At 38.0% G+C, this 72,089-nt stretch overlaps 3 protein-coding genes and 1 long non-coding RNA gene across 6 annotated transcripts in view; 1 reads left to right on the forward strand and 3 right to left on the reverse strand.

Moving 5' to 3' along the window:
- Positions 1 to 14,604: 14,604 nt before the first annotated feature.
- LOC113360722 (cytochrome P450 71A1-like) lies at positions 14,605 to 16,637 on the reverse strand. The gene is made up of 2 exons (XM_026604193.1): positions 15,620 to 16,637; positions 14,605 to 15,526 (listed from the first exon to the last, which is right to left on the reverse strand). Exons 1-2 carry the CDS (start codon positions 16,622 to 16,624, stop codon positions 14,870 to 14,872), a joined length of 1,662 nt encoding a protein of 553 aa, XP_026459978.1. The 5' UTR covers positions 16,625 to 16,637; the 3' UTR covers positions 14,605 to 14,869.
- A 2,456-nt stretch (positions 16,638 to 19,093) lies between these two features.
- LOC113360723 (cytochrome P450 71A1-like) lies at positions 19,094 to 38,994 on the reverse strand. Its single transcript, XM_026604194.1, has 5 exons — positions 38,840 to 38,994; positions 38,153 to 38,336; positions 33,505 to 34,461; positions 33,348 to 33,404; positions 19,094 to 19,663 (listed from the first exon to the last, which is right to left on the reverse strand). The coding sequence occupies exons 1-5, from the start codon at positions 38,992 to 38,994 to the stop codon at positions 19,094 to 19,096; spliced, it is 1,923 nt and encodes a 640-aa protein (XP_026459979.1).
- A 1,865-nt stretch (positions 38,995 to 40,859) lies between these two features.
- Positions 40,860 to 43,877, forward strand: LOC113362172. Of its 3 annotated transcripts, none has more exons than XR_003365589.1 (7): positions 40,860 to 41,122; positions 41,257 to 41,597; positions 41,718 to 41,851; positions 42,163 to 42,263; positions 42,522 to 42,836; positions 43,036 to 43,315; positions 43,704 to 43,877. It is a non-coding gene; the product is annotated as an uncharacterized LOC113362172 (long non-coding RNA). The 3 variants fall into 3 exon arrangements; XR_003365588.1 differs by lacking the exon at positions 43,704 to 43,877 and adding an exon at positions 43,470 to 43,550; XR_003365590.1 differs by lacking the exons at positions 42,163 to 42,263; positions 43,704 to 43,877 and adding an exon at positions 43,470 to 43,550.
- A 26,668-nt stretch (positions 43,878 to 70,545) lies between these two features.
- The window catches only part of LOC113362173 (cytochrome P450 71A1-like), a 1,939-nt gene continuing 395 nt past the window's right edge, over positions 70,546 to 72,089 (reverse strand). Inside the window, exons 1-2 of the mRNA XM_026605136.1 lie at positions 71,472 to 72,089; positions 70,546 to 71,380 (exon numbers count right to left, since the gene is read on the reverse strand). The exon at positions 71,472 to 72,089 is cut by the window's right edge and continues 395 nt beyond it. Coding sequence (XP_026460921.1) covers positions 70,676 to 71,380; positions 71,472 to 72,089 — 1,323 coding nt within the window. The 3' untranslated portion in view covers positions 70,546 to 70,675. The remainder of the gene's footprint in view (positions 71,381 to 71,471) is intronic.

Here is a 72,089-nt window from a genome sequence, read left to right on the forward strand (position 1 = left end):
TGATTGTTACCAAGTATCCCGATATTAAAGAAGACATGGACAAAGTTCGTTCCACCTTCATGGTCTCCGAAGATGAAGATGATGAGTAGCCTCTTGTGCTTCTTTTTATTGGTGCTAAAATGTTTTGACCTTCATTTTTCTAGGAAACTTCTTAAGAGAATTTTTATTCTCGTTTTTGTTTAAGAAGGATAACTAGGGTTTGAAATAGCCACTATTGTGAGTACACGTAGCTATGTCAAATGTTTTCATCTTGCAATGTTTTCAGATTTATTTATTTAAATTCTAAAGTGATTTGGAAAATGATGTTTGCAGTATTAATCTTTATGGTTTTATATATTTCAATATGTTATGGGATATGTGTGTTGCGTCCGTGAACTATTATTATCCCTTACGATGTCAAAAATTATCTCTTTCATATGTCGGTATGCATGTATTGATATAAGATCGATGAACTTTTGACAAACAAAAGTTAAGCCTATTATGTCAATTATTTGATGGAAGATAGGTTAAAATATTTTGTTTACAAAGATTATGTCTATTATATGTCGTTATGCAAATAGTGATGAAGATAGAATGAATCTTTGTATATTCCGCAGTATTGATCTTCCCTGATCCATATTGTATGTATATACTGTGCAGCTCCATAAGTCTTCTTATGTGAGCATTTCCAACTAAACAAATCATGAATTCGTTTGTGATTAATTTGGTTGTGCATTCTGATTAAATTAATCATGGGTTCTCTTGTGATTAGTTTAATTGAGAATTTTTGGATATAAAATTATTTCTTTTGTGGTTTTTGGTGTCCAAAGAAATCCTTCTTTTCTTGTAAAAGTAAGGTCGCTCTTGTTGTTCTTTCGGAAATGACATCAAATGGGAGAGAGTTTTTTTGAACTTGCGCTTAATTTCCATATCTTTGTGGGGAATGCGGCTGTGGAATATTTTAGGAGTTATCTTGTATCTTTATAAACTCCTTGATGAATGCATTTAGCATCGGCTATTTGATTGCATCTAAACAAAGTTGATATGTACTTTTCTTTGGTCTTGAAGCATCTCTGTGGAAATTTCATTAGGATCCCGTTTTCGTACCTTTGCCAATTTTATTGACAAAAATGGAGAGAATTCATATGTAGTTCACACTACAAATACATATGGTTTACGTGTTTTACGGATCATTATGTAAGGGGGAGTGGTTTTCATGTTGAGATGAAAGTATTGACTAAGGGGGAGTGATACACATCACCATAGTATTGTTGTCGAAGTTGTGATATAAGAACTTTGATACTGTGTAATAATACTATGACAATGTATAACAATGATCGAGAGCTTTTGTTTTCTAATTGTTATGGCTTCAGATCTTCAACAACTGTGATGCAGAATTGAACATCTATGGAATCATGGGAGTACTTGGAAAAGATGAAGTTTTCGAGTAATGTTGAAGCACCAAGGAGATCAAGCTTGTGGACGAGAAGCTACAAAGTTTTATTTATTTTGTAATTCATATGTATTGATAGTTTTTCCACTAAAATTGACAAAGAGGGATATTGTTAGAGCATTGCTCGGTCGAACTCGCATGCGTTGGTATCTCAAGCATGTTTGTCAAGTTTAGTTTTCAAAACCATATGTCTTGATTTCTAGACTACTTATAGCTAAGTCTCGGACTAGGACAGTTAAGTGTGGTTAAGCTCCAGACTCCACGACGATTATCTTACGAAGACGAAGAACTACTCAAGGAACCAGTGGAACTTCATCCGACTAAAAGGTATGTGGAGACTTGAACTTACCTATCACTCAAAAGTATATCTCTCTATCTCATATTCTTGAGACAAAGTCGTATAAGTATCATACATACACATTTGCTATTTCGAGCCGAGTTTACTCGCCTATCTTTTTCTCGAAATATGTGTTGGTAAGCTTTCTCTTTAACCACTTTTCATCTTAACCCGTGACGAAAGTCATGATGACGTTTCAATCTTGAAAATAGCTTTGATAACGATAGTTGTGATTAACGACTGTTATAACATTATAGAAGAATGTTTCAGTGATTGAAATGTAGAGTTGAGATTACGTAACCAACAATGGATATAAGCAGATATAGTGTGTTCGCACACTAGTGTATAAATCCATCTGTCGGAAACGAAGTGTGTGCATATGTGTGCATACGGTATTGGTGAAGGAGGTAGGTTGGGTACGCGTACCAGCGGAAGTTTTCGAACCGAAAATTTCTGCTGAGTTTGTAGTTTGCAAACTGTTAAACTAGTCACCTTAGGTACGCATACCCGTACGCGTACCCACGGAAGTTTTCGACCGAAAATTTCTACTGAGTTTCTAAACTCAAATCCGGTAGCTATGGTACACGTACCCATACGCGTACCCAAGATGGTTATATTTCTCAAATCGGAAGTTCATGAACTTAAACAATAAATCAATAAGGAATACAATCTTTGCAAACCATGGCTATATTGTTCATGAATTGATTCAAGTGAATCAAACCGATTTTGTTCTAATTGTGTCTATTCATAAAGACATAAGCAATTGAACAACTCTTCAACTAGTTCTTTTGAATTCATTTGAACTAGTTGTGAAGAATATGAATACGGTTAATATGAAAGTGCTCATATGGCTAATCATTGGTTAACTATTTGTGAACCAACTAAGTGTACACGTTTAGGTACGGTTACTCAAACCTAAATGAAATACATTTCATTTGTGTGTGAGAAGCTAAGTTTCGATCTAACGGTTGAAAGATATTAGCTTGGTTAAATCAGGTTTTTCATCTAACGGTGGATATTGAATGCTTTGTTACCAAGGTAACTTAGATTGCAAACCCTGATTTGAAAACTATATAAAGGAGACATCTATCAACTGGAAAAACTAATTCCCACACCTCCTGTGTGATACTAATTGGTTTGGTAGAGTCGGTTCTCCTTTAACCTTAGGTTTCTTCTCGAGACCCTGTAGGTTAACGACTGAAAGACTTCATTGGGATTGTGAAGACAGACGAAACTACTTCTCTTGTAGTTGAGCGATCTGATCTTTCCATTTTCTATCGTACCAGTTCAATTGAATAATTGACTTGATATTATATCTCCGATAGGGAAAGATAAAAAGAAATCACAAACATCTTCGTCTCATAGTTTGTGATTCCGCAATATCTAGGTTCGCTACCATACGATTTAGATTATTATGAGGTGATTGATAATTCTAGGCTGTTCTTCGGGAATATAAGTCCGGGTTATCAATTGGTTCATGTTCACCTTGATTTTATCAAAAGACAGAACAAAACTTTTAGGTTTATCTGTGGGAGACAGATTTATCTATTATCATAGACTTTTCTGTGTGATACAGATTTGTTTATTAAAGTCTTCGACTTTGGGTCGTATCAACTCTTGGTTGTGGGTGAGATCATCTAAGGGAATCAAGTGCATAGTATCATGCTGGGATCAGAGACGTAAGGAGTGCAACTGTACCTTGAATCAGTGTGAGATTGATTGGGGTTCAACTACAGTCCAGACCGAAGTTAGTTGTAGTAGACTAGTGTCTGTAGCGGCTTAATACAATGTGATGGTCAATCTGGACTAGGTCCCGTGGTTTTTCTGCATTTGCGGTTTCCTCGTTAACAAAAATTTCTGGTGTCTGTGTTATTTCTATTCCGCATTATATTTTGTTATATAATTGAAATATCACAGGTTGTACGTTAAGAACAATCAATTACAATATCCAAACTTTGTTTGTTGATTTAAATTGATTGACACTTGGATATGGTCTTTGGTACCATCCAAGTTTATCTCTCTAGTATTTGATAAAGACTCGCAGATTTCCATTTGCTTGAGTAAATATCAAATCGAGAGATTGAGATATTAATTCTTTCATATACTTTACTCTAGATTGAGTCTGACTGTCTAGTTGATTCTCTAGAAAGTATATTGGAATTAGTCCATAGAGATTGCTAATAGAAATATTGGGTGAGGTTGTTAGACCCCCGCTTTTTCAGTTTTCAAATGCTCTAAATAGATCTTGGTCAATTTATCCATCATGATAGTATTCCTCAAAAAATTAAGAGATAATCTAGTGAGATTCCATATCTTTGAGCGTAAAGAAAGTTTTCTCGACCTTCCTTTCTTAGAGGAACTTTTAATTTTTCCTCTAGATTGTTTCTCATCATCTAAGTTTTCCAAAGTCTTAGATGGAATGAGATTATCATAAGAACCGAACTATCTAGTCCATAATAATATCTTAACAATATTTAAGGAATTCTGGCGTGCGTTACAGATGCCGAGAGCAAGTTTCCCAAAGAAATTTCCCATGAGGACAGACTTTAGGGATCAGTCAAACACAAACTTATTAGTTTTATAGTTTTTTCCTGCTCTGATACTAATTCAAAAGGCGGGGGTCTAACAACCACACCCAATATTTCATTTGGCAATCTGAATAGACAAACTCCAATATACTTTAAAGAGAATCAAATGGACAGTCAGAATCAATCTATAAAAGTATATCAAAGAGCTTTTGTATCTCTATCTCTCAATTCAATCTGCAATCAGCAAATAGGAATTTGCGAGCCCAATTGAATATAAGAGAAGTAACTTAAACTGTACCAAAGACCAACGTTCAAGGATCAATAAATTTCAATAAACAACCAAAGGTTGGATTTCCCAGTTGATCGATTCAATGCACAACCTGTGATATTTCAATTATATAACAAAATATACTGTGGAAAAGAAATAACACAGGCACCAGAATTTTGTTAACGAGGAAAATCGCAAATGCAGAAAAACCCCGGGACCTAGTCCAGAGTTGAACACCACACTGTATTAAGCTGCTACAGACACTAGCCTACTACCTATGAACTTCGTACTGGACTGTAGTTGAAACCTAATCAATCTCACAGTAATTCAAGGTACATTTGCGCTCCTTACGTCTCTGAACCCAGCAGGATACTATGCACATGATTCCCTTAGCTGATCTCACCCATAACCAAGAGTTGTTATGACCCTAAGTCGAAGACTTGATAAACAAATCTGTCTCACACAAAAAGTCTATAGGAATAGATAAATCTGTCTCCCACAGAAATACCTACGAGTTTTGTTCCGTCTTTTGATAAATCAAGGTGAAGATGAGCCAATGATATACCATACTTATATTCCTGAATAACATCCTAGAAATATCAATCACCCCAATCTTAATTGTATGGTAGCAAAACAATATATTGTGGAATCCCAAACGATGAGACAAAGATGTTTGTGACTACTTTTTATCTTGGCTATCAGAGATTAAATCCCGAGCCAATCTTAAAGAATATCGTACTCAAACACGATAGAAACACCTAGAACAGATCACGCAATTACAGAAAAAATAGTTGGGCCTGGCTTCACAATCCCAATGAAGTCTTTAAGTCGTTAACCTACAGGTTTCCTGAAAAACCTAAGGTTAAAGGAAAATGGACTCTAGATTATGCAACTAGTATCACACGTGAGGTGTGGGGATTAGGTTTCCAAGTTGCCAGAGTTCTCCTTTATATAGTTTTCAAATCAGGGTTTGCAATCTAAGTTACCTTGGTAACAAAGCATTCAATATTCACCGTTAGATGAAAACCTGATTAGATTCAAGCTAATATATTTCAACCGTTAGATCGAACTTAGCTTGTTACATACAAATGAAATGTACCTTCATTTAGGTTTATATAGCCGTACCTAAACGTGTACACCATGTTGTCTCAACAATAGTTAACCAAGGTTAGCCATATTAACACTCTCATATCAACCTTATTCATCTTAACTATAACTAGTTCAAATGACTCAAATGAGACTAGTTAAAGAGTTGTTCAATTGCTATATTTTCATAAAAGTATACATGAGCATAATTGAAGCAAATCTATTTGATTCACTTGAATCAATTCATGAAAATTATAGCCACGGTTTTCAAAGAATGCATTCCTTATTATATAAATGTATTAGTTCATGCACTAAACCGATTTTAGAACTTTAACCTTCAAGTACGCGAACAGGTATGCATACTTGAAATACCCGAACTGAAATTGGGTTTTGCCAGTACGTGAACAAGTACGCATACCACCAATCCCAGCAGAAAATCTCAGACATGAACCTTATGCCAGTACGCATACGGGTACGCATACTTAGGTTCTCGGACTTCTCAAACAACCAGGTACGCATACGGGTATACATACTATGGTTCCCGGACATGGATTACATATGTGCAAGAGTACACAACATGTCACAATACAATAATGGTTAAGTGTTCTAAACTCTTATTTTAATCATTGAAACTTTCTTAATGGATGACAATAGCCATTTTCACACACTATTAGCATCAAAGCAATTTTCAAGTTATTGAAATAATCATAATCGAAATATTCCAAGTTTACACCAAATGATTGTATCACATAAACCATGTAAGATGTTACTCGAACCGAAAGCTTACCAACACATATTCCGAGAAATATGTAAGTGAGTTAAACTCAGCTCGAAATCTCAAATGTGTATGATAGAAAACTATATCGTAACACGACTTATGTCTCAATATAGGACATAGAGTAGAAATAGACTTTCCACGTGATAGATGAGTTTCAGTCTCCACATACCTTTTTGTTGATGAGGTTCCACAAGCCTTCCTTAGTAGTTCTTCGTCTTCAATGATGAACGCCGTGAAGTCTAATGCTCATCTACACAATCTATCCTAGTCCGAGACATCTATAAGTAGATTAGAAATCAAGACTTATAGTTTTGATCACTAACATTGACAAACAAGCTTGAGATAGAAACGCTTGCGAGTTCGACCGAGCAGTGCTCTAACAAAATGGATTGTTGAAAGAAAAAATAGTTGTCAACAATACTTTTTATTTTAGTGTTCAACTTAGAGATAAGATGGTATTTGGTTTATGGATGATTTGGAAAAATAATTGTTCACTAATATTTGAGAATGTGCAGGTGAAGGAAAATGTGATTGTAAGAAAAAGTATACAATTTTATACATATTGGAATAACATTATGCAGGAATCTTGTAGTTTACAAAGTTCTGACCGTATTCTGCCTAAATGGTATCGTCCTTCATGAGAAGATATGAAAAATAATTTTGATGTGGCATTTTTTAAGATTATAGGGTTATCTAATATATAGAAATTACGTAGGTACGTGCTATGGAGCTCGAGGCATATTTACAAGAGCAGTTAGATCCAGATCAGGCAGAAGATATAACAATGTTTGAGGCAAAACGATGAACAAGAGAATTGAGATTACAGAGGATTCACTCGGAGGGAGACTGTAAAAATATTATTTTAGCGTTAAATGGAAATAGAGGAGCGATAAAATGGATTCACAACACCATTATAGAAAAAAGTGTTTATTTGGTCAGTGGTTTAGACTTTTCGAAATGTTTTATTTCACCGAGAAAGGCTAATAATACGGCTTACAGAATAGCCAAACATGCAGTAGAACAATTCTATGTTTTAATTAAATAAATTAAGAAATACCTACAATCTATGTTGATGCTTCCTATGATCACCTTACTTACGCATCTGGTACCGGAATGGTGCATCTTTCTTGTGCAGGTACCTATATCGGAGTTAAAGGGTCATGTGCAGACGGAGTAATTGACTCGGAAGCTGCAGGGTGCATGGCTATTCTTGAAGCTCTAAGATGGATGAAAGCTCAAAATATCAATGAAATTCATTTGGTTGTTGATGCAGATATAGTACTGCAGTCTATCACATCTAAAAATGTTTTACTTAGATGAGAGAATTTTCATCTTTTGCGTAGCATTAAAACTTTAGTTTCCTCTTATAAATTCTGCAAATTATATCATGCGAAGAGAAACTTTAATAATATTGCAGATAGTATTGCTAAAAGAATTAGAAGAGATAAACTCAGTTTAGAGGAATACATGGATTACTCTCCGTGGATTTCTTCTCTGTTTCAAAGGCTTGCAGGGCCAGATTCTGCTTAATCAATACTCCCTCCATCTCTAAAAGATAGGCTTGTTTGGTTACAAAAATTAAGAAAACCAATCGTTATATCCACTTTTTCATGTTTTTTCCTAATCTATCCTTGGTCTCCACTCATTTGTTATAAGAGAGATGGGAGAGAGAAGTGGTCCCCCTTTAATATTAAGAGAGAAAATGGAGAGAGAGAAGTGGTCACTCTATGGGTATACTAGTAAAATAATAACATTTGACTTTCCACATATGAAAACAAGCATATTTTTTTGACATACCTGTTTGTCCAAAAATGTAACACAAGCATTCTTCAATTGATGATGATAGTTGGACGATCCATAGTTTCTTCTCCTTCAACTCCGCCATGATAGGGTGGGTACCTGCAAAACCCTCCGACGCTCAAGTTAGTCAAGATATATGAGGCAGGGTTTAGAGATAGTAGATTGCATACCTTCGTGTAGGTTGAAAACCCGGTACTTATAGACTGGAAACCCTAATTAATAAGGATTGATGCCTTAGTTTACTCTTCCTTATCTAATAAATCTTCAAGAGTACATTTCGTGATAAGTATGAAGACTTTTTACCGTTTCAAAGTGCCACGATTCTGTCAAGTGGACACATATTTAATAAATATTGATGGAAAATATTGGGTACATACATCGCCTCCTCTTAACCCCCAACTTGTTGGGGGTTAAGAAATTTGTATATGTGTGATTAGTCTTCTCTACCAGTTATGTAATTAGGAGCCATGTCCTCCCCCATTTGCAGCAGATGTGCCATGTCGCCCCCATTTGCAGCAAATGTAGCTAATTTGGAGTATGGCGTGATTGCTGTCAATACTTGCATGAAAGTGTGATATTCATTTGAATGATGAGAAATGCAGTCCTTACTCCAAAGATTTTCGTTACTATAAACCCTGTACCACCAAACCTAGTGCAGCGACATAAATCAGTCAAGGGGATCAAATTCGAAATAATCACCGAGATGGGTTATATATGAGGAGTCATTGGACGCAGATTTGTACGTACGTGCCATTGCCTGTATATTAGTTTCCGCGTCTGTGCATCTCTCAGTAAGAGACCTTTCATAACTTATGCCAATGACTAAACATGGTAGATACGAAGAGGCAAGAAGACTTTGAGAGACATGATTAAGATAAATTTTTATGCAACTGCCAGTGGTTGTGTGGGTTGATACGGAAGGATATCAGTGATCCCCCACGATATCATCCGTCTATGGAGTGACTCTTTCAAGATGATGTCCCTGAATATCTTTGCACGTCTGCCACCGTAATACACACTTAATTTTCGCCCCCATTAGCATTTAGCTTCTGAAGTAAATTTGTGCATTATGGGGTGACTTCGGAAATGTTGCTCCTGCCACGATTTTGGTCTTCACAGCCTCCTCTGATTAAAAAGGTCGCAGCTGTAACAATTTTCACTTGGAGAACAACCGTGTTAGATGAATCATGGGTCATACCAACAGTTTGATTCAAAATTATAATTTGGTGGCCGCGGTACAAATCTACACCCACATATAATACTTTTATGCAGTGAACATATGTAATTGCGAGCAAGATAAATGATTATATGAATATGAAGTATAGAACAGCTGTGTCTATAGATTATTTACACAAAAAGTGAAATATTAAATCAAAGAATACATGTTAAACTGCTCACACCAATAACCACAGCTTCGAAGGCCAAGTTAGTCAAGGATTATTATTTGATCTATCAGATTGGCTGCAAAAAAGATGCTGGATATTAACAAGCTTATTAAAAGTAATAAAGCTACCACCAATCATTATCTTTATAGATTATGATACAAAAGCTAGTGTAGGCAGAGAAGTATGATACAGGAATAACTGCGATCTTATGCATAAGAGGTACCTGTTATCAATAAAAATTATAGATAACCAAGGAAGAAAAATAAAAAGAAACGCAAACCCGTGTAGGCATCAGAAGGAGATGAGCAACCGTGCATGGATTATACTCTTAATATGTCTGTCTGTGATCCACAACAAGCATGACTTCTTGCATCAGTGGAAGAATAAGTGCATTCCCTTAGTCGGTGCCAAAAGATGTTTGTGCAAAAATGTAACACAAGCATTCTTCGATTGATGATGATAGTTGGACGATCCATAGTTTCTTCTCCTTCAACTCCGCCATGAAAGGGTAGTTAGTCGAGATATATGAGGTAGGGTTTAGAGATAGTAGATTGCATACCTTCGTGTAGGTTGAAAACCAGGTACTTATAAACTGGAAACCCTAATTAATAAGGATTGATCCCTTATTTTACTCTTCCTTATCTAATAACTCGTGAAGAGTACATTTCACGATAAGTATGAAGTATTTTTACCGTTTTAAAGTGCCACGGTTCCGTCAAGTGGACCCATATTTAATGAATATCGATGGAACATATTGGGTACATGTTTGTACCGTGTATTTTATACACGGAGAGCCCGTAATCAATCCGGTCTAGCCGGCCCGTGACAGAAGATTCCAGAAGTCTTGTTTCTCAAGTTGCTTGCATATCAAGTTTTTATCAGGGTTACATAAACACTATAAATACATGTATCATAAATTCTAAGAAGATATGGAAATCCTAGGTTAGCTAACCATAATTATTGTAATCATCATATCAATAATAACTCTCCCCATGGGATTCCTCCGTGGATGTATGCAACACTTGCCGAACCACGTTAAATTCTTTGTCTCCTCTATTTATCTTTTTCTAACCCTAATATCCATTATCATCATCAAAAATCATCGTGTTTAGTGCCTAAAAGTAATTTTGGGTACAAACATTGGCGTCGACTAAGGGTATTCGAGTGAAAGAATCGTGTTTTATCATTGAGAGAGGTGCAGAAGAAATATGCACGTAATTCCATACAAATTTCTGCAAAATAAATAAATAGGGTTCATCCGAAAGTGTTACGAATAAGTAAAACGTTGCAAATAGTTGCAGAAACTGTTGCGAAGGCAGTTTCAGAAGAATGGCAAAAATCCGAAAAACAGTCACACATATAGGTGTTGCAGACAGCGATTCAGAAGCTTCTCTCCTGTACAACCACAGAGATCCAGCTTCGCGTACAACTTCATAACCATACCATGTGATACGTCAGATTCAATTGATCTGACCCGTAAGATCCAGCCGATCCAGCTCAGTCTATCTGTTCGGTTCAGTTCCAACCGGTTCGTGGATGGTCCAACTCGGTCCAGGCGGTTCGGGTCTGACCAGTTGCCAAATCAGCAGCCACGCAAGCAAAAAGTAATGTCAGCGCAACGTCAGCGATAACATCTGCTACATCAGTAGAAATCGTCCAGTCAGTAGTGACATGTCAACATCCAGTCAGCTGCCACGTCATTGTCCAGTCAGCTGCCACGTCGGCGGCTAGTCAGCTGCTTTGTAAGCAAGTATTTTGCATGCCCTTGCCATATCATCGCTGTTGGGTTCCACATCAGCACTATCATTCTAATCAGCAATTCCATGTCATCCATGTGGTCCAGTCAGCACAATCATGCATGCAACAGCACGCGCGCTTCGTTCAAATGTTGTTTCGTCAATAACTTCTTCGTTTTAAGTCCAAATTGAGTGATTTTTGGCTCGTTGGAATCGTTTTTCAATTCCCTACAACATGGAATCGAAAGTTCCAGTGTTATAGAAACTTTTATACGCACTTGGGGCAGCAACTTGATCGAGTTCGAGGTTTGTGGATAACGACATGATCGAGTTCGAGGTTCGTGAATAGCGACATGATCGAGTTGGAGATGAGGATTGCTTAGGCCATCAATGTTTAGCCTTGCATCACATCGAAAGCACCTAAAGACTCACCTTGCACGTGAGCACATAAGTCTTGTTCTTATCGCAAGCATAAAATATCGTCTTGCACGCGAGTACAAAGACTTGCACCTTCGCAAGCATAAAGTCTCGTCTCGACCACGAGCCCAACTCCCGATGTTGGTCCGCATAAAGTCTTGTCTCGACTATGAGCCCAACGCCGATATTGGTTCAAAGACTTGTACTCAACACAAGCAATACAACCATCTTGCCCGAGCAGCGAGCGCTACAACCTTTTTACGTTGCGAGCAAAAAGCCTTGCCCAGTCGCAAGCACACTACATTCTACTCAAGACTCGACTAGATCTCGAGCATCACAAGTCCACTACGTGGCAAAAAGTCTCGCCTAGCACGCGAGCAAATTTTATTGCAGGTAATTACAGTTGGGGGCGTCTTGGTAATATCTCTACTCACGCTTGGGGGAGAGTTACGTCACCAACGGTCGATACAGAAGGAAAAAGAGTCTTCTTAACCACCAACAAGTTGGAGGTTAAGAGGGGGCGATGTTTGTACCGTGTATTTTATACACGGAGAGCCCGTAATCAATCCCGTCTAGCCGGCCCGTGACAGAAGATTCCAGAAGTTTCCAGAAGTCTTGTTGCCCAAGTTGCTTGCATATCAAGTTTTTATCAGAATTAGGGTTACATAAACACTATAAATACATGTATCTAAACCCTAAGAAGATATGGAAATCCTAGGTTAGCTAACCATAATTATTGTAATCATCATATCAATAATAACTCTCCCTATGGAATTCCTCCGTGGATGTATGCAACACTTGCCGAACCACGTTAAATTCTTTGTTTCCTCTATTTATCCTTTTCTAACCCTAATATCCATTATCATCATAAAAAATCATCGTATTTAGTGCCTAGAAGTAATTTTGGGTACAAACAATACCCAAATAAAGAAACAAGCCTATCTTTTAGAGACGGAGGGAGTAATAAACTTCTTTATCAAAAAAATAAATAAATAAATTCAGACCCCTGCTGTACACAGGGCCAGTTAAAGCTATATACAGGGCCGAAATTGTATTGACTTGTGTCAATGTAAATGGACGAAAAAGTAGTTACTTTCGAAAAAGAAAAAACAGTGATTGACCACCGCCGTTCACTGCCTCCCACCACTGCAAACTGGCAAAATAACTCCCATTCTGGCGATGATGGATCTGAAAACGAGCATTGTTTAATTTAACAACAAAACACAGAACTCAGAAATTCATGTTATAATTCAACAACAAAAAAAGAGACAGACAAACCTTGATGAATGGATCCATTTTGAGGAGGGAGATCCCGTACCGGAAAAACGAGAGGATTAAATTGTAAAGAGAGTTTACTGTTTTTGTTTATTATCAAGGGTTTTAATGAGAAAATGAGAACCATCCCAAATCCCAAAAGATTCACCGTCAGAAGGTATCTTGATTTTCAGGATGAATGATAGATCCACCATCTTCAAATGTATCTCCACCAATGGTAACTGTAGTTGTTCTTCCTCCAACAATTCCATTCCGTTCAAAAATACGAATTTCACCAATTATATTTTGATCTTCTGAATACTTTCTGAGGAAATTTGCGTTATAATTCAAAAATTCATGTTATAATCCATGAAAACAGATAGAAAAAGATTCAAAGGAAAAGGATTTTATGTTATGGGAAAATCACTTTTCTCAGCAACTAAACTACAAGATTTCTAACTGGTTTTCATAACTAATAATCCATCGATTATGAAGAATAGTTTGATCAATTTGTCTTTTATACCCAAATCTTCCAAGATCTGCTCATACTTTTGGAAAATATGTTAGATACTGTTTGTAACTTGACCCTGTGAATATTACTTACCAAAAAGTGAGAAAAATTATGTCCCTTTCATTTGGACGTCCCTGAGAACAAGATGCCGGCCCTGTTAATATCCACGGTCTAAATTCATGCTTTCACATTAAAAATAAAATAAAATAAAATAAAAGGTTACCGAGAAAGATGGAGAGAGAAAACTAATCATGTCCTAATCAACTCTCATAGGTGGATAAAAATTCCTTCAAGAGAAACAAAAAAAAAAAGGTGTGTAAAAAGTAAAAACCCCATTTTATTCCACCCTGTAAATGTAATCTGTGATCAAGGGAAATTTCCCTTCTTTGCTGGACTCTCCAGTGCACAAGATACGTGCCTCATGATGATATCATCTTGCTAAGTTAGGATCTGCAAATTCGACGATTCTGCTCAATTGAATGTCTGGATACTGCACACTAAGTTTTTGATGATAAACCTGAATGAGGTAATTTCTCTGATTTGCACGTCATTATCCGTGCACTTACTATGTAATATATATATATATGGTCTTATTCCCACCAAAAATAAATAAATGTATGCATGACAGGATACTAAATTATGATGTAATTTTTCATAGCTTTCTATGCTACTGCAGGGTTCACTTTCACGCATTTTCGCAGCCACTGAGACTTGCCACATCTAGTGTAGGATTATTTACTGGACTGCTCAATGGTACCGATCTTACATTATCTCTTTATGCATATTCAGTTCAATTTACAATTTAAGCACTTTGGTATCCAATCGCAAAAGTATGAACCACGTTGCAGACCAAAACAATTACTAGCCTATCAATGCGACTAGCGCAAGCTATCAGGAAGACTGAACGCACCACACTTGCCAAAGACTGTATGTGCACTTACGCGTGTCCCTCCCACTAGTTGAATTAAGGATACTGTAAATAGGTTCAGTAAGGACTAAGACAAGAAAAAGTTACAATAATGTAGGCACAAATTATTAATAGTTATCCATATTCCATACATCCTCCCTGCAGTCCAGCACTAAAAATGCTCTTACTGTAAAACAACATCTCCCTTTGGATCGGTGCACAACTTTCCATCTTACAAAACAATCCTACTCCAGCTTCTACCTTCAGATTATCCGAAAGCATCCACTTATTTTGATTCAGAGGAAATAAAATCATGCTTAGTAATTTTTGCCTTGTAAGAAGCAGGTGGTAACGTTTGCAACGATCAAAACAAAGGAATACCAGGGTTGGTCTGGTGGTTAACTGAATGTGCAACATTCACCGTGTTAAGTTAGGACACACTGTTTGTATTGTCCTTTGCCTCTTTATGCTCAATAGATGAGAAAATTGTCGGAACAAGACAAAGAGGGGTTTTCTTACTAACAATAAGACCAAATTGCTCAGTCATGTCAAGTTCCTCTCCTTTTTCACCATCAGCAGGAAGCTCCCAATTGAAGTGGTACAAGAGATTGGCAAGAGCAAACTCGACAACTGCGATGGCAAACGAAATCCCAGGACACCCTCTTCTTCCTGAACCAAATGGAATGAATTGGAAATCTTGACCCTTGAAATCGACTGGGTTGTTGATAAATCTCTCAGGTCGAAATTCTTCTGCATCGTCCCATACGTTAGGATCTCTATGGATTGCCCATACATTGATGAAAACTGTTGTATTTGGAGGGATATCATAACCTGCTAATTGGGTTCCCTTAGTTGTTTCTCTAGGAATTAAATTAGGAAGAGAAGGATGTAGTCGTAATATCTCCTTAACAATACATTTCAAATAGTCCATTTGATGAATGTCGTCTTCTCCTACCGTAGACTTCTTACCCACAACTCTTCTCACCTCATCTCGTGCTTTCTTCATCACTTTGGGATTCTTTATAAGCTCTGCCATTGTCCATTCCATTGTTCTTGCTGATGTATCACTTCCACCAATGAACATATCCTGTAGTGACAAAAGATTTTGGATTAGCTGAACACGTATTATCAGTTTTAAACTGTGAGAGACAAAGACACATAGGAAGATAGATGGTCTAACCATTAGTATTGCTTTGATATTGTTGCCAGAGAGGTTCTTATATTTCTCCTGAGAAAGGATTAGAATATCCGTCACGTCTAGTTCATCACTGTCTTCTATTTGACCGTGATCATTTTCCAATTTGGAATGACGAAGTAGATGCTCATCAATGACTTGATCTAAAAATCTATCTACTTCTTGAAACGCCTTCTCAAACTTACTAGATAATCCGGTAACGACATCCATCCAACCAATAGAAGGAAAGAAATCACCGAAACTAAAAGCACTGAACAACCCCAAAAAGTTACTTGACATTTTAGGGAATCTGTTTCCATGAGCAGTTTCATACCTGACACCAAGAGCACACCTTGAAACTATGTTGTTAGTGAGAGTTAGCAGTATTTCGGTAAGATTTACTACTTGCACGCTGTCTTCCCTTGAAGAACATATGCTAGATATCTTCTGGATCACAATATCGACTTCTTCTACTCTCACATGCTTATATGATTGAACCCTTTTGACACTCAATAGCTCAACAACGGCAATCTTTTTCACTTGTCTCCAGTATTCACCATAAGGCGCCAGGGCAATATCAGTACTTCCATAAACAAGCGCTTTACCGGCGGTTAGCTGAGGTCTGTTTGCAAAGACAAGATCTTGGTTTTTCATTATCTCTTTAGCCATTTCTACAGATGAAACTATGAGCGCTGGAGATTGACCCAAGTGCAACAACATTAAGGGGCCATATTTATAAGAAAGATCTCGCAAGGATTGATGAGCTAATGTTCCTAGCTGGTGAAGGTTACCAATTATCGGAAACCTCGGAGGAGAGGGTGGTAAGTTATAAATATGGGTTTTTGTTGATGATGACCAAATTCTATGGATGTTAAACAAGAAGAAAACTGAGAACATAAGAACTGGAACTGGAACTGAAACAAAAAAGAAATGCTTGCTGCTGTTTGAATAACATCTTAACTGTTCTCCCACACATTGCTGCAGAAATACTAGCACGGAAAGTAGATCCATCCTTTTCCTTGCAGTTTAGCTAGAATCACATTTGTAAACCTATTAATATATCATAGTTTTATAGGGTTTTATCTGAACAAACATGCATGCATGACTAAGGAAGGAAGCTGTAGTTTGCTACTATTCTGAACCAATGAGATTGTAGATGTAATTTGTCACATGCATAACTCAGTGAATGTGATTGAAATTTTAACGGTATTGCTGCTGTCTAATTAGGACTATAAGTCAAAAGTTTGAAAAGAAGTCTTATGGTCACAAAGATAATTTTTAAAATTGAACTGCGCCATGATATTTATGGACAGAACATGGTACAATCGTGACAATTATTGCATATCAACATGTTCATACAAGTGCTTTTGATAATAGAAGACATCCCAGGTTTCAAAACAGGCTCATCAATCTCTACTTTCGGTTTGATCTTTTTTATTCTACTTGGCATTAACTTATATATCATATGGCTACATCATAGAAGACGTACTGAAGCCGAAGTCCTGACCATGACGAAAACAGACCACACACTGTATTAAGAACGAGCGTTGTGGTCTGAAGGATTTCAGGGTAGCACGTCCAAATTATAGGGTTTTTCGTGTGTGCGGGAAGGCAACCAGTATATAGCCGCCTTCACCGAAAGTTGGATCTTCATGACCCAGGTTTGAAAAAAAGTATTCATTTGTTTTATGAGCCAGATTCATGATACCCAGGGTAATATTCTTACCTTCAATTCCTTTCAATCTCTGTTCGTTCTCAATTTTGATACGGCTTTCCATTTGGTCGTGTTTTGACAGGGTGTTCCTCATTGATAGTTGTTGTGCTATTTGACATTTATATTATGCCGGGAATAGCAAATTCGTTTGTTATTGGCTTGTCAGTCTACTCAAATGCTTGGATTTCCAGTTTCAAGGATTTGATCAGACACTTATCGGTTCTTAACCTAATCTACAAAGATGGGCTAGCTTCAACGATTCAAGGATTGGGGATACCGTATATATAAGAAGAGGGGTATAACGTCTGCCGGTAACAATAAATTACTATATTTTTATGATATAAAATGCCCATTAACGTATGTTTGTTGTACTTACGTGTGGGGTTGTGACTTGTGCTGATTAACTTGGCACAGCACATCATTCGAAATATTTATGTCATGCCAGATCCTGTGGTGTGCCAAAATTTAGTCTGCTGCTACGTATCATAAATGTGCAGTCTAACTCGACCATTAATGTGGTGTGCCATTATTGTTTTACAACTAACTCGACCATTATTGTTTTTATTTAGTTTTGTAGTAAGGGTGGATCTGCTCTAATTTTCACACTATCTTATGTTTTAAGCGTCTTTTTTATAAATAAAAATCAAACGACAAGTGTCTGAAATTAATATTTCAGAGATACGTTCGTCTTACTAAGCTTTATTACGTATCTATAAAAAATGAGCATATTCGTAAATACTAAACCTTGTCATCTATCAACAATTTAAACAGTTGAAAATTCGTTGATTTTGGACGGTTAATTTTCAAAGTAGTGCATGTTGGAATTATAAGTTTCGGAATATGTTCATTTATTTTTTTTTGTAGAATGTTGAGTTTTAATTTTCGAAATATTAACTTCAAATACGGAACCGTTTTATTTTTATTCACATAAAAAATCCGAAATGTGAAATAGTGTGAGAATTACAGTGTGAGTGGATTAGAAAAAAAGACAACCGTGAAACTAAAGGTCCTAGAACCTGAAATAAATAAGATCATCTCTTAATTGAATAAAAATTCAATAAATTCCATCTAAGATGCAGCACCAAAATCTAGGGCCTTAAAAAAGAGGGTTTTCAATCCTATCAATTCCGAGGTGTCTTTTAGTTTGTTGCTATGTTTTAAAGCAGAAAAGCCAGGTGTACGATCCCAGTTCCCTAATAAAATCCCGCAAGAGAGAAAATAAGGGTCCCACTTTTGACCTTTGATGATTTAGATGCTAAACCCGCTGCCAAACACCACACGATCCCCTCTCAGGATCTTTTTTCCGAATGTTCGGCGGTAGAACGTAGCATCTCCGGTTTTAACGTTTTGAAGTGCAGAGGTATTTAGTTGTCAATAAAAAAAGTTTGAACTTAAGCAAAAGACAAAAAAGAAAAAAAAAGTTTGGACTTGAGCAAAAGATAAAAAAGAAAAGATACATGAGGACCAAAGTGTAAAGTGCAGAACGAAATGCTTTTTCTGGTCTGTAAATAGGTTCAGATTGTTCACAGATTTTTTTATTTAGGATAGATTATCATTGACACATGGTTACGTTTTAGTGGTGGGACACGAAGAGACACCCAAAGAAGTCACGAAGGATCCGTAGCCATAATTTCTAGTTTTACTTTACCAGAAGCATTATTGACAACGTTATAAACAAAAGGATAGCAAATGGTTGACAGAATGCACACAGTCGACCATGGTTAGTTAGGAGCATTCTTCCGATGGCCCTTTGCTTCTTCAATGAGTTAAGGTGATGAGTAAATTGTTGGAACAACGTGAAGGGGGGTTTTCTTACTAGCAGTAAGACCAAAAAGACCAAAAGTCTCAGTCATGTCAAGTTCCTCCCTTTTTTCACCGTCTGGAAGCTCCCAACTGAAGCCGTGCAAGAGATTGGCAAGAGTAAACTCCGTAATTGTGATGGAAAGCGGTATCCCAAGACACCCTCTCCTTCCTGAACCAAATGGAAGAAACTGAAAATCTTGACCCTTCAAATCAATCTGGCTGTTCATGAATATCTCAGGCCGAAATTCTTTTGCATCATCCCATACTTTAGAATCTCTGTGGATTGCCCACACATTGATGATAACTTTTGTTTTTGCAGGGATATCATAACCTCCTAATTGGGAACTCTTAGTTGTTTCTCTACGAACTAAATTAGGTATAGGTGGATGTAATCGTAATATCTCCTTAACAATACATTTCAAATAGTCCATTTGATTAATGTCATCTTCTTCTACCGTAGACTTATTCCCCACAACTCTTCTCACCTCACCTTGTGCTTTCTTCATCACGCCCGTATTCTTTATAAGCTCCGCCTGTGAACACGTAAATCACGAAGGCATCTATATGTTCACAAATAATGTTCGCATTCTATACACATGCTTGCACTGATGAGACAATTGCATTGATTCCTTGGCTCAAAACCTTCGGGTTTATCATTGCCTCGTCTAATATCATCACCAGAGGCGTTCACATAGAGGAAGATAAAGAAAACGAAGTGTAAAAGTAAAACTCGTGGAGTGTTAAATGGATGTAAAGTACTGAAATGTAAATAAGAATGGGATTTACGTGGTTCAGCACTAAGGCCTACATCCACGGGGTTGTCGTTTTCACTATGCATTTGATGATTACAGAGGTAGTCGAATGACTTTGGGGTTTACATAGGTCTGTGAATTATAAAAGGTAAACTTACACTAACAATTCTTCTCTCTCGACTTCTCTTTAAACCTCTCTCCTTTCCGATCCCTCTTCTCTCTTGGTGGAGAGGGGGTATTACATAGGAACCCGTTTCTGAGAGCCGTTGGAACCTTATCTTCTTATGCTTTGTGTCCATCACGCAGAGTCATCCTCGTTCGTTCCACGGGTTGATCGACACGTACACTTCTCAGAGTGTTTAATGCGGGTAGTTGAGACGCATGCTCGTGTCAGACAAGTGTCTTCTGCCCCTGTCACGTCCATGTCAGTCAACCTTCTCTTCACCGTTGATCTTGGCTTCTTTTGGGGATGAGATAAAGTAACTCTTCGGGAGTTATTTGGTGCCCCGCAGTACACCGTGCTTTTGGTACATATTTTAACTTCTGCCCTTGGATTTGTTCAGGCGAAGATCCGACGTCGACGGGATGGGATTCTTGGCTGTGGGCGTGTGTCATCATGTTTTGATGACTTGGTCTGCATGCTCTCCACGTGTCTTCTCACATACACGTGTTTGATGATGAAATATGTACACACAATTTGCCCATTTTCTTCGGGCTTGAGTGTTTAGTGGGAGCATTGAAGAAAACAGACGTTACATATTCCTCCTCTCTCCTAATAACTTCTCCTAGATACTTGGGTACGTTTCTTACTCGTGCATTAACTGCTCATTTAATGGGCACGTTCCCATTCCTCCATTAACTTCCTTCTCTTTCTTTCGAGTATATAAAGGAGAGGAGAAAAAATTAATTTCATTCTCCTTGAAAATTAATTTCATTCTCCCTGTCAGACTTCATCCTTTGTTCTTCAACCATTAAATTCTCTCTGCCCTAGCATTAATCACGCTCGTTTCTTCTTTGTTTCTGGTTTGTTCTCTCATTTGTCTTCTTTTAGGATTTTTTTTGTGGTGGTAAGGTTTCTTTTCTTCGTTTCTGTTGTTTTAAATTTTGTGTTGATTGTAAATTTCCTGCTGCTGTTGTACTTTGTTTGTGATGAAGAACATCTTTCGATGCATGTATGCTAGTTTGCCCCTGTTCTTCTTCTCAAGTCGAGGAGGCCAGTGTTTCAATTGTATTGATTGAACTGTTAATTTTAGGGTTTTAGGGTATACATGCATGTATGTATGTATGCTAGTTTTAGGGTTTCTGGGCTATGTTGAGATGAACTGTTAATTTTGTGGTTTTTTGATCTTTGGTGATGCCCTCGTGTTTGCTTCTAACTTGTTTTTTGTACCTCCTCGCAGACATCTCTGACCGTCCGCGGCTTCCTTATCAAACTCCTCCTTCCAGTCTGCCGAGATCCCCTCCGCGTAGAGAGTCTGATACATCTCCACATGGGGGAGATCTCTCTAAATTGTCGCAATGGATCCCCGCGGTAATAGTTTCGTCTTCTTCTGGGACGAAGGCTTCACCTCCTAGGAAGGGGGATCCATCGAAGGGTCCCTTCCGGGTCTCGATACGCTGCCATCCGTGCTCCTTCTCGTCCTCGTGATGACTCCAGGTGTACGCAGACACCTCCTCGCGGTGACACCTTCGATATTCCCCCTCTTCGTTCTATAGTGCCCGTGCAGAACCCTCTGCCGCCGCCTCCAGTACTTTCTTTCAAAGGGAAGAACTCCAAAGGTGTGTGCCGAGAGCTGAATCATCTAAAAATCCTCCTTTCAAAAGAAAAGCTTCCGAAGCTTTTGTTGGTTCGTCCGATCCCGCGGAAGAAGAGGAGGCTGTCCCGGTGATACGCAGCGTTTCGGTTAGCAAGAAGAAAGTCACGTTTAAGCACATTGACCTTGAAGTTTTCAAGGAAAAGCATGAGCTCAAGCCTTCGAGGTTCGTTTCTATGCCCCTGAGGATGATATTACTTACGAGCTCATCTCGAAGTATCAGTTTGATGAGTTTCACTGTTGACTACGGTTGGAGCCTTCGAGGCGGGTCTTATGCTGCCGTTGTATAAGTCTGGTGATTCCTTTTATTATGACGTGTGGTGGTCGCGAAGGCTCTTCCACCAATACTCATAGTCGTTCCGTGTCGCAATTATCGGGGAACTATCTCCGTGCACTGAGGGAATGTTATCTGCGGAGTAAGGGGGACGACGATGACATGTTACGTTCCAAATCCCGCTGAGAGGGAGTGGTATACTCCTGAAAACTTCAACAGCTCCTTTGGGGATTATGTCAATAGTAGGAACCGTAAACCGTGGAGTGTTAGTCTTCGTAACCTCGCTCGCTCCTCGGGCGAAATTCGTCTCTTAAGTGAGGTGAGCGATGCCAAACTGAAATACGTTCCAGGCACCGAGGGGTCGGCTCAGCGGAAACTTTTTCCTGCTCGTGAAAGGATCAAGCGTGACCATGATTATGAGTGGCATGCCACTGTCATTGAAATTGTTGGTCCTTGGGCGTATGGTTGGATTCCCGGTCCGCGCGGTTGGCGTCCTTCTGAGAGTAGCAGGCCTCGTGAATCTCCTCCTGCTCGTTATGGAGATTTCTGTCCCTGGCGTTTAAATTTCGAGGGCATGAACTTTCCTTATGCTCTCGACGTTGTTGATGGAGACGAGGAAGAGGGTTCTGGTGCTATACTTCCACCGAAGAGTGCCGCTACTACCAAGGTATGGTTATTGCAGATTCTGGCCGCGCCCCTCCTTTTTTGAAAATCAACTGTATGAGGAAATAACTCTTTTTGTGGACGTGTATTGGTTTGCAGTGTCGAAAAAGAAAAAGATTGGGCCCAAGCAGTCTTCTACCATTGTGACGGGTGAGGCTGAGGTTCATGAAGAAGTTACCAGTCCGTGAACGAAGAGTTTGCCGAGGATGAGGAAATGTCTGATGGGGAAGAACGCACTGATACTTCCCCTCCTGATGTCGAGGAAGAGGTTGGTGCGGGTGTGTGATGGTGTTGATGGGGGAAATAATATGCGGTGGCCGAGGGAAGTGTTACCGCGGAAATGTCTGCTCCTGCTGGTGATAACCCTGGTGGTCCGGAATTTATCGGAGGGGGTGAGGCTGCGGAAACTCTCCCCACCATTTCTCAAGAGTTCTCCTTTGACAGGATATATTCCGCAAGGGAACTCTTTGATGATGCCCTCGGTTTTCCCGAAGATTTTTCTTTGCTTTCCCCCAATGATAATTGGGATGTGCTCGGGGATTTTGGTAAGGAAAATGCTGCTGTTCAGAATGAGGGCGCGGATGATCACATTGCGCGTGGTGATGCCGAGACTTGTGCTGATGGGGAAATGACAGCAAAGGGGAAGTCTGTGGTTGACTCACCTTCCGAGGATTTCCCTCACTCGCTGATGTTTGAGGGTGAGGATGCCATAATGGATTGGCTCAAGAAAAAGAGTCTGCTGTTTGTTCCCCATCCTGCCCCGGTGGTTGCTGGAGAGAAAGATTCTGATGCTTATACTCGTCGGATGATGGAACTATCTTCCGAGGCGCGTGTTGCCGAGATGTGGGGGAAAAGCTTGAGTGTTCCAGAGGCTACCCTCGTAGCGGACCCTCCATCTTCTATTGCTGAAATGATGGCCATAGCCGATGGGTACCAATATGGTTTTCCCCAGCAGCGTGTCTTGGAGGTAAGTCCTCGTACATATCTCTTCGTGACATTTGATGTGTAGATGATGAGGAGTGAGCATTGTAACCATGTGCTGTATCAATTCTTTAAAGCAAAATCTTTGAAGCTGGAGGCTAAGCTTCGTCACATGGAAAAGTCATTATCTGCGGCTGAGGTGGAGATAGAAGAACTGAAGAATAGCCTTAAAGAGAAAGAAAGGCTGGGTGAAGCGGAGGCTGGTCTTCGTTCAGAGCTTGCCACCGTTCGCGCTGAGTTAGATCAAACTCGCGGCAAAGTTTCAGCTTTCATAGGTTTAGTTCTTCTCCATCTTTTATCCCTCATAATTCCTTTTTACTATTCTGTTGTTCTGTCTGAGTCTCCCCACCCTATCTTCAGTGGGTGGAGTCCCAGAGTTGATATGGCTTCGGAATGAAAGGGCACGACAAAAATCTCGTATCAAAGAGTTGGTCGAAAAAATTAAGAGAGAAGCCAAAAATTGGGACGCTCGGGCTGAGGGATGGCGCACAAGGCATGTTCAGATGGTTGATATGCAGAATCTGTAAAACCATGACCGTATTTTGTTCCATGGTATGCTGCTGTGGACACGTGAGAATCTGTGGGAATCCCGTGAGCGTACTTCGTTGTTAGAGGCTAAAATACATCTTCTGGAAGAGGAATTACGAAAGGCTCGCTCCCTTCCGTTTCCGGGAATTAGGGAGAGTATGTTGTGTCTTACCAGAGAAAGGGACGATGCCAGAGCCGAGGTTGGGGTTCTCAGCAAAGCCCTTGCTGCGTCTCGCGCTGAAATAGCCCGCCAGGCTGAGTCTGAGAGAAATCTCGAAGTATGCATGTACAGACTTAACAAAGGGGTAACAGAGATAAACAACGAAGTCAACCATCTTCGTCACATGGATTCGATGAAGCAGGTAGAATTAGATGCAAGTCAATTTACTCTCACCAACCTTCAACTAGATTATAAGAAATTCCGAGGAATATGACTATCTTGACGAAGCGCGAGACGTGGTTGTTAATGAGTATGAAGAGGCTTCGGCTTGTGTCGAAGGTATAACCTCATTTCGTCGAGTGTGATTGTGTCTTTTCTGTGCTAACTCCCTTGTGTTGTCTTTTTCAGAGCTCGAGGGACAACTCCGCGCTGCAAATGAAAAATTTGAAAAGGCTCAATCTTCCTTAGTGCAGCAGGAAGGACAGACTAATTATTTTAAGAGTCTGGTGGCATCCCGCGAGGAGGCCGTTGGTGCTGCTTCTAAAGAAGTGAATCGTCTGTCCTCGTTGTTATCTCAAGCCCACCAGCGAACGACAGTTATTATGCATAAGGCTCGGTGTCAATTGGCGGAGGAGACAAACAAGATGCTGGAGAAGATTGAGCTTGGCCTTAAGACCGATCATGGCCTCGTCAAGAGCTATCCGCGTCGTCCTGTACCTGCCTCCTTGCCTGGCTCCTCGGGACCCTCTTCTGGTGGGAGCGTCCCTTCAACTCTTCGGAACAACCCTGCTGATGGGGCGGCATCTTCCAAGTAGAAACCACGATTAGCCTTCAGTTAGATTTTGCTAGTATTTTGTAAAGAATGTTTTTGATGTGTTTTTTTCCTTGAATTGGCCTTGCCGCTTTTGTAACCAACCTTATGAAATGGATCCTTCTTTTGGTATACCTGCAGTATCAGTTTGTTTTTTATTTTAAGCATTGTGAGGAAGGACATTAAAAACAAAAGAAGAATGTTTTAAGTGTTTGGGTGCGATACCGAAGGGAGGTACCTTCGTGATCGTCTTGAGACCTGTCACCCCCGGGAACCCTGGGCCAGAGGATTCCCAGACGGTGGGGGCCGAGGCAACGTTCTAGGATATGGGGTTAAAATATTTACATACACCCATTCCGTCGACCCGTTGCCTTAAGATTGGTTGGGTATCTCTTTCTGCTGGGTGCCTTCCCCCTGGTCTTACACTCATGACACTGATGGGGGAGCCCTGAGAGATTGTAGATTAACTACTTTCCCCAATATTGTTGATAAGTTTTGTTTACTTGAAGGTTTCAAAAGCTTGTTTGATTGATAGGTTGAGGCCTGCTACTCCTCGTCCAGAGATAGAAACATGTAAAGCGGTTACGCTGCCTTCTTCTTCTGGTATTCTTCACGCAGATGCAAAGCTGCGTTGCTCCTATGGGTAGTACGGTTTGAGCCACTTAGCATTCCAAGGATGCCGGAGGACCTCGCCTTTCAGATTGCGAAGATAGTAGGAACCGTTTCCCGCAATGTCGTGTATTATAAAAGGTCCTCCCCATGTAGGTGCTAACTTTCCCCATTTTTCTTCTCTCGTTGATACTGTGGGATTGTTCTTAGCACATACTGCCCCTCTACAAAATTTCGAAGCTTTACCTTTTTGTTGTACTCCCTCGCTAGTCTTCGTTGATAATTTTCCATCTTCTGCAATGCTGCTTCCCTCTTCCTTCCAGGTCGTCCAATCTCTCTAACATCATGTCTGTTGTGAGATTTTTCTCCCATGCTTCGGTCTTTGTGGTTGGCATGAGGATCTCTGTTGGGATGACTGCTTCAGCTCCATAAGTGAGGAGAAACGGGGATTCCCCAGTGGCAGATCTTCGTGTTGTCCTGTATGCCCATAACACATTGTGCAGCTGTTCACACCATCGCCCCTTATGTTCGTCTAATTGCTTTTTGAGGATAAGGGCGAGGGTCTTGTTAGTGGCTTCCGCTTGTCCGTTGCTTTGAGGGTATATGGGGGTGGATTTGTTCTTCCTTATTTTGAAAGTATCGAAGAGCATGTCTATATTTTTCCCCTGTAATTGCTTACCATTATCGGACACGATTTCCGCTGGTATGCCGAACCTGCAAATGATGTTTGGAATATGAAAGTAAACACATCCACGTCTCTGATCCTGGCTAAGGCTTTAGCTTCCACCCATTTACTGAAGTAGTCCGTGGCTACTATCAAAAATCGTCTTTTCCCTGATCCTTCGATGAAAGGCCCGACGATATCTATGCCCCATTTTGCAAATGGCCACGGGCTATCTACAGAATTTAACGTTGTTGCTGGCGCGTGTATCTTTTTGGCGAAACGCTGACATTCTTCACATCGTCGGGACATTCTTGCGGCATCCTGTATCATTGTGGGCCAGTAATATCCTTGCATTTTTTTTGTCGGCTAGTGATCTCATGCCGCTATGATTCCCTGCGTCACCATAATGGATGTCGTTTAGAATTCGATGCCCCTCTTTTCTGGACAAGCAACGTAGTAACGGTCCGAGGAAGGATTTCTTGTACAGGACCCCATCCCGAAGATCATATCTTCCTACTTTGGAGAGTATTTTCCTGGCTTGTTTATGATCCGCGGGTAAGGTTCCCTCTTCGAGAAACGCATGGATCACCATTCTCCAATCATCTTCGTTGCTGAAATCTTCGTCTTGATTTGCTCTTGACAGGATATCTTCTTCGTCAAAATCGTTATGGATGTCTTCTCCTACCTGGTCTTCGATATTTTCTTCCACTGTATCTTGATTGGTAGCGAAGGAGAATTGCGATGCAATTGAAGGCTCGTATACCCTTGTTATTTTAATAGCTTCGATGCTTTTGTCCTTCAGCATGGATGATATATATGCTAGGGCATCCGCGTGCCTGAGATCCCTTCTGCATAAGTGCCGGAACTTGATGTTCGGAATTTGTGATGCCAATGTTTGGACCAAGGCCATGTAAGCTGAGAGGGTGTCGTCGTACACATTGTACTCGAGCCCTATTTGCCGTATGACAAGCTGCGAATCACTTGTCAGTCTTACATCGGTTACCCCCATCTCTATTATTAAGCGGAGGGCATGTACGACTGCCTCGTATTCGACGATGTTGTTAGTATGCTCTTTGAATTCTAACCTGAGTGCCTGTACGATCCTTTCTCCAGTTGGGGTGGTGATGACAATGCCTATTCCTGCCCCTTCCTTATTTTTGGAACCATCGACGAAGACTTCCCATTGTCTTTGACTCGCGGGTTCGAGGATATCCATTGGATCCTTGCTTTCTTCATCTCTTCTGGTATTCCCTTAATCTCTTCGTCGTTGTCCAGGGGGAGGTCTGCTAAGAAATCCGCCAAAACTTGGGATTTTTGGGAATGTTGAATTTCATGAATGATGTTGAATTGGTCCAGGTGGGTGTTCCACTTGGCTATTCTGCCTACTTTTCCCGCTTTTGACTGCTTCCAGTGGTGCTTTGCATGGGACGCGGATGAAGTGAGTTAGGAAATAGGTTCTCAGCTTTTGAGTAGCCCATACCAATGCCAGGATAAGTTGTTCGATCTTCGTGTAGTTCCTTTCCGCAGAATTGAGGGTCTTACTGACATAATAGATAGGTGTTCTATCTTCGTATTGGTTTTGACCAACACTGCGCTAACTGCGTCTTCTGTCGCTGCTATGTACAATGCCAAAACCTCATCAGGATCAGGCTTCTGCAGGATTGGAATTGAAGCCAGGTGTTCTTTGATTTTTTGGAAGGCTTCTTCGCATTCTGCGGTCCATTCAAACTTACTCCCTTTTTTGAGAATATTGAAAAAATGTTTGCATTTGTCCGAGGATCGGGCAATAAATCTGCCCAAGGCTGCTATGGACCCATTGAGCTTCTGCACTTCTTTTAAATTCTTCGGGGATGGCATTTCTACTATGGCCTGAATCTTCGCTGGGTCTACCTCAATGCCCCTTTTTGTTACCAGATATCCGAGGAATTTCCCTGAGGTGACACCGAAAGTGCATTTTCTGGATTTACTTTCATGTGATGTTTCCTCATTGCTTCGAAGATATCTCTCAGATCCTGGTGGTGATCTTTGCGCAGCTTACTTTTGACGAGCATGTCATCAACGTAGACTTCTAAGGTACTACCAATCCATGGCCTGAAGATAGCATCGACCATTCTTTGGTACGTTGCCCCTGCGTTTCGAAGTCCAAAGGGCATTCTAGTGTAGCAATAAAGGCCATGTGGGGTGTAGAATGTGTGTGTAGTTGATCTTCTTCTGCCAGGGCTACTTGGTTGTAGCCAGAATATCCATCCATGAATGACAGCTCTTCGTATCCTTCTACTGCTTCAACCAGCTGATCTATGCTTGGCAGGGGATAGCTGTCCTTTGGACATGCCTTGTTGAGGTTAGTAAAATCGATGCATATCCTAACCCCTCCATTTTTCTTAGGAACGACGACCATGTTGGAGATCCATGTAGGGTACTTGACTTCCTTGATGAACCCTGCTTCTAGTAGTTTCCGAAGTTCTTTTTCCACTGCCTTATGACTCCGGTGCAACTTTTCTTATTTTCTGCCTGAAAGGTGTGCCTGGTTTGATGCGCAGCTCGTGTTGGATTATTTTCGGGTCAATCCCCGGCATATCTCCTAGCTTCCAGGCGAATACATCCGCGTATTCTTTAAGTAATTTGGTTAAGGAATCTTCTCTTCTTTCGTCCATTATGGTCCCTACTTTGATCATCTTCGGGTTTTCTTCCGTTCCTATGTTGATTTCTTTTACGGGCTCTACTGGTGTGAACACCGGCTTCGGATCCCCGAGGACTGGGACGTTCTTTGATTGCTATTTGGTATGTTTCTGTCCTTCGTTGGCTGCTGAAGTACCTGTTTCTGTGTTTAGGACATTATCATCCTTTGTCAAACCCCTCCCTGTGGTTTCCTTGAGGAACAGGTCTATGGCCTTTTCTTTCGCGGCTTCTTTATTTTTAATTCTTCGGGTTTTTCGCTGCTCTTCTTGTTCGTTGTTGATACGATCCTGAGTGGTTTGGCACTCTCTTGCAGAGACCCAATCTCCATTGATTTCCATCACTCACTCAGGTGTAGGGAATATGAGATATTGTTAGTAAGTTGCCGCCACTCCTTTGAGTTTATGTAACCACTTTCGTCCAATAATGGCGTTATAGGGGGATGGGGCGTCAACCACGCTGAATCGTGTTTCTAATTTCATGGGTCCGGCGTTAACCTGCAATACGATGTCTCCCAATGGCTTCGTGGGTGCTCCGTTGAATCCGTAGATGGTGTAATAAGAGGTCATTAGCTGTTCTTCATGGAGCTTCATTCGTTTGAATGCGTCGTAGAATAGAACGTTTACTGAGCTTCCCCCGTCTATGAGGATCTTTTTGAGGTTACATCCAGCCACTGGTAGTGTTAGGACCAAGGGATCGTTATGATCTTCCATATCTTCTTCGATATCTTCAGCATCGAAGATAATAGGTGAGTCCATCCACTCTTCGTGCTCGTCCACCTCTACACCATCAATCTTATATAATTCGCAGTGGTCCTCAAATTGCTTCCGTAGCCTCTTTCCTATCTGCGCTGTAAGGGAGGACCCCGCGGCTTCGGAATAAGTGATGGTGTTGATTGTGCGGTTTCCCTCTGGAAGTTTGACTGGCTTGGTCCATTTGGATCTATCCTCGGAGACCTCCTTTCGTATGTAATGTTGGAGTTCGCCAGCATCAATCAGTTTTTGGATCATTATTTTGAGGTTTTTACATTTCTCGGTCTGGTGTCCATTGAAGCAGTGATATTCATAGTAATCTTTAGACTTCTCGGTTCTTGGGGGCTGTTTTCCCTTAGCCACGGCCACTCCAAATTTTCCCTTCCTTTGATCTATCGCAAGATCCGAGCATAGCTAGCATTGAGCTTCGTGTAAACTCGATCTTCGAATTTTCGATCGTCTTTTCGTCGTTCATCTCTTCGTTCCTTCCTATCTTCGTGAGGCCGTTCCACTGAGCTATTTCTTTTGGCCCCATTGGTTTGTTATGCGGAATTGGTACGGTGAGACCTCTGCGGGTATGCCCTCGAGTTCTCACGCTGGATTTCTTCAAGACGAGCGTGCTTTTCAATAATTATTCGAAGATCTCCTTCTGTCTTAGGCACGCTTCCATGAATCTCAACAAATAGTGGACTCATTCGGTCTAATCCCCACTTGTAGCAGTTGATACTTACTACTGGGTCCACACTTCCTATGGCTTGGCAGATCTTGTTCCATCTGTTAGTGTATTCCCTCGTGTTTTCCTTGTAGCCAATTGCCAGCGAAAAGAGCTTATCCATCCCGGTGTTAACAGCCTTGTTGTACATGTAAGTTCTTAAGAACTTTTCTGCGAGTTGATCGTAGGAGTGGATGGTGTCAGGCGGAAAATTATCAAACCAAGACAATGCCGATCCCTTCAGGCTTGATGGGAAGTATCTACAGAGTACGACGTCGTTCTGACTCCATATGGCTAAAACACGGTTATAATACCGAATATGTGCAGCGGGATCACTGGATCCGTCATAGCATTCGAAGGACGGGAGCTTCAGCGGAATAGGGGTGTTGGCCAGGCGATGAGTTAGGGGTGTGGAGTTAGCCTCTCTCATGACCTCTTCTAACCTTCCCTCGCCTTGTCCAGTTTTGAACTGCCTGATCTCAGCCATCATTTCATCACGCATCTCTTCCATCGCGCGGTGGTGCCCTACGCTCTTCTGCCCGTGATAGTCTGACTCTTCGTCATTATAATCCGGGTCGGATGCGCTACTTCCCCTAGACGCGTCTGCTACGATGACTCTTCGATCTCGATTAGGTTCCAGTGCCTTTGAATTTGCTTCATCAAGTTGTTGGCTGGTCTTCGTGCTTAGGGCAATCCGGTCTTTTAAATCTTGATTTTCTCTGGCCAGCAAAGCTACGGCATCTGCGTAAACCTGCTGGCTCTTCTTCAATTCTTCAAGCTCATCCATCAGTCGATGTGATTGGTTTGACCCCTGATTAGGAGTCCCAGCTCGTGCTACTACGGCCATGGTGCCGCCTTCTTCTATGGTTTGCATTAAAGGTGGTAGAGGTTCAGCTTCGATTGTTGGCATTTCCAAATCAGGCTGAGTGCCCATCTGCGGTGTTAGAGCCGCCGTCACAGTTTGATTCTGATCATTTGTTGATGGCATTATGAAGGTTGGCGAATGCGCGGGTTGATGTGTTCTGGATTCAGCCACCCTTTCTTTTGGTTGATGGAATTGATTCGTAGCAAAAGTTTTGCTGGTTTCTGCAGCCTTCGGGGCTGCCGCAGCCGTACTGTACTTTGTCGCCGCTGCTCTGAGAGCCGCGGCTGCAACGGAGTTAGCGTTCATAGGCGAAGTGATTTCCGCAGTATCCTGCCTCTGACTAGTCATTTTGGCTTTGTCTCCTTTATGCTTGCTTCAGGTGATGACCGGGGTTGTCCTTGGTGCTTCCTTTGACGAGGCTTTGGATTTTCCTGCCTCCTGCGTCTTTTCCATCTTGGGTCCTTTTGTTGCTTTCTTTCTGCACAAGGGAATTTCAAACAGCGAGAAACAGAAAATGTCCGTGCAGATCGGGTTAGTTTGCGAAATATCCTATTCCAAGATGGGGAAAAACTGCCCGAGGGCCACAAAGAAAACTTTAGGGAGGCTCATTTGATTAAAACATATGAGTTAAAATACATGGGTTAAGGTCTATTAAAAGTGCGGACTCATTGAAAATACATGAAAACGCGTGAAGATCCCTTGGAAGATGCACATAGATCCTTTGAAAATGTACGAAAACCCACCGAAGAGACAGGTCCGTACGAGATCTAAAAAATATAAATTCGTGGATCTAAGCAATAAATCTTTTAACCAGTTTAAACTGCATCGATAGATACTGTTAGAGCTAATGAAGATAATAAGTATGTTTTTGAAGATAATAAAGTTAACAAAAGATAAATACTGATAGAGCTAATGAAGCAGAGCAATCATATGCTAGTTTAAGGTGAAATCACAGGATAAGATAAATCTTTTACCAGAACGAAGTCCCTGTTTCTAGCGCCAAATTATGAACACGTAAATCACGAAGGCATCTATATGTTCACAAACAATGTTCGCATTCTATACACATGCTCGCACTGATGAGACAATTGCATTGATTCCTTGCTCAAAACCTTCGGGTTTATCATTGCCTCGTCTAATATCATCACCAGAGGCGTTCACATAGAGGAAGATAAAGAAAACGAAGTGTAAAAGTAAAACTCGTGGAGTGTTAAATGGATGTAAAGTGCTGAAATGTAAATAAGACTGGGATTTACGTGGTTCAGCACTAAGGCCTACATCCACGGGGTTGTCGTTTTCACTATGCATTTGATGATTACAGAGGTAGTCGAATGACTTTGGGGTTTACATAGGTCTGCGAATTGTAAAAGGTAAACTTACACTAACAATTCTTCTCTCTCGACTTCTCTCTAAACCTCTCCCCTTTCCGATCCCCCTTCTCTCTTGGTGGAGAGGGGGTATTTATAGGGTTAGAGTGTGGGACCCGTTTCTGAGAGACGTTAGAACCTTATCTTCTTGTGCTTTGTGTCCATCACGCAGAGGTCTTCGTTCATTGCTTGATCACGCAGAGTCATACTCGTTCGTTCCACGGGTTGATCGACACGTACACTGCTCAGAGTGTTTAATGCGGGTAGTTGAGACGCATGTTCGTGTCAGACAAGTGTCTTCTGCCCCTGTCACGTCCATGTCAGTCAACCTTCTCTTCACCGTTGATCTTGGCTTATTTTGGGGATGAGATAAAGTAAATCTTCGGGAGTTATTTGGTGCCCCGCAGTACACCGTGCTTTTGGTACATCTTTTAACTTCTGCCCTTGGATTTGTTCGGGCGAAGATCCGACGTCGACGGGATGGGCTTCTTGGCTGTGAGCGTGTGTCATCATGTTTTGATGACTTGGTCCGCATGCTCTCCACGTGTCTTCTCACATACACGTGTTTGATGATGAAATATGTACACACCGCCATTCCCCATTCTACTGTTCTTGCTGATTTATCACTTCCACCAAGAAACATACCCTGTGGGTGAAAAAAGAGTTTGGATTTAGTTTATCAGTTTGTTATTAGTTTCACTAAACCTCACACACACACAAAGAGAGAGAGAGAGAGATGTTCTAACCAGGAGTATTGCTTTGATATTATTACGAGAGAGATTTTTATAATCCTCCTGAGAAAGGATAAGAATATCCGTCAAGTTTAATTTGTTAGTATCTTGAACTTGACCATTATCGTCTTGTGCTTCGGAATGACGAAGTAAATGCTCGTCAATGACTTGATCTAAAAAGATATCTAGTTCTTTAGACACCTTCTTAAACTTACGATGTAGTCCAGTAACAACATCCATCCAACCAAGAGACGGAAAGAAATCAGCAAAACTGAAAGCACCAAGCAACCTCACAAAGTCAGTTGACAGTTTAGGGAATTTGTTTCCATGAGCAGTTTCAAACCTAACACCAAGAGTACACCTTGAAAGAATGTTGTTTGTGAAAGTTAGCAGTATTTCAGTAAGATTTACTACTTGTGCACGGGCTTCCCTTGAAGAACACGAACTAGCTATCTTACAGATCAGAACACCGACTTCTTCTACTCTCACATGCTTAAATGATTGAACCCTTTTCGGACTCAATAACTCCAGAATGCAAATCTTCTTCACTTGTCTCCAGTATTCACCGTAAGGTGCAAGACTAATATCAGTACTTCCATAAACAAGTGCGTTACCAGCGGTAATTGAAGGCCTGTTTGCAAAGACAAGATCTTGGTTCTTCAATATCTCTTTAGCCATTTCTACAGATGAAACCACGAGAGTCGGAGATTGACCCAGGCGCAAGAACATTAAGGGGCCATACTTTTGAGAAAGATTTCGGAAGGATCTATGAGCTACAGTACCTAGCTGATGAAGGTTCCCAATTATTGGAAACTTGGGTGGAGAGGGTGGTAGTTTGTAAACATGGGATTTTCTCGATGAGGACGAATCTTTATGGATCTTAAACAATAAAACTGAGAATAGAAGAACTGGAACTGAGACAAGAAAGAAATGCTTGTTTGAATGACTTATCAACTGTTCTCCTGCCCATTGCTGCAGCAATATCAGCATGGAAAGTAGATCCATTCTTTGTCTTCGCAGTGGTATAGCTAGAATCACATTACAAACTTGTCAATATGTTTTAGTTTTTATAGGGCTTTTGTTGAACACATTTTTGCTCGGCTCACATTGGGTTATTTGGTTTTTGGTACTTAGTTTTTGACCAAAATCTGAATTTGGTCTAACATTTGTCCAGCATTTGTGTTTGGTCTAAAGACCAGACGTTGACCCTCGTTGACTCGTCATATGACGAGGTGTCTAACTATTTGACTTAGTCTATTTTCTATGCACCCCTAAATAATTTTGTATTCACAAAACGATCCCTAAAAAATAATAGCTCTTTAATTGCAGCTCCCGTCTAAAAATCCATCTCCAGCTCAAACCCTTTACAACCCAGAGTAGGGCTGTTCATGGTCGGTTTTGGTTCGGTTTCTATCCAAACCAAAACCGAAACCAATATTATTGGTTTCTAAAAATCTAAACCAAACCAATCCATTAACCATTGGTTCGGTTTTCAAAAGGTTCCAGTTGGTTTCGGTTTGTCCCAGTGGTTTTTGGTTAACCAATAATTATGTCAAACCAAAAAAAAAATAGACAAATTTACAGATAAAAAAATCGTAGTTACCGATAGTATTGGTTTACACAAATGTACAGACAAAAAAAATCAAGAATAGTTAAAGCTTACTCTAATTCTAGAGATCAAAAGAAGATATATAATATATCTTAATTTAGGTATTGACAAATAAAAACGAAAGGAAGACGGGAAGAAAAAAGTCGAGTAGCAGCAGCTGTAGTTGGGGGTGGAGAAGGGAGGCGGCTGAGAGAAGGAGAAAGAGAAAGAGGGAGAGTATCATAATGAAATATTAGATTTAGGGTTTCTATTTATCCTCTAAATCAATGGGTAGAATCTAATACTTTTAAATCGACGGTAGAAACTAAGTTTAAAAATTAATCGGTTCCCCAATGGTTTTTGGTTCGGTTTTCAGGTCAAACCAAAACCAAACCAGTAATGTCGGTTTTTCAACTTTTTTTACCAAACCAATCCAAATCTAAATGATTTGGTTCGGTTTCTTGCTTATTGATCTGGGTCGGTCGGTTTCCAACGGTTAACCGACACCATGTTCAGCCCTAACCCAGAGTAAGAAATTAGGTCAAGACTTTCATAAATTCAATTCACCACATCAGTTCAGGACACGACCAAGATGACTATACCATTCTCAATGCTGGCAGACCTAAGATCCATGGCTGAGTACCAAGGGTTCAAAGAAGATTACGAATTCAAGATAAATGAGAAGTGATACGGGTTTGGTGGTTTTGTTAGGATCTGTTAATTGTCGAGAAACTATGAAGAAGATCAAGCTGCTGCCATTGATCTTGGTCGAGAAAGAAAATGAAGTAGTATTTGAAAGTTTACTGAAGACAAGGAACAATGGGTTAATCTCTATTCTTTTTGGCAGCAAAGCAAACTCGAGTCGGGGAAGATTTGTGAATGAAGTTTTGGCGGAAAAACTAATCAAGAAAGATGATACTGCTTCTGTTTGATTGAAGTAATAAATATGTGTGATTGAATGTGTTTAGACATGGATTTGCAGGGAAGGAGTTATTGTGCAATCTCCTTATATACAGCCAGTAGATAACCTTCACCAGTTTGATTGGCGCAGACAAGGTGTTTGTCAAAAGGCCGGACCAACCAGTTTTTCAACCAAGTCTTAAGTCCGGCTAGCCATGGGTCTGATGAGTAGTTGCAGATGGTTAGGACCTGGAATGGAAGCCAAGAAGCACGCAGAATGGGTTAGGGTAGTGGTTTTGAGTCTAGAGAGTTTGTTGTGATGATGGGGTTAAAATTTTGCCGAGAATCCAGTCTAGAAGACCTTGTCGCTGCCGTTGATTTGTAACTGCAAGCATTAAAACTCATCTATTCACCCGTGTTCTTCCTCACTGAATAGGGTCACACACCTGTGCCTCCATTTCTCATCTCTCTGAGAGAGGAATTCCAGATATAGTTTTAGGATTAGGCACATGGAGACGCTGAAGGCACCCCTTTAGATGGATATGAGACACCATTTTGGGATCGTTTTGTGAATATATAATTATTTAGGGGTGCACAAAAAATAAACCAAGTCAAACAGTTAAGACACGTCATCATATAACGAGTCAATGGTAATCAGTGTTGGTCTTTAGACCAAACAAAGACTGGACAAATATTAGACCAAACAAGGATTTCGATCAAAAACTAAGTGCCAAAAATCAAATAACCCGCTCACATTTCTACGCCTTATCAAACACATTTTTGAAGTTGTCATTATATTTTAGTTTTATTAGCGAGGCCCTTCTGCACGACGCAAGCGCCTAGCTCGCCTTTCACAATAGGTACCATTGATAAATGAATATATGCATCCAACGGGAATTTTATGCATAAAACCTAATTTTAAACTTCAAAAAGAGTATCGTATTTAATTATTTATTTTTGTTTGTGTTTATGTTTATTAAAACAACACTTAAATATCTTCATCCCACTCTGAGTTTGTTGCGGCAAAGAGGTATTAATGATAATGTCCAGAATAGCTTACGAAGTGTTCATTGTGTGTATGCTTCGGAGGTTTGGGGTTATTTTATTGTTTTTTTTTCCACATTAATTAAGTGGGTCTCTCCTGAGACTGTCAGCGATCATTTCGAAGTGTGGCATGGTGCTGTTTTAACTTGGCGGTGGAAGGATGTTTGACATAAGCGTATTATATGAATCACATTTAGGTTAAACTGCTAAAGTTGTTTTTGCAACCGGGCTAAATTGGGGCTATGCCACTTAATCGGAGTCTATAACTACATGAAAAAATAGGGTCATTCGGAGAAAATTCATAGAAACCCCTTATCCAATATTTATATTAATTCCCAATATATCTTTATTAAATTAGTGCTAATTCGAATTATTAAATAATGTTTAATCAAGTTAATCCTAAAATTAACTTTCATTAATCGATAATCAAAACTTGTAAAAAAATTTAATTTTTACTCGATCCAGAATCGATTTATGTTAGTGCATTTGTAAACCGATTTTGGGTTGAGTTTTATGCTTAGGAAGATGTAAAACTAGAATCGGAGTTTGATCAATACCCACATACACCGATTCCAAAAATCGGGCTTTTGTAATGTACATGTAAACCGACTATTCTTTACTTTCAGAAACAAAATATTCATTACATACTTTAGGAAATTAGCCCACTACATATATATATGACTCAATATGGGAATTCTAGAATTTGACACATCAAATGCTCATCAATGAACCTCCGAGCACGTCGGTACAACGTCGTATATTCTTTGTGGTTAATGAACTTTCTTTCCCCATTACGAATTCTCCATAGCCCGTTCAAACCTTCCAGCTGAAATTCAATGAAATCTTATATGTTAGTATGTGAACTAGTGTAGTTGACATGGGTATAAAAATGATAGCATTACTCAAGTTTTCCCTAAGAGGAGCTTGTGGATGATAGTGGTAAACCATATTTCTAACAATTACGTACTCCCGCAATGTGCCTTTTATGTAGTTGAATCGAAAAGCCAGGTCTTTCCATTTTCGGTTATTGGGGTTCGCGGTACGTTCGTAAAAGAACTCTTTAACTCTCTTCCAAAACATTGAATAGATTTCATTCGGACGTTCGCGGAACGTATTAGCAAAAGATTTTACCAGACACAAATCTTCAAACATTGGTGGGTCATTGATGATGATCCCTTTGGCTTTACTCCCCGTGCCCCCTGGATTTCGGTGGGAAGCATTCAAATTTTTACCGTCTTTTTGACGAGGTCCCAAAGGCTTAGGAGTAGCATGGTCATATTTCTTCTTATATTTCTTTTCGGCTTGATTTTTTTGCCTGTAGAATACGGATTTAAGCAACAAAAAACAATGGAATAGAAAGCATTTTTATAGTCAAGGTATATAATCGGTTTACTCGATATACATATGAAATCCGATTCCAAATATATAAAATTAACAATCGGATTTTTGCAAGTGCTAATGTGAACCGATTCACGAAATCGGTTTACTCGATATACATATAAAGTCCGTTTCTGAACTAAACAATCGGTTTTTGTTAAGACATATGTAATCCGATTCCAACAAAATAAGATCCAGGAAGATTGGCTACAATAATCGGGCTATTTATACACTAACGTTCCCCGATTCCTTTTCACATGCAGAACAATCGGACTATAAGTTTATGAACATAATCTGTTTCTAATAAGAATAGGGTTACTTCTTGACTAACGTAATCCGATTCTGTAAACACTGAAATTTTTTGATTTCAAAATTCTCGATTTCTATCCTAAAGCATGTTACTAAAACCTAGTTTAGAGGATTGGGTTGATATGAAAGTACATGATTCGACCCATTTCTTCCTCCTGTGCGATACGAGAGGCTTCAGATTGTTCTTGCACTTCCTTTGTTCTATTTCGAATCGCTTCAACAAGTCCGGGATTATCGTCACTAGAATGATTCATATTAGTAGCATACTTAGTTCTTGGACTCGTCATTTTATGGAAGAAAGAAACGATTAATCGTTTTTGAATCGTTGATCATCGACGATTTTTGGTTTCAAAAAAATGGAAAAAGAGGGAGTGGAGGAGATGAATCGGTTTTTATGTTAAAAATAAAAACTGATTTTTGTTAGTTAGGTTTATTAAGGATTGATGGGGATAATTTAGTAATATTAATATTTTTTTGAGGATAATTTTGATAGTTTACATAAATATTAGACACTCCTTATCATTGTGAATTGGATAGATGAAGTAATCTATAGATCCCAATTAAATGACATAGGCTCCAATTTAGCAAGGTTTTGCAATTGTAGTTTGGTAAAACATCGCAATCAACAGCCGAAGATATTTTTCGATTTCAGCTTCCTTGTTTAAGGAAGTTAATGAAGATTGAATCGACCAGCATTCAACTGTTCACAGTAGTGTTCTAGATTTTATTTATCAAATTTAGATTTGTTTGAATTATCAACATCAACTTAGCCACAGCCAAAATATCTTTAAGTATGACCCTTACTTTTTTGTGTACTATAAGGAAGGGGTTCGCAGTCATTTCCACAGCGAAAACAGTAGGAGGATTATTACCATCCAGACACCAAGCTTATCCATCTAGGCTCCAAGCTTATACAGTCGTACAGACTACAGATAGTGTTGAGGATTGGATGGCATCGTTCCAAGAGTCTACTTCTAAATGATGCCGAGAAGTCATCTTGGTGGCAAATCCATTTGTGTTGTTGAACTTTGTTTGATCATTAGGCATATTTCTATGGGTATAAAAAATCAGTATTATTTGTCACTTTTGTATCCATTATGGGTATGTAAACTAACAAACATATATATATATATGTATAAGTGTCAAATATACCACTTAGGCATAGGAGATGGAAACTCTATCGGGCGATAGAGATTCTATTTCTTGGTTGAGCGATATTCTCCTTATCGCTAACAATATTATCTTTATCGGCAAGTAATTATTTGTATATTTAATATCTTTTTCTCTCGTACTTTTTCATTCTTTTATAGCGCGTTTGGATACAAATCTGCTTTTGACTTCTGCTTCTCCAGAACTCGAAGTCAGAAGCAAAACTATTTTGCTTCACAAAAAAATTAACTTTTCAATTTCTAGAAGTCGAAAAGCTACTTCTAATGTGCTATTCAAATGGGCTATTAGCCTAATATATAAAGGTCTCACTTTAAAATACCCATAAATATACTCCCTCCGTCCTAATTTAAATGCCTAAATAGGATTTTGCACAAAGATTAAGAAATGCAGAGAGAGTAATTTTTTTCCACAATTATCCTAGATTAGTATTAAGGTACCTAGTTTTTAAATGTCTAGTTTTCAGTTCTTTACTTTGAACAGTTCAAAGCATAAAATAGAATTCAAGAGAATAAAGGATATATAGAGAGGAGTATTTAAGATTGTGTCTAGAAAATAGAACTACAGAATTCTCCATATTATGACCTGATTCCAACATAGGGGTAGATTAGGATAAAACAAAACACCAAATTCCCGGATTAGTAACAGAAATTCGTAACGGCTTAGTGGCCGTTACGAAATCCCGTTACAAATGGTCGTTACGAAAAAAATTGTATTAGGCATTAGCCGTTACGAATTTTAGAAAATTTTGTAACAGAGTACAGCCGTTACAATTTTTTTTTTAGGCGTTCCAATCACACGCTTCGTCACACTAGGATGGTCACACTCGGATGGCTACTTCCACCCAAGCTCCCTAATACTACATGATATTTCTTCCCAAAAAAATTCTATCTTACCCTAAGTCCTATCTTCTCTCGAATGAATTTCGTTTCTTTTTTCTTCCGTCAAAAATCTCTTTCTTCTAGAGAGACGAAAAAGAGTAACGTCTTTTTCTTCTCAGTTTCTTCCGTCGATCTCTCTTCTCTTTTACCTTCTCTTTTTCTTCCAATGATGTTTGTATCTGCTTGTCTTGTATAAAGAGAGACATAAAGTAGAAATTAGGGTTTCAATAAGTTTGTATCTCCTTGTCCTGTACAAAGAGAGACAGAAAGTAGAAATTAGGGTTTCAATAGATTGAGGGATTCTGGAGAAATTAGGGTTTCAGTAGGGATTTCGGTGAAAAGGGTATTGGATCCTCTTCAATTCAAGGTATTGATTTAAGTATTAAATCTAAATAGCTTTTATCTTTCTTCCAAGGCTAGAAATTCAATCGATAGTTTTTTTTCCTCTTTTAAATCTTAATATACTTTTTCTCCTTTGTTTTCTGATGATTGGTGAAGCAGATATAAGAAATGGGTGTTGTGATCGATAGATTTTGATACTACGAAGAACATAAGATTAGAATTCATATTTTTGGTGCTCATTCATGGCCAGAAAGAGATAAAGAATTGAAGATTCAATAGGTATTTCTGCTGGTGATTGAGTTATAAATATGGACTCAATTGATTTTAGGGGTTTGAACTGATTTGAATTCAGCAATTGACGATGATTTAGGGTTTGTAGAAGAAGGTTCTGTGGTCGATTTAAGAGAATAAGAATCGGTAGATTAGGTTTGGAATTTGGTCATTCTCAGGCTCAGGATGGAGAAGATATAAATGAAGTCATGGGTTAAGTTGATTTGTAGGTAAACTTGTGTAAGTCGTGTGCTAGTTTGGTCTCGGTTTACAAAAAAATAGTATGTTGTTCATCTAGATAGAGTTCCGTTTAAATTGTACGCTAATATTTTTGTCGGTTCGGTCAACAGGTTCCAATTGGAGGAAACTAGAGGCTTATTGATGTCCCAACAATTGCATCAACAGTGGCATAAACAAGATATTTGTCTTTACTCAGTTAATTATGCTTCCCTCAACCGTCTCCTCGCTCGCACATATAATTTAGGTCAATTTTCTGCATACTCTTCTTATCAGTTATCATAAGTTTTATTTTATTGAATACTTAAGTTGCCTACTGCTATTAATTTCTTGGACGGTCCTTTCTTTCTCGAATTGTTTGTATACACAAACATGTTCTATATAATTGTCTAAATCAGAGTAGCACATGAAGCTTTGATATGCTAAAGCACAATGTTTCATCTATACCTTGTCAATGTGGGAAAACCATATTTATTTGTCTTGTTTGGTGATTTATAGATATAGTATATTATCTCTTCAATTGATTGATTTTCCCTGTTTCTGTATGGGCACACTTAGGGTTCTAGATCCATGCTACATATTGCCAGTGGAGAATAAGTGGTAGGGGATGAGGCATCCTGACCAGATGTGATACATGTTCACCGGAAATGCATCGAGTGGTAATTATTAAGAAACCAATGCCAAGTGACACTTAGTGTTCAATAATTTGTTGGATATAATTGATTTTGGATGCTTTATCCTTTTAATGGTACTCTTTGTGTTGGTTCAAAATCTGAGTTTTGATAGAGTTTGTGTTTCATTTATTGAGGAAGTTGGATCTTGTTATTAATTTTCAATATTACATGCTCTCTTTATGTTGTTTAGTGTAATTAGATTTTTAACTCCATTTTTCTCCCTTTGTTCGTTACCTTTTTCAGGAAGTTCCTAATACACCATATCAAACTGGGAAACCTTTGGGTGGTACTCTTGGTTATGGCTCAGTTGGTAGGTGGTCCCTATCAAATGGGTTTCATTCCTGGCCGTACAATGTCTCACCCCCTTGCACCTACACCTGCGCAAAGGCCTTTTATACCTGCAAGTAATAACACTACACTAGGATTTTCTCAAAGACCTGCAATGAGTGTTTGAATGCAAGCTCCAAGTCGCTGCTCAGCCATTGTAGGTAGATTCATCTTCAACACCTGCAACTCCACCTCTTACAGTTCAGATGGTTGATACGTCAAAACTTCCTGGTAAATTACAAGTCCTTCCCTTATTGAAATTTCCATATGTTTTTCGGTCTGTGTTTGTGTAAAGGGGAAAGAAAACTTACTCAAGAGTTATACCTCTTCTTTCCTATATGTTTCATTATCTTTCCGTTTACTTGAACTCTGAGAATTATGAAACAATTATTGCATGTAACTTACGATAGTTGTTTTTCAAATGCCTCAGCTCCTCAGAGACCTGTGTCATCAGCATAATATTTGTTGTGCAAAGAATCTACTTTGCACAACAGGAGTCAACCACAAGTTTCCAACTAGTTTCAGAAGCTTGTCCTCTCATTATGGCTTGCAGTACTTAAGATCAAGACGAGGCAAAGTGTGAGATGAAGGTAGAAGGTAACCATTATAGTAGCTCGTTTTCAGTCCGCGTTATCTCCACATTCAGTAGGTCGTGAGCTAGGACGTACAATGAACAATGACTGGGATTGTGTTCTTGAAGTTACTTGAAGGTAATATTGAATTAATATTTGTTTCAATAGATTTGGTGTCTACATTGTACATGGACATGTTCTTTTGCTAGAAATTTGATCTGATTATATGAACAAGAATCATTGCAATTTTCATATTTCTCCCGTCTTACTTCATTACTTTGGGTTATAACAGAATATCATGATGCCTTAGACATACTATACTGCATAACATTGTCAGTGGCTTTCTATGAGTGATTCATACATGGATTTCAATGTATGTAGTCTTCTTCCTATTATATATTTGGCCTAACCATTTTTCCTTTGAGTAGAAGATGAAACTTTAGTTCCCATGTTATTTTTGTTTGTTTATTGGGTTCATCTGATATTTGTTTGGTTTTCTGACTTTAGGTTTGTTATGATTTTGCAGTTGGAAGAAAGAATGTGGGTTACAATCCTAGTACGTTTCCACAATGCTAGAAAAAAGATAAAGATCTTGTTAGCTTTGTAAGTTTCTAAATAGTATCTTCTCATAGTGACTTACAAAAATTTGTGAACTTAAGAAGTTTTCTATGTATCTATGAACTTAAGAAATTTTCTATGCACATAGTTACAAGAATGCTTGGTAACTATCTGCAAGTTTTTAGTATGTGAGTAAGTTGTATGTAGTTCTTGAACTGAACTTATACTGACCTAAGTGAGAAGGAACTGAACTTAGGAAGTTTCTATGTTTTCCCTGGAATTTGATGACGAAAAAAAAATTGTACTTAAAAGAATAGATGTCTCTTTTTATATGAATTTTTTGATTGAATTTAAATGTGGTATGAATAGAATGAATATTGATATGAATTGAATGAATAACTATTGTTGAATGTGGTAGAACGGAAGGAATGCAGGTTATTTGTATTTCCGGCAGAAAAAGTACTTCCGGGAAATATTAGCCTGGTCAAAATTGACTGGCAGTAATTTTTTTTGTTGTTACAAAAAAAAAATCGTAACGGCTTGAAGGTGTTACGACTGTCAGGTTACAAATATTTCGTAACGGCTTTTGTCTGTTACGACTCGCCACGTAGTAATGGCTTTTGCGCCGTTACAACCAAAATTCGTAACGGCTCCATTGCCGTTACAAAAATTGTAACAGTCTTTTTGAAACAGGTAAGAGCCGTTACAACCCGTTTTAGTAACGGGTCAGCTCTGTTTCTAATCCCATAATTTGGTGTAGTGAAAAGTGGAAAAATATAAATTCTAGCAAGTAAGTTAGGACAAATTTTTTTCCCAATTTAGGCATCTAAAATAGGAAAAAGGAAGTATTTTTTATTAGGGTCCCACCTAACGCACAATTAAATACAGTATATACTTTTAATCAAATTTGCTACTTTCACCACAGTAGTGAAACGGATTTGCCATGCCACATGGAATGAAAAACTAAATTTTATACCTCTTCCCATAAGAGTAGGCCTTAAGCTAACTATCATTACATGGTTTTCTGAAAAATATATTTTTAGAGGAGTTTACATAAAATCCGCTTCGGCTTGGTTGGATCCTCATGAGGCACGCTGGTAGTATAGCACGAAAACTTGTTCAACTAATGTAGTATGCTGGAGCTCAGCTTGTTGGGCTTCAAACTATTTTAATGTAAAAATACTCTTTATCCAGTGATTATTATAATAAAAACTAAAAACTTTATTTAAAAATAAAAGTAAAGTAAACTAATAACTGACAATAATAAAAATATATTTTTTTAATAGTTTGTTTTTAGGAATGGATAATCGTATAGTATCATATAAAAGTTCGGATACAAATTCAAAGTAAAAAAGTTACATTTGTTCGGATTTCAAACAAAATTCGAATAGTGTGGGATATTTGGGTTTTAATATGGATGGTGCGCTATTAACATATGGAGGATATCAATAAAAAATATTATATGGATATTGTCTCAAATTCCGCTAAGGCTCGTGTCACATTGAGACGACCGTCTCTGATTATTACGGTAACGGCCGAATTCTAACAGATAAAATTTACCTCTATAAATGACAAACCCATTCAAACAAACTTACACCAAAATTCAATCTTCTCTTGAATTTTTTCCACTAGAAACCTTCTACATTTCATTCTCGTATTCCAGATTTTCTTAATTAAACTATCTCAAAAAGCTATTACTCTTTTTTGTGAAACGAAACTTGAAGCTGTTGTTAATAAGTTATCTGCTAATTTTAAGAAAATTAAAAATAGTAAAAGGGAAACTGTGGTGCAATTAGTGGTTAATCCAGGAAAATGTCCTGCTAAAAAGAAAAAAAGAGCTGAAGTTTTGAAAGTTAACAACAAAAGGTACAAAAACAAAGGAAAAACAGTTCACGAGCGCGTTGAATGAAAAATACGTTAAATGAAGATAACCAGGAGGCTAAAGATTATCCGAGATTATTATTCTTAAATTAATTTATTGTCTAACTTTATATCTTGTAAAAGAAGGGGCAATTGTTGATATATGAAAAATAATACCCCCCAACGGGCCTGGGTTACCCTCAAGAGGGGTGGTAAACCTAGGATAAGATATGGAGACTTGGGGACTAGGCCCAAATCCAATGAAAAAATACCCATGAGACAAGAGGGACAAAGGAGGAATTAAGGGATAAGAAAGGGATTATATTAAGGAATGACATTAGAAGTAATTAAGGAGGCTTAGGACATGTGTCATGACGTCATAAAAGGAGGTACTTTTGGGAAAGTCTATTTAAGGAAGGCCAATGTACAATGGAAAGGGATCTCTCTCTCTCTTACCATTCCTAGAAAGCTGAGGTCACTTGGTGGAGCTAGGACGGGTAGAACCTAAAACCTAAAATCACCTCTCAACAGCAGTAATATTAATTAATTAAAATATTTAAACCTTAAATTAGACTTCCATTTTATATTAGACGATATTTATTACAATTACATTTAGTCTTACGTATAAAATAACTTGATTTCATAATGTCAGCAATAACACCAAACTACAGTGGATTAAAACAACTGAAATGGATTAAGATAACCCAGGAACATACAACTTAAAAAGTTCATAGCATCCGAAATGATTAATCTCTCTTCCATTTTCTTCAACAAATTGGTCTTGATCCATGGTTTTATGAATAATATATAAACAACAAATTATTACGAATTTAATTAAACTATGATGGGATTGTTGAAAATGAAGATAAAGTTATGCAAATACTCGTTAGTTCTTCGTTGGACAATTTAAGATTATCATCGTGAACCATCCACAAAACTTCTGTATAACTCTAACATCCTTATTGTTGAATGAAAATCTTAGTTTAAGACTCTTGTTGGTTCTTAAATTTCATTACGCAACGCAATAAACCTATGAAACACATTTTTCCATAAATACTAACTGGTCATATTTGTCCTTACAATATATAGCCAACATCAGATAAGAACATCTTCTTCCATAGTAAAGAGAGAGAGAGACATTGGGGTGTAGTTTTTAGATGTGACTGAAATGAATGATCTTTAAGAATGTTGAAACAAGCTTCGTAAAGAAAGGGTTTGTCGTTAGTTTGCTTCTATACCTATATAGTTATTTAGATCACTTCATCTTCAGTGACACCCACTGCACCAAAACAATCATTTTATGGCGTTTATAAACGTTACGTATAATTTGTGTAACGGAAATAAACGTTGGTAAAACGACATTGCGCATTGATGTGCAACGGATGTATACGTTGCACAAATTAATTTGTACAACGTTTATATACGTTGCACAATTGATTGCGCAACGGTTTATTTTTCTTATTTTTGCAACGTATCTTTTAATTTGTGCAACGATTATCATTAATAGAGTAACACTTTGTGGATTCCATTTTGGTTTTTGTCTACGTTTTATTTGTATGGTTGCAGTTATATCCGTTGCTCAATTCTGGTGACTTGTGCAACGGATACTTTTCCTACGTTTATATAAGTTGCAAAATAGTTTCAGGTCAAAAAGAAAGTAGTCGTCGGCTGTAATTCCGGCATTTTTCTGCACCAGAATATAAATTGATTTTGCACCTGCATGCATACCATTCTAGATGAACTAGAAGACCCAATTTAGGACGGAACCTCAATATCATTAAAATCGATCAAGAACAATCATTGACCCAAGCGATCCATACATAAACAAAATAGATGGATGAACCATAACCCATACATATCAAACAATTTATGCAAAATCCCAAATGCTATAAACACAAGTTTCAGAATTTGAAACTATGAAAACCCTAACCTTCTTTTGTTACATTCTGATAAGTCTTTCCATTCCAAACACTTTCACAGGTGGAAGAAGAACATTAACTCAATCCTGCAGAGTACAAGACATAATTAGAATCCAATTCTGAACTCAAAGATCCTACAGCATATGTGAAGTATGTATGTGGCCAGCAAACGTAAAGAACAATAATCCAATAAAAAAACTAACAACCTGAAAAAATCTTTAGAAACAAGGAAAACAAGGAGGCTAGTATTTGGCTTCTTTTCTTTATTAAGTGGTTTTAATATTTCACAGAACAAGAAAGTAGAGACTTAGTGAACCGCCAAACAGAATGACATCTCCTTTGCTCTCAGTTTATTGGGAAGATTTTGAACTGGTCCAGCTCCCCCAAGGCAAACATCAAGACAAACCTGCATCATGGAAAATAGATAGGGGGAATTTTAGAGACTAAGATCACAAAATAATCATGTCTAAGAAATTTGATGTGACCTACATGATCTGTAGTCTCTTTGAAACAAAATATTCCAGACATGGATTGAACTTCGAAGGCTTATGGATAGTTTACACTTCTACAGCCGTTTAATCGAGGTTTTCTAATACAACTTTTTGGAGTTTGTTATCAAAAAAACAAAATGTTGAGAATTCCATGTGCAATAGAATTGACAAGTGTCACTGTCCTTGTTTGCATATATAACTAACTTGCTAATGCCTAATTCACGTATACCCACTTAGCACCCAATAGTACTAACCATCTTTATCAGAAAAAATTATTTGCAGGGGCTTTCTCCGAAATTACATTTACTGAGGACTTTTACAAGAACTCACAAAAATCGGGTGATAATCTTTATAAGGCTAAGACTGATTGATTAGAAAAATTCCAACGATTCCATTTTGACATACATGAGAAGTAGTAGTGCTACCACTAGCTATAGTAATCAGATGAGTATTATATCTAATAAAACTGTTAGTTTGAGTTACGGCCACAAATTTAACATTTTGGTTTCCAAGTTACTTACAGCAACATCCCGCCAACAGATAAGTACGGTGAGGCTAGGGCTGCACAACGGGTAGGGTGGGTAGGATATGGCCTATACCCGCCACCCTACCCGTTTACTGGCGGTTAAGAAAAAATTTACCCGCCACCCTACCTGCCATTAAACGGGTAAGATCCTACCCAACCCATTCTCTGGCGGGTCGGGTAGGATAGGGTGGCGGGTATAACCGTTTTAGTTTCCTTCCAGAACTCCAAATGGTCATGCATTCATCTCGTAATTTCTTTGCGTAAATATGCACAACAGGCCCCTTCACCTTTGAGTGAAAAGCATGCAAAGCCTTGTTTAAATGTACCTCGTGAACTGAAGTTGGATAACAGTCAGGTAAGTCTTTGAGGTAAAGCTCCTTAGCAGCAGGAAGGGCTCTCTGACACCATGAAGTTGAGAATTTGATGTTCAGGCCTTTACCACTTTCCAACAACGATATAGCACTCTGTACAGGGTCTATCCCTGTTCTCGCAGGAGGAATTCTTTCAACCTGAGTTGAACCGCCATTTCTGAGCACAGATTTTCTTTTAACGATTTGGATACTTTCGCTTTCATCTGGAATCCCACATCTCACTGAGATCAATGCCTCCAAAATAAGTTGACTGGAAGATAGCCAGTTTTCCAAACTCAGAAGCACAGGAGTTGTGGCTGGTTTACCAGATGCAGCAGAAGCGGAAGCAGCTGCTGCGGCAACAACAACCATACCAGTCCCGGAAGCTGAGCCACTACTGGAGTTACTCACCAACCCACCTCTACCTCTTAGGGTATCAGACTGCTTATAAATAAACTCTTTTATGCACTGAATATCTTCTTTAATTGTAGCTTGGTAATGACTTTCAAGCAAAAGACTATCTGAGGCTAGCTTGACATTCAAAACTTCTTCCACAAGAGCAGTTGCAAAATTCAATGATTCACCTCTTTGATTGGTAAATCTATCTAAAAGAGCAACTGCTCTAGAAGCCTCCAAGGAAAACAAAGGCGTTGAACGGGGGTTATCCCCACCTCTTGACCCAGCATGGTTCCCCTCAGAACCTGACAGGATGCGGCATTTCTTAATCAAAAATCGTATTTGTGCTTCAAGAGATGATTATAATTTCTTCCTGAAAGTACCTTCAGGTTTACTCATCGGACGCGATAACATAACAACTGAGGTAGAAGTAGGGCTGCACAACAGGTAGGGTAGGTAGGATATAGACTATACCCGCCACCCTACCTGTTTACTGGCGGTTAAGAAAATCTTTACCCGCCACCCTACCCGCCAAATAGTGGATAGGGTAGAATACGGTTAAAAAACTAGCGGGTAGAGTAGGGTTGGCGGGTATGGATAGGATATGTGCACCCCTAGGTGAGGCTCCAGACGTGCTAAAACTTGACGCAGAGGCCTGAACCACTTACAATGGACCCAAGAAATGCACCACCAAGACATGTAGTCACCACCAGACCTTCAAGTCATCATTATCAAGAAAAAAAAAACACTTAAAACCTACAGATTCAAACCAGACTATATATGAAGTAAAGTAAAAATCTATCAAGGGACATACCTTCAGCAAGGGAATTCCCGTTAAAACCAAGATCCAGTGAAATACTTTCAAGTGGTTCATTCACTACCCTGTACCCAACAAATTCAAATACACATACACACATCCTCAATCACACACTTATACACAACATAATTAATACAACAAAGTTGAAAAGATAGAGTTTTTACCCAAGACGGTAACCAAATAAAAATGAAGAAATGACTCCTGTAAGTACATAAGGCAAAGATAATCTCCACGAAGGATTCACCGATTCCTTTAATAGAGTCTTCTGCACATGCACTAAACCCATGCACGAATCAGAACTCCTGTCACATTCAAATTACATCATTATAGTCTACAAACATATTCATATTTCAAATCAACACAAAAATTGAAATTAAGCTTGCTTTACTCTATACGAAATTTAAAAATTTATTCACCTGTAGTATCTAATTTATCTTCATAAACATCTGACTAGTACGTCGAGAAACCATCTCGAAGAGTTTGCCGTGCCCTCATACCCGAAATTCAAAATAACCAACTTTTCCGCCTAAATTTTACCTTAGTGCGAAACCACAATACAACTGCGGAAGGCGTTCTTGGGAGAACATACAGACCAGATTTCAAGAATCCAGCAAAGCCCGGTGTTGCGGTCGAGTTGGCGTTGAGGATAAATACAGGATAAAGTCGCTTCTTTCCTCTGATTGTAACTCTTGTGTGTTCTCTCCAGCTGGGGTCGTTGCAAATGACAATCAACTATCAACAATTGAAACGAGACCTTCCTTGTTTCTAAGGGGCATCTAGGTAGCATTTCCAATTAGAAAAAACCAACACTTTTGTCTTATCTTTCACGAGGATTTACTATCTGGGAGAAGACTGCACTGGTGGCAACATCGTCGGCATCGTCATCACTGTCATTACCAACAAAAAAAAAACATCAGTCAATATTTCCAACCAACTACTGTTTGAGCTTAGCGTCAGATGACTACAGAATCTACACAAAAACTAAGATGGAACCCACAAACCTGTCACCGTAAGCTTCCTCGTAATGAACTACGTGATTGATCAAAAACAACCAATTACCAAACATGGATTTCACGGTTCTACCAAAACAAGTTTCGGTTCTATCTCTATATAGGTAGTGGATTTAGTCACGCTAGCTTTCCAAAAATTCGGTTGACTAGGTACTAGGATATGTTTCCACATATATATGGTATCTAACTTGTACTTGTTGCACATGTCCGGTTCCCCTTCGCCTAAAAACGCGTTGCACATGTCCATAGGATCGGTTCCCCCATCTACTAAAAACTTGCTGCACCTCATATAAGGATCGATTCCCTCTTGTGATCGGTTGCACCTCTTACTAGGATCGGTTCCCCTTTGCCTAGAGTTGGTCATACCAATAACACTGAATCGATCATACCATCTCAGGTGATTACTTAAGATCGGTTTCACTAATAAAAGTCATGCCAATACAAAAGTCAGGCCTTTGTGAATAGTTTTACCAAGAACCTAAACAAGTCATGAGCGATTATACTAACCACACATATTGGTAGTTCAAAAGATATGCAATGAATAACAATACCAATAATGCCTAGCGATTTCCCTTTCGATTTACAAAACAAGTTCATGAATTTACTTCCTTTAAACAATTGTAAAACATTGTTTCCTAGGATGAGATCTTCACCTTATACCCATGCATAATCACAATAGCATTCAAAAGATTATGTCGATGTCTTATATACAAAGTTTAATGGTTAAGCAATAAACCTCGTATTGTATTCCTTAATACTACGTCTAGCTAGAGTATAATCATTCATGCTTCGCAGTTATGTTTTCAATATGCACGACTTGAAAGATACGTTAGGGAATGAAACAGTTCAAGTCAAATATCACTAACCTTAAGTGGAAGGATGATGTTGTCGTTGTAGCTTCTTACTTCTTCACTTCTTCAAGTGTTCGCAATACTTATTCATATCCTAATACTTTCAAGCTAACCTATACGAAGTTGACTCTAGTACATAATCAAGCGACTCTTTAGATGAGTTTTGGCTCACTAAAATATGACAACCAAACTTGACATACCAACGCTTGGTGGGTTCAACCGATCTATGCTCTAACAGATCTAATCCAATGTAGTTTGCTCTAAAATAGGGAGTTTCAAATTAATAAATCTGTTATAAATAGAGATGAGCAGTGTCTCACATTAAGACGACCGGCCTAGTTTGAGCCGACAGCGGCTAGTCCCATCTGAGTCCATATATTCCATATAAATTCAATCAATTCCAACTCTAAAATCACACCTTATAAACACCACAGACTCTTATAATTTCACTTCAATCTTAATCTTTCATTCTCAAACTCCTAATCTATAAATCTAGAAAAATATCTCAAATAAATGTCTTCCATAGTTCGTGGTCCTAAATATAATCAAAAAGAGGATTTAGATATTTTTAAATCCCGTGTTTTTCATAATCAAGGAAATGTTATTAGTGATCAAGTCGTGTCGCACACGTCTTTTTGGAAAAATATTCGCACAATGTTCGTTTCAGAAACAGGGAACCCGTGAAACCGAAATTCGCATGGGTTGTCTGCTCGTTTTCAAGCAATTGATGATACAGTCACGCAATTTCCTGCACGAGTAATGCAAACTAATCGAGAAACATTAACGGTCACTACGCCATATCCTGGTTTTAGCAACGCTTCAATTTCGGGGGTGAGCAACGTATATAGACGTTGCACTCTGCGCAACATTTATATCCATTGAGCACCAGGAAATACGTTGGACCAAATATTAATTATTAAGAAAAGAAAGAAAGAAAAAAGAAAAACGGGACATGCTTGTCTTTATTAAACTAGTTCGAAGGATAAATTGTCTATCTAATTTATATTATCGCCCTTTTATTTTCTTTTTTCTTATTTTCTTTTTATTCTCTTCTCTCCAAGGCATCGAGATATCCTCTCCCATTTTTTCTTTTCTTCTAACCCTAGGCGGTATCTCCACAGCAAACCCAAGTTTTCATAAATCAAACCCCGTTTCTCCAATTCCAAACCCTATATTTCTACCACAGGTATAATTATCTCCCACTCTCTAACATATTAATCTGTTCTTACGGTATGTATTCTCTTACTATCAAATTTAGGGTTTTATAAGTATGTTTTTTCTTCTGATTTTAATTTGGGTTTTTTATTTGCCGAACGATTTTCTTCGATTTCTTGTCTGGGGTTGTTAAATGAGCTATTATAAATATGGGTTTGTGTTTACTTAGGATTTTGATTGGAATTTTAAGATTAATCGATCTTAAAATTTTGTTCAATTGCAAGGTACGGCATGTCAAGGGACAGGTAACACAGGTATTTCGTAGATTGAAGATAACACAAGTATTTCGTACTTGATGATATTCTCTTATTTCTTTCGTTTTGATTTTATGCTTCTAATGGATATTTTTAGGGTTTTAAGAAAAAATAGTACAAATATTAATTCCATTTTTTTGGTGTTGTATCAGTAATGGGTTTGAATGGATTGAAGAAATTTGTTTGCTTCTCAAAGGATTTTGGAAATTTGGGACTCAATTGTTTGCTTCTCCTCCACAGGGATCTATCTATGCGGATGAAATCCCACCATGAAATGCTGCTTGCACTGCTGCTAGGAGAGGTTATGTAGATGAAAGATGTAACTGAGGATTTGAAAGGTCTCCTCCAAGTTACTGTGATTCCCATCCTTGTAACTATGAATCGGTTTCAGGGTTTAAACGCCAATAATCTGCATTGGTTAGTTTCACTTTACATTGGCTGGTAGTTCAGGGTTTAGTATTGAGCATACTTATTGCAATAATTGGACTTATTTGTTTTTTAAGCATCCTGATTAATTTATGTATGTATGTTATCTTAGAAGGATGTTCCGCTATCTTAGGAGGATGTTCCTCCACGTTATATTGATGCTTGTCCGCGTCAAAGGGCTCGGTTTGATTATGGGGTAGGTGGCAGATGAACCAATTCTAAACTTGTTTGGAAGTGCGGCAAATCGGTTTCAAGATTGTAAGTATGAAAGAGGACTTACAAAGGCAATATGCCGACATACTTTGAACATGTGGAGTAATGCTTATCTTTAATTGTTCAAAGTTATTCCTTAAAATAGCTAAAGGAAAATCCCGGATCCAAAAATAAGTTGAGAATCTTTTAATTAAGGTTTTTAATTTTATTTTTTGAAAATGAAAATTAGTAATGTGCATTTACTAGTTGGAGATTTTCCAAGATATTTTCGGTCAATGTTTGGACAAAGCATTTCCAGGAATTATGGAAACCGAATTTGGAATATATTGCATATCTTGAGAATATTTTCGGTTTTGGAAATTCCTTGGTGTCCAAACTTCTATGTCTATAAATATCAAAGTTTGCATTTCGAGAACTAATCCTCAGAGCCAGCAAAACTACCTCAGTTGTGTTGTTATTGGTGGAGCCGCCTATTCGGAGAGGAAAGTAACCTAATTAGGAAAAATCTCTTAAGGCCGCTCAGTTTAAAAACTTATTTGGGACTGAGAAGATCTATAAGTACCATTGGTGGGAAACTAGATAATTGCAGTTTATCTTTTGTTTTCGATTGATTTGATTGAATAACGGTGGTTGAAATTTGATTGCACCTAGTTTGTTTATTCTTGAGAATCTTCTCTTATGATATAATACTCACTCAAACTAGATCGAAGTTTCGACGGGGATCTTTAGACTATTTGTAGATCTAAAGACATCTTGTGATAATCCATTTTTAACAGACTCCGTTCTGTGCGTGATTGATCACAAGAGATTAAAGTTGATTGTGTGCAGGTGTTTATTGAAGATCTAAGAAGATTTGAAGACAAAGAAGACTTTGAAGATTTCTGATTTGGGTTCATAATCGTTGGTGTGCACAATACTTGTTTCGGTTAAAGAGGATCCAACTATAATCGGTTTATCCTTGTGGTAGATTGGATTGATTAGTTGTGTAGATCGGCATCAATACAATTCTTTGTGATTAAAAGTATTGATTGCAAAATCTTAACAATTACTTTGGTAGTTGTTGATAATATATATCTAAGAACCTGACAAAGTAGTTTATTGAGATAAACATCAGAGCCTTTTGTCGAACTCACATCACTTGGTTGAAAATAGTAGATACCAAACAAATTTGTTGTTCCTTTACTGTTTGGAATACGAACCAAAGGAATTGTTCCAAGTACGTGAATTATTACAGGTCGGAGGCGTGGGAATACAGACGGAACTAGGTGAACTGTAGGTTTCGTTGCTGGCTGAGACAATGAAGCCAAAATGGTGGTATACTTGGGTTGGCAGCAAGTGGAAGAAGTGCAGCTGTTGAACACTGATTCAGTTGAATGGTTTACAGGGCCATGGTTGTTTATGGTAAATTGTTGCTGTTGTGATGCAGAATTGCAGCTGTAACATGGAAGAATTGAAACAACCTCGTGATGTTGTTGATGCTCGAATTGAAGATGAGTCTGAGTTCGAGTTGTTATTAGCTGAATCTGATGAGGGTTAAGATGAGTTGAATCGAGAATGGGTATTGAATTCGAATTGGGTGTTGGAAGATAAGAACAGTTCTGCTACCAATTGGTCTGTGGTGAAGCTGAGCAAATGGCTAGTAAAGAATAAATTACTTTCTCACTATTAAACACGAAGAGCTGCAGTTTGAAATGGTTGCTATGGATGAATTCGACAGAATAAATTACTTTCACAAAGAATAAATTACTTTCAACTGCAGCACAAACCCATTAAGACACAAATTAAGATGTAAAGATATTGGTTAAGGATTCATCTTCATTCACAAACATGCTTTTTAACAATAACTATAATTGATATTTAATCTCTCCTTTATCAAAGGACCTAAGATACCTTGATCGCAAGTATATCCCGCAAATCTCCTGTTTTCATCAAAAAACACATTAAAAGATGCGAGTATGAATTCTACCTTAGAGAACAACCTAACGTGTAAAAGCACTAATCAAGTTTAATTCCCTAGATGCATTAAGTTTTATGAAATCAGGCCAATCAAAGCAATCGAACGTGTAAAAGCACTAATCCGATTTAACAAAGGTTATAACTCACTTGTGACTATTAGGATGTATCACTACAAGCAATAATCACAATTATGCTAATTGTATTCAAGGTGTATCACGTTTACGTATAATAAACCCTAAACTAGCAATAGATATGATTACAAGTTCTATCAATTTGCAACTTGACAAAACTAACAATCAATCATACATGGCGATATTTCTAGCGAGTCATAATCGATAAAACATGAGACAAAACTAATCTATTGAACAAAACTCATGCTTGGAAATCCAATTTATTCTTTAACCAATGATAAAATTCTAGCTCATGTTTTTGGAGTTCATAACAAGAATGAAAAGAAGAGTTTCCATGTCTAAACCCTAGAACAAAAGTAGAAGAAGAGATATTGTATATCCTCCCATAGAATAGAGAGATATCTTTCTTTTATACTCTCTCTGCTAGTTTAGGTCGCACCCTTCTGCCAAAAACCAGTCCTTAAAACAGCCCAGGAATCAAGCCCACTAATGTAAGTCCAAGTCCATCCAGTCAACTATCTGGATCGATGAGTCAACTCGCTGTACTCTGATTCCAGCAAAGTTCAGGCCGATTCTGGGGTATTTCCTGCCTGTTTCAGGCTCCACTATAGATCCTCCCCTGCACAATCATCCATTCCATCCATTCCATCCTACACACACATTTACTCAGCACATGCAATCCCTGCAGTTCCTTTGTTATGGAAGCAGCTCAATTATAATTAGAACACCACAATCAACAGCAGCACTTGGTTTTTGCTTAGCCATCTACAACAGCAACACAGACTCTATCTGTAGACACCATTCTTAGTCTTCCATGCAATACTGTATCTCCACAAGCTCATAACATCACCCCATCTTCTTGCTCGCACCCTGTAGTTATATAGCACCAACTTTACTACAACCAGGTGCAACACCATCCATATCATCTTGCACCTCCCATACTAATCTTCAACTGCAACACAAACCCATTAAGCTCCTGTAATTTGTACCTGTCCTAACATATATCTATTCAGCACTTAAAACACCCCTACAACAACAACATATCAACCACCAGTAAAGAATCTATCTTTGTCTTGTCCACCACTTCCATTTCAGGCCAAACCCAACTTCTGTAACTTCAGTCAGCATACCATCTCAGCATAACGAAAGCTGCATCCACCGTTCTCTACTTTCTGTAGCTTCAACATCATTCTAGCTTAGGTACTCAGCACCATTGCTTGCAGCTGCACATTCAGACAAACCCGTATGCTCAATACATCTCAGCTTCACTAGCATCTGTAGCAACACCACCAACACACATATATCTTCTTCTTTCCTGTAATGCATATGACATCCTACCAACTTCACTGCATTGCAATTCACATACATATCTCCCTCTTCTTATCTGAATCATCTTTTGTCGAACTCAGCCACAACAACCATTTCAAACTGCAGCTCTTCGTGTTTAGTAGCTCAACCCAATAGCACAGATCCAGCAGCATCCTTTCTTCGCAAACTCGACACAACAGAACCCGCACAACCCATTGGTTCCTTCTACACTTTCAATCTAAGATGCCAATCTAATCCTGCATCACTTAGTCACAGTAACCACCAAATCCACGCCATTGCTTCAACTTCAGCTGCTCATCTACTTGCAATCGTAGTTTCAACCACTACTGGTTGTTCCTAACTCTTCTTGGCAGAACTGCTCCAACGCTACCAGTGTCTCAACCATTTTTCATCTTCACCTGTCCACTAGAAATGCATCCATCTTCTTTACTAGCCATTTGCTCAGCTTCACCACAGACCAATTGGTAGCAGCACTGTTCTTATCTTCCAACACCCAATTCGAATTCAATATCCATTCTCGATTCAACTCATCTTAACCCTCATCAGATTCAGCTAATAACAACTCGAACTCAGACTCATCTTACATTCGATCATCAACAACATCACGAGGTTGTTTCAATTCTTCCCTGTTACAGCTGCAATTCTGCATCACAACAACAACAATTTACCATAAACAACCATGGCCCTGTAAACCATTCAACTGAATCAGTGTTCAACAGCTGCACTTCTTCCACTTGCTGCCAACCCAAGTATACCACCATTTTGGCTTCATTGTCTCAGCCATCAACTTCAAACCTTCCCTGAATCAACTCAAAATCCAACCATTTTGCTGCCAGTTTCAGGCTCGAGTCGAACCCAAGCTTCATTAACCAGTAACGAGCCTAGCCCTCTGATTTCTTCTTCCATTTATCACCGTACTCATCACTGCAAAATCCTAGGTCCTCATCTAGATCGTCAAGGCATAAACCACAGAAACAACTCTTGCTTCTCAAACCCTAACTTCCTTCTTTCTTCTCAGATTCACAGCATAACAACTTCTCATCTTCTTCCAACCAGATTCACAACATAACACATAGAAACCCGTCACCAATTTCTTCTTATCTGCTTGATTTCAAAATCTCACAGATCCCCTTTTATTCTTGTTCTTCATATCAACACCACCGGAATCAAACCCCTTCAACAGCAAATCCACCCTCTTCTCAATATGATTCTGAGCAACAGATCCTCATCCTTCTTAAACTTCATCTCCATCTTGAATTCTCACATCGATTCCTCTCTCAACTCAAACTCTCAGTGACGGCCGTCTCTCATTTTTCATTTCTCTCAATTTTAGATAATAAAAACGCAGCCAACATGAAAGAGAGATGGTTTTTCTGAACTTCAGGTATAGAGTTATAACCCAGATTTGTATTGGCACTCAGGGACTCGGATAAGGGCTGACCAATTTCTATGTGGCTTGTCAGTCTTAGAAAACTGACAGTTCATTCTTCACTCCTTACGCAACATTATCCGGCTCCAAATGTCGCCAGTGACTTGACCTCTTTGCGCTTTTCTCTCCAAATGGACGTTTATCCTTCTTTTGCTCATAATGACTCCATTGCACCTAATAAACTCAAAAGCAAACATAAAATACATAATTTACAAGAAAAGTAGCAAAGAAAGCATAAATACTAGATATAAAATTAGGTGTTTTAAACACCTATGACTCAACTATACGAAGTTGGTTTGATTTTGTATAGCGGCTTAATCCTAAGAGTATTCAATTCTGGACAAGGTCCCGGGGTTTTTCTGCATTTGCGGTTTCCTCGTTAACAAAATCTTGTTGTGTCATTTACTTTTATTTTCCGCAATTATAATTGTTGTTATTATAATTTAAAGTAAAATTACACAAACGTTAATTCCTATTTACTTGATAGTAATCCTATTGTGTTTGGTTAAGCCCGAAACTTTTATCAAGTAAACATACTTCGTTGTTGTATTGTCTCGATCTGGTATCTATAGACGATTACACGAAGTGTGAACCGATTTGTTGTATTGTCTTGACTCAGTCCATAGACAATCACTTTCGGAGAAAAGACTTTATAGGTGGAAAAGTTTTAGATTGAGGTATACTTGGGTACCCTCGTCTTTTCAATTGGTATCAGAGAAGGAAAACACGAAAAGATCTAACAATCTGTGTTTGGAGCGATCCATCCTATAAGAATGAACTCGAGTTCTGATGAATCGATTTCAATTAACGTACCGCCAATATTTTGCGGAACAAACTATATATGGTGGAAATCTGCTATGAGATATTTTATTCAATCACGAGACTTTAATACATGGCTATTAGTCGCCGCTGGTTATAAACAACCAAAGATAGAAAATTCGGAAACTGAGTTTAAACGCTTAGTAGATTTTTCAAACGAAGAAAAGGATCTTGCAAAGAAGAATTCAGATTGTTGGAATGCTATAATACATGTTGTAAGTCGTGATCTATAACATCATGTATCAACATGTCAAACTTCGAAATAAGCTTGGGATAATCTTCAGATCGTATTCGAAAGAAACACTTCAGAGAAAGAAGCTAGACTTCAAACTCTTATGTCCGATTGGGAAAACCTTTGAATAGATGACAACGACACTTTTGAGGAGTTTCATCTTAAACTCTATGAGATAATTAATGATTATTTCTCTCTTGGAAAGACTATTTCTGAAAAGGATATAGTATGCAAAATTCTCAGATTGTTGCCATCTAGATACAATTGTAAAAAGCATGTAATCGTAGAAGCTAATGATCTTTCTTCTCTATCTAGAAGTTCCCTAGTTGGAAACTGTATATATTTGATCAGGATAATAAGTCTAAAAAAAGAGACAATATGGCCTACAAATCCATAAAAAGAGTTCCAACTCAATATTCGGAAATCTCCGAAGATCAGGAAGATCGAACTGCTGAAGATGAAGCTGAACTAAATCATCATTTGTCTCTTATTACTCAACTATTCAAGAAACTGTTGATACATCAAAAAATAGAATCACTTGTGTCCAAAGGAAAAAAATGTTCCTTCACAGAAACGTGAAGGCACCTGGGATGATGATGACGTTGTTCCTCAATGCTACAAGTGCAGAGGGTTTGGTCATATTTATCCAGATTTTACTACTAAGGACACACAATGGAAAAGAAATGCTTACACTGCCATACTTTATTATTTTCCCAATGAGAATGATCAAGTTGATGTGATAGATCATGTTGCAACCATTGCAGAAGTCTATGAATCTGAAAGTCTTCCAAGTCTAGATACTCAAGAGGAGTTTACTCCTTCGTTTTTCAAAGAAATATTTCCATATAAAGATAAAATAACTCACCTTCTTGAATCTGACATCATTGAAATAAAATCATCGCTTGATCAACTTAAACATAGTTTTCTGAATGATAAAGAAAAATTTAACAAGCGACTGAGGAAAATAGAAATTACTCAGTGCTCTGCAAAGGTACAAGTATCTAAACTGATTCTCGATATTAAATATTGTCAAGATGAGATAAGGAAGTTAAAAGCAGAAAATCAGAAACTTAGAGATAGACTCAATTGCTTTGAAAAGTCATCACATGGTATGAATGTATCAAGTGACAAGGAGGTAAGGCTAAATAAATTTGTGGAATATAGATCCAGAAAACATAATACTTCTGGTGTTTGCTTCTTGTGCAAACAAAGAGGGCATTATCAAAGGAAGTGTCTTGATACTTAACATAGAGAGACTATATAAAACCGGAAAATCAATATCTAAGTATAGATCAAAGATCTCTTCTAAAAGTGAGAATAAGTTCTTCTTACATCAAGATTAAAAGCTGAACCTAAAAATTTAAGAATGTGTTATCATAGATCCTTACTTGTTATCCTCAAAAGTATACAGTAAGGATATAGATGTAAATATTTGGATAAAAATATTTTCAAAAATTGATTTTTCGGTTAAGAATTTAACTGAAATAATATTCTCAAAGATTTTGAGAAAAATTTCTAAAACTTATAAGAGGGAAGACCTCTTACTTCATTTTCATAGAGATTTGACAGAATGTCTACCTCTAGCTGCAACTCTCGCAAATCCGAAAAAGTATGGATTATATTGTTTCCTAACAAGAAACTTCGTCTCGAGTTTTCTGATGGAGATTCTAATTCATCTCCATAACTACAACAAGATGTTCCTAATGAAGAGATCTCTTCTCCCAATGATAATCTTCTCAAGAATCTTTCACTAAAATTAGATCTGATTTTATGTGAAGTAAGGAACATGGAAAGGGATTTGCGGAAGGTAGTTAAGGAAGCCAATGACAATGTTATTAGTCTTGAATCAAGACTAGTAATCATAGAAGATGATTGGAATCCAGCAAAATCTTCTGATCCAGCTTCAATATTGAAGGAAACTCTAAAAGGGTGAAATTAGAGTTTCAAAAATGAGAAAATAAACATCAATTTTTGATTTCTTTCAATGATTGTATTAGGCCTATTATGAATAAACTATTATTGTGAATAAAATTATTTGATTTATAATTTTTCTTGTGATAGTTTTTGATTTACATAGCATGTGCTTGAATGCGTTATCTTATTTACTATGTATGTTTATGGGATATTTGATTTCGGTTTTACTACCTTGATATTCGATCTCATAATGTTGTGAACCCTTATGGTTTGGATGACTTTTTGGTTTAGCAGGATTAAGTTCTAGCCCATGTTGGTAGGATTTATCAAAGGATCATGAGGGGTTACGATTGAAACAATATGTGAAAAAGTCAAAATATGATGAATCGTTTGGTTTAGCATAAAATCATATGTGTTTCGGGGTTTTCAACTTTTGCTTGCAATAGATTAAAAGACGATTTTCAACCTTTCTCTGGTAAAGGTTGGTTGTTGTTATTCTTTTGTTTTGCATAAGGATGACAACATAGTGATATTTCGATATCAATTCTCCCTGGAAGAAGATGCAAATATATTAGAGAAGAGGATATGAAATTTGAGGTAATGAGGTTGTTAGTTATTCGTTTTCCTGGTTAAGAAAAGTATGATTTTATTGCGTATATTTATTGCTTTTTCTTAACAAAAATTCGGTACAATTGATGTTTTATTCCATTTTTGTGTATGGATGTGTGTGTGATTCAATTGGTTCCGGTTAAGAAAAACTATTGTTATCTTGCTTTATTGTTTGGTATCAATTGTTTAGGCTTACAAAATTTCGGTGCAATTCCCGTGCTTTAATGTCTATGTTGTTTCAATTGCTTCCGGTTGAGGTGAATAATTATGCAAGTTGATTTACTTAGTTTGTATGAATTATTTATGGCTTAACGAAAGAAATTTTTTTCGGGATGAATTGTTTAGTCCAATTCAATTCCGGATAAGAGAAACTAAGTTAATTATGATCTTTGTTAGACTTATCAAAGTGGAGGTTTCGGTTATTCAAGTCTAATCGAATGCCTTAACAAGAAATGCTAGTTGACTAACCTAGTACTTGTCTTGATTAAAATTTAAAGGTCTAAGTTATATGGATAATTAGAACCTGATGAGAAAAATAGAGTTATCTTTTTTTGGTCTTATCGAACAAGCGATTATATTTGTACAATCAGTTTAGCAAAGGAACTAAGGTGCTTATTCGATTTTCGGTTTACTAAATTATTAGGGAAAATTGCTTCGGGCAATTGTTTCCTTGGTGACATATCAAAACAAAATTACTTTGTAGTTTCGGTTTTGATATTGGTTATCAAAAATGGTGTGTGGAACCCTCGTGCTTAACTCTATAGGTTGCAAGTCTTGTGAGATTTGTAAGATCCTTTCGGTTTGTCCTTTATTTTTTCATTTCTTTGTCATTTTACGAAAAAATGGGGAGAAATATATGGAGTAAACAAGTGATACTAGTATTGATGTATATTGATTGATATCACTAACGGAAATGACATTGGTGCTTAAACGTTTATCTAACGAAAGAGTAAAAGCATAGACTAAGGGGGAGTAGCATATCATATGATACTTTTAGTTATATGGACTACAAGGGAATAACAAAGACGTGCGGATTGAAAATATACCTATCTTACCTTTAGGGGTATTATTAACTTTGTTATTATAATGTCAATAGAGGCATTTATGGATTGAATGTATACAGGTTATTGTGTTGTTGAATTCGTGAATCAAGCGTATGTGTAATGAATTCTTGTAATTTGTTTATCCATATGATGTAAGAGTTTTGTCACTAAAATTGACAAAGAGGGAGATTGTTAGAGAATAGCTCAGTTGAACCCACCAAGCGTTGGTATGTCAAGTTTGGTTGTCATATTTTAGTAAGCCAAAAATCATTTAAAGAGTCGCTTGATTATGTACTAGAGTCAACTTCATATATGTTAGCTTGAAAGTACTAGGATATGAGACATTACAAGTATTGCGAAGACTTGAATAAGTAAGAAGCTACAACGACAACATCATCCTTCCACTTGAGGTTAGTGATATTTGACTTGAATTGTTTCATTCCCTAACGTATCTTTCAAGTCATGCATATTGAAAACATAACTGCAAAGCATGAATGATTGTACTCTAGTTAGACATACTATAAGGAATACAATACGAGGTTTATTTCTTAACCATTAAACTTTATATGTAAGACATCGATATAATCGTTTGAATGCTATTGTGATTATGTATGGGTATAAGGTGAAGATTTCATCCTAGGAAACAATGTTTTACAATTGTTTAAAGGAAGTAAATTCATGAACTTGTTTTGTGAATCGAAAGGGAAATCGCTAGGAATTATTGGTATTGTTATTCATTGCATATCTTTTGAACTACCAATATGTGTGATTAGTATAACTGCTCATGACTTGTTTATGTTCTTGGTAAAACTATTCACAAAGGCTTGACTTTTGTATTTGTATGACTTTTATTGGTGAAACCAATCTTAAGTAATCTCCTAAGATGGTATTATCAATTCAGTGTTATTGGTATGACCAACTCTGGGCAAAGGGGAACCGATCCTAATAAGAGGTGCAACAGATCACAAGAGGGGAATCAATCCTTGTATGAGGTGAAACAAATTTTTAGTTGATGGGGGAACCGATCCTATGGACATGTGCAACAAGTACAAGTTAGATACATTGTATATGTGGGAACCGATCCTCGTACCTAGTCAACCGAATTTTTGGAAAGCTAGCGTGACTAAATCCAGTACCCACATGGAGGTAGAACCGAAACTTGTTTTGGTAGAACCGTGAAATCCATGTTTGGTGATTGAGTGTTCTTGATCAATCACATAGTTCTTGAAAATCAGATGATCCAATTCTAAACTTGTTTAGAAGTGTGGAAAATCGGTTTCAAGATTGTAAGTATGAAAGAGGACTTACAAAGAAAAAATGTCGGCATACTTTGAACATGTGCAGTAACGCTTATCTTTAATTGTTCAAAGTTATTCCTTCATAGCTAAAGGAAAATCCTGGATCGAAAAATAAGTTGAGAATCTTTTAATTAAGGGTTTTAATTTTATTTTTGTAAAATGAAAATTAGTAATGTGCATTTACTAGTTGGAGATTTTCCAAGATATTTTCGGTCAATGTTTGGACAAAGCATTTCCAGGAATTATGGAAACCGAATTTGGAATATATTGCATATCTTGAGAATATTTTCGGTTTTGGAAATTCCTTGGTGTCCAAACTAATCCTCAGAGCCATCAAAACTACCTCAGTTGTGCCGCCTATTCGGAGAGGAAAGTAACCTAATAGGCGAAATCTCTTATGGACGCTCGGTTTAAAGACTTCTTTGGGATTGAGAATCTCTATTAGTACTGTCTGTCGGAAACTAGATAATTGAGGTTTATCTTTTGTTTTCGATTGATTTGATTGACTAACGGCGGTTGAACTTTGATTGCACCTAGTTTGTTTATGCTTGATAATCTTCTCTTTTGATATAAGATTCACTCAAACTAGATCGAAGTTTCGACGGGGATATTTAGAATGTTTGTAGATCTAAAGACGTCTTGTGATAATACATTGTTAACAGACTCCGTTCTGTGCGTTATTGATCACAAGAGATTCAAGTTGATTGTGTGCAGGTGTTTATTGAAGATCTAAGAAGATTTGAAGACAAAGAAGACTTTGAAGATTTCTGATTTGAGTTCAAAATCTTTGGTGTGCACAATACTTGTTTCGGTTAAAGAAGACCCAACTATAATCGGTTTATCCTTGTGGTATATTGGATTGATTAGTTGTGTAGATCGACATCAATACAATTCTTTGTGATTCAAAGTATTGATTGCAAAATCTTAACAATTACTTTGGTAGTTGTTGATAAGATATATCTAAGAACCTGACAAGGAGTTTATTGAGATACACAGAAGATCCTTTTATCGAACTCACATCACTTGGTTGAAAAGAGTTGATAGCAAACAGATTTGTTGTTCCTTTACTGTTTGGAATACGAACCAAAGGAATTGTTCCAAGTACGTCACTTATTACAGGTCGGAGGCGTGGGAATATAAATGGAACTAGGTGAACTATAGGTTTAGTTGCTTGGTCTCAACTATACGAAGTTGGTTTGATTTTTTATAGCGGCTTAATTTTGATAGCATTCAATTCTGGACAAGGTCCCGGGTTTTTTTTTTGCATTTGCGGTTTCCTCGTTAACAAAATCTTGTTGTGTCATTTACTTTTATTTTCCGCAATTATAATTGTTGTTATTATAATTTAAATTAAATTACACAAACGTTAATTCTTATTTAATTGATAGTAATCCTATTGTGTTTGGTTAAGTCTGAACCTTTTATCAAGTAAACATACTTCGTTGTTGTATTGTCTCGATCTCGTATCCATAGACGATCACAGGAAGTGTGAACCGATTTCTTGTATTGTCTCTACTCAGTCCATAGATAATCACTTTCGGAAAAATGACTTATAGGTGGAAAAGTTTTAGATTGAGGTATATTTGGGTACCCTTGTCTTTTCAAGAGCAAACCACCTTGGATTACGTAAAACTACATAGCATTAGAGCAAACTATATTGGACTAAAACTAACCTATCATTCTATTAAAACTAAATTATAAAACGCGTTCATTAACTTCCTCATTGAATGTCTTGGTGGTGGAGCATCCAGGAAGTCGAAGGGTTGTACGTGTGGAGCCCTACAAAAATTTTGAAACAAGCTTCTTGAGCGAAAAAGGTTTGTCTTAAGATAACTGCCATGTCGCTAAAGTTCTTCTTAGGTGTCACCATTCCTTCTATGGAGGTTAAGTTTCACTACCATTCCTAGAAATTGATTGACACTATGACTTATTACTTGAAAAAGATGGGAAATCTATGAGCATCACGCATCATCGTGTTTCTCGTTTCTTCTGCGAACGTTGCAAAAATATTCTGCCAAAACAATTATCAGACATATTTTGATGACCAAAGACACTTTCTCTTATTCTAAAAAAATAAGCTCTAGAAAGAGCTAAATCATATTCTAGACTATTCTTAGGACCACGAACTATGGGTGTCATTGGTATTAATTAGATGGAGATTAGATATAAGTTAAGAGAAATTATAGGAAATTTTGGATGAAGATCAAGGTGTGATTTTGGAGTTGAAAATTATTGAATTTATAGAAAATGAGATGATAGCCGTTGGATTAACCTAGCCGTTGTCGGCTCAGTTGAGACCGAGCATCACGGTATGAGAAAAGCGTTGTCTCATAATGTCTCGTTTCTCGTCCCAATGCAGGACGAGCGTCTCAGGTTAAACCGCTTGTCTCCTGTTGAGACTCTCGGCTCAATCTGAGACAGGATGTGAAGACTCCTATTAGAGTGTTTTCCTATCCATTTCGTTGGTTTTTCTATCCCACTTTATTTTCCTTAAGTGGGATAATGAATAGATTTGTGCGTAGATGAATTGAGTGAGTTGATGATGCTCTAGCAAATCTTTCTTTAATGATTTTCCATATATGATAAGAGGAAGTAGATCTGGAGAAGTAAGCTATGACCGAGTCAGAAATTATCGAGTTAATCCACATAATAATGGAAGATTATTCATCCATTCAATCCTTGTAATTAGGATTCCCATTTGTATTTTTTTTTATTCCTAGGAGTAGTGTACTGAATATGACATCCATAAGAACCATCCAAAAATTTCATGAGTTTGTATTTTTGGATGACAGGATTGTAATACCCCGATTCGGCGGGTAGGGTTCGCCGAATAGAATATTAGTTGATGGTTTTTCTTTCCTAACACCAAGACCTTTCAGCATTATTAATTTCAGAGTTGACAGGAAACCCTGCAGTTAAGCGGGTTCGGGAAGGAGTAATCTAGGGACGGGTGACCTCCTGGGAAGATGTTGTTGGATGACCGCAACGGTCACTACAAGAAAGCTTAGATATCGCGACACTATATTGCCACACCTTAAAAATACATGCCGCTTTAAGTAGTTCCCGCATCAGTACCTAGTTGGTGAGGCATAAAGGGTTCATTTTTTTCTGTAGCAGGGAAACAATGACGTATAATGTGACTTTCTTGCGACACCTGATCAACTAGTGTGACAGTAGCTCGAGTTTTCGCCACATCGATGCGACAGCGTGTATATATATATATATATATATATATTATTTTTTATTATAACTACAAAAACCCTTATAGACACACAAGTGATGCTAAAAGTATAATTATTAACAAATATGAAAAACAAAATAAAAAAACGAATAAAATGAAACATTTTAATTTATTATTCATTTAGCCGCATAAGTGATGCTATAGGTATGAAGCTGGAGTTAAAAATGGAGCGAAATTACATGTGTTAGACTTGATGAGAAAACTTATGTTTTATCGCTTCTTTCTTCAAAAATTCATTTTCTTTTATTGCATCTTTCTTCTCCAAAATACTTTGAATATTAATCAGACACCTCTGTGAAGAGATCTAACCTTTCTTCTTCTCACTGAAACCCTAGAATTTTGTGTTTCAGAAATTCAGGAGAAATCTAACCTTTCTTCTTCTCACTATTTCAATTAGGACAAAAATCCTAAAATTCTTTGTTTCAATCCGTGGAGCAAAAACCCTTTTCCTCTATAGATCGAAGCTTTTTGAAGGTAAGCGTGATGTTATTTTCTTCTCCTTATCTATCAATTAGACTCCATTTTGTAGTAGATAATCTTCAGATTCGATGAAAAAACACACTTCCAGATGTCTGCAGTGGCTAAGTACTAACAATGTCGGTAGAGGGTCGGGTCATTATAAATGGTGTCAGAGCCGATGACGGGTCAATTGTCGAGGGTGATAGAGTACGTTGGACGCGATAGGTCAGATAATGGTCTCATGAGGGGAGGGAACGTGGGAGATCTGGGATTGAATATATTTCGGAGCCGAGGACGATCCAATTTAATATGGTGGTATTGTAATATCCCGGTTATAGGTAATTGTTTGTTCCTTCCTAATAGTGATCATATGCAGATTTGAATGCAGGAAATAAAAAAAGGTCGAAAAAGTAAACAGAAAAAAGATGGAGAAGAGTAAAGATATACTAAAGATCCAGATCAAAAAGCAATTCCTGCATAAGATCTTGAAACTTACGAGAAACAAGAAGTAGCAGAAGAATCAGATCTTGAAATTTAAACCAAACTTATCTAGATAATATGCTCTATTAATACACTTAGATAACTTTGTTGAACAAAAAAAAAGTTGATAATGAAAAATTGCAAGATCAAATCAAAGTTTGAAGAAGAACCCAAACACATCTATACCATACTAACAATATATGGATAAAATGAAATACCTATGCATTCTTCTTTACAGAAAGGATAAATTTATTACATATTTACTATTATAATGCAAAGAGGTTATTTGGGGCCTTTTAACAGATACATCCCCACATTTTAAGAAAAAACGAAAATCAAACGAGGGCAGATTCGTCAAATGTGTTTCTTAAAAAAATAGAGGGACACAAATGTAATTCACATTGTCTCAATTTCGAGAAACAGATTCGATATTCAAAATTCAAAATTCAGATTCAATCCCTCTCCCTCTCAACCGGACTCTTTGTTATGCTCTCTACCATTTCAATCTAGATTCACAACACGGTAACGTTTTGGATTTATGAGTCGTAACAGTGGTTATTTTCTTCTTTCTTAAGATTATTCTTAACCATGTCTTTCGGATTGGAGTTTACTGTATACTTCTTACTCTGTATTCTTATATAAATTTACATTTTTTTGTTTCATTGGATTTTTGTTTTTATTTGAATACATATTGAATTATAAATCCTATGGTAAAGCCTTAAAACTTGGTCAGATGTATGTGCTTTTCATTCAAATGAATATCCACTTGAGGGTTATAATATCATAAGGTAATGTGCTTCATTAATAATTTGCCTTGCTTCATTAATAATGTGCTTCATTAATAATTTGCCTTGATTATTAATATCCTATGATGTAACACATAGGTTCGTTAATAATTTGCCTTGATTATTAACAAGGAGAATTATTACTACCTCCGTCCCTATTATAGAGGCGGAGAAGTTAAAATCTCGAGGAATAAGAAATTGTTTGGTTTTCATAAATTTTCATGTTTTTTCCTGTTTTTACCCTTTGTCTTATTCTCAATACAATTTCCAATACAACATAAATAAGGTTATATGGGTCAAAAGGTATCTTGAAATTAGAATTCCGTCTATTTAATGAGACTAGGAAAATCCAATATTCCGCCTATATAATAGGGACGAAGGGAGTAATAATCAAGGCAACTTGTCCCAAACTTGTTTCGAGGTTTCAAGACCCCTGACTTCACTTAAACCTCAGGTGTTAGAGTTGAGTTTAACCATTCTACTAGGAGAGAATATTGAGCTTCATAATCTGTGAAATCTGGATTTAGATCCTCACTGTCAGGGAGATTTCTGGTGGGTTTTTCTTTTGTTCCATCTATGAAACCAGTAAAACCATATCCTTTAAGGATAGGTTTGAACTGAGTTTTCCAAAGTAAATGATTTGTTCCTGTGTGTTTCAGGGTAACAAGATGATGTATCTGTATTTGACGCAGGCTATTTGTGTTGGCTGCCATTGAAGAATTTTTGGTACCAAGTTGGAAAAGGATTTTTGGTGAATACTTCCACGCTCAACTGGTGGAGATTACTTTGTTATTTATACTAATCTCAATTTGTTACAAGTTTTTCAAAGATGGACTTTGTTGAACACAACAACTTTGAAAACTTGAAAATAGCTAACTTAAAAGGAACTAGTTAAACGCTTGCGTCTTCATCTGACTGAGAGTCTTTTTAGGAACCGAAGTTGGTGTATGCTTAAACACTTTGCTTCTTCGATAGAGCTGACGCGATGAGTAAATTGTGGGAAGAACACAAAGAGGGGTTCTCTTACTAACAGAAAGACCAAAATTCTCAGTCATGTCAAGTTCCTCTATTTTTTCACCATAAGGAAGCTCCCAATTGAAGTGGTACAAGAGACTAGCAAGAGCAAACTCGACAACTGTGATGGCAAACGATATTCCAGGACACCCTCTTCTACCTGAACCAAATGGAATGAATTGGAAATCTTGACCCTTGAAATCAATTGGGTTGTTAATGAATCTCTCAGGCCGGAATTCTTCTGCGTCCTCCCATATGTTAGGATCTCTTTGGATAGCCCATGCATTGATGAAAACTGATGTATTTGGAGGGATATCGTAACCTGCTATCTGGGTTCCCTTAGTTGTTGCCCTAGGAATTAAATTAGGAAGAGAAGGATGTAGTCGCAATATCTCCTTCACAATACATTTCAAATAGGCCATTTGGTTAATGTCGTCTTCTTCTACCGTAGACTTCTTCCCCACAACTCTTCTCACCTCATCTTGTGCTTTCTTCATCACTTTGGGATTCTTTATAAGCTCTGCCATTGCCCATTCCATTGTTCTTGCTGATGTGTCACTTCCACCAATAAACATATCCTGTAGTGACAAAAGAATTTGGATTTAGCTGAAAACGTATTAGCTGTTCTATTTAAGAGACAAAGACACATAGAGCGAGAGATGATCTAACCATTAGTATTGCTTTGATATTATTACGAGAGAGATTTTTATAGTTCTCCTGAGAAAGGATAAGAATATCCGTCAAGTCTAGTTCATCACTGTCTTCTACCTGACCGTGATCAACTTCCGGTTTGGAATGACGAAGGAGATGGTCGTCAATGACTTGATCTAGAAAGGTATCTACTTCTTGAAACGCCTTCTCAAACTTATTAGATAGTCCGGTAACAACATCCATCCAACCAATAGAAGGAAAGAAATCACCAAAACTAAAAGCGTTAAACAACCCCAAAAAGTTGCTTGACATTTTAGGGAATCTGTTTCCATGAGCAGTTTCATACCTAACACCAAGTGCACACCTTGAAACCACGTTGTTTGTGAGAGTTAGCAGTATTTCGGTAAGGCTTAGTACCTGCGCACCGTCTTCCCTTGAAGAACATAATCTAGATATCTTCTCGATCACAATACCGACTTCTTCTACTCTCACATGCTTATATGATTGAACCCTTTTGACACTCAATAGCTCCACAACCGCAATCTTTTTCACTTGTCTCCAGTATTCACCATAAGGGGCAAGACCTATGTCAGTACATCCATAAGCAAGCGCTTTACCGGCGGTAAGAGCAGGTCT

The sequence above is a fragment of the Papaver somniferum genome, chromosome 3, assembly GCF_003573695.1.
Source record: "Papaver somniferum cultivar HN1 chromosome 3, ASM357369v1, whole genome shotgun sequence".
NCBI classification, from domain to species: domain Eukaryota; kingdom Viridiplantae; phylum Streptophyta; class Magnoliopsida; order Ranunculales; family Papaveraceae; genus Papaver; species Papaver somniferum.

Excerpts from the sequence above, each read along its gene's own strand:
- LOC113360722 (XM_026604193.1), bottom strand. The coding sequence starts at position 16,624 with ATGGATCTACTTTCCGTGCTAGTATTTCTGCAGCAATGTGTGGGAGAA. Across the intron at positions 15,527-15,619 it reads ATATCAAAGCAATACTAATG|GATATGTTCATTGGTGGAAG; the intron begins GTTAGACCATCT and ends TTGTCACTACAG.
- LOC113360723 (XM_026604194.1), bottom strand. The coding sequence starts at position 38,994 with ATGACGAGTCCAAGAACTAAGTATGCTACTAATATGAATCATTCTAGT. Across the intron at positions 38,337-38,839 it reads GAAGAAATGGGTCGAATCAT|GCAAAAAAATCAAGCCGAAA; the intron begins GTACTTTCATAT and ends CGTATTCTACAG. Across the intron at positions 19,664-33,347 it reads CAGTAGAATGGGGAATGGCG|GCGGAGCTTATAAAGAATAC; the intron begins GTGTGTACATAT and ends ACGTGTTCACAG.